At 39.8% G+C, this 72,089-nt stretch overlaps 3 protein-coding genes across 3 annotated transcripts; all 3 read right to left on the bottom strand.

Moving 5' to 3' along the window:
* Positions 1-26,493: 26,493 nt before the first annotated feature.
* On the bottom strand, positions 26,494-51,940 carry chsy3 (chondroitin sulfate synthase 3). Its single transcript, XM_042487234.1, has 3 exons — positions 51,243-51,940; positions 44,709-45,204; positions 26,494-26,553 (listed from the first exon to the last, which is right to left on the bottom strand). The coding sequence occupies exons 1-3, from the start codon at positions 51,548-51,550 to the stop codon at positions 26,494-26,496; spliced, it is 864 nt and encodes a 287-aa protein (XP_042343168.1). The 5' UTR covers positions 51,551-51,940.
* A 2,572-nt stretch (positions 51,941-54,512) lies between these two features.
* Positions 54,513-58,839, bottom strand: selenos (selenoprotein S). Its single transcript, XM_042485837.1, has 6 exons — positions 58,610-58,839; positions 57,492-57,623; positions 57,306-57,412; positions 57,136-57,225; positions 56,032-56,101; positions 54,513-55,145 (listed from the first exon to the last, which is right to left on the bottom strand). Exons 1-6 carry the CDS (start codon positions 58,707-58,709, stop codon positions 55,066-55,068), a joined length of 579 nt encoding a protein of 192 aa, XP_042341771.1. The 5' UTR covers positions 58,710-58,839; the 3' UTR covers positions 54,513-55,065.
* Positions 58,840-60,467: 1,628 nt separating this feature from the next.
* On the bottom strand, positions 60,468-67,033 carry snrpa1 (small nuclear ribonucleoprotein polypeptide A'). The gene is made up of 9 exons (XM_042486400.1): positions 66,843-67,033; positions 64,799-64,946; positions 64,496-64,574; positions 63,987-64,033; positions 63,798-63,900; positions 63,414-63,493; positions 62,433-62,508; positions 61,696-61,789; positions 60,468-60,759 (listed from the first exon to the last, which is right to left on the bottom strand). The coding sequence occupies exons 1-9, from the start codon at positions 66,922-66,924 to the stop codon at positions 60,587-60,589; spliced, it is 882 nt and encodes a 293-aa protein (XP_042342334.1). The 5' UTR covers positions 66,925-67,033; the 3' UTR covers positions 60,468-60,586.
* Positions 67,034-72,089: the final 5,056 nt, after the last annotated feature.

Below are 72,089 nucleotides of genomic sequence, written 5' to 3'. Positions count from 1 at the left end.
CAAAGACAAATTTCCACTGAGGTGGACAATAAAGTATCTAAATTTCACGTCCAATTAAATTCTTAACATCTGATTAATCGATTGTTGATTATTTGGTTTCTGGTCAATATTCAATCACTGCTCGTTTTACACTGCAGGATTTAAAGTCATAAATATCAAATGTTTGCTAACATAATAATAACATAACAAGCCTAATGAGCTTCATCCACCGGCTCATTTAAACTGGCCGCAGTATGTTGAGCGTCACGGCTCCTCCAGAGCACAATAAACAAACAGCTCACTCACTGGCTGTAATGAGGTCTCCCACTTCCTAATGAAATGCTGTTGGAGGAAGCTTTTGCTGTGCCAGGGAGTGCATTAGCCCGGGCTCAAGAGGAAGAACCCTCTTATTGTTCTCAGAGGAAACATTCAACAACCACTGTGCGTGTTTTTATTAGTTTGACTGTTGATCTGCTCAACGTGTGCAAACACACGTCATGCCTCTGTTATCTTTTACACTTCCTCCTCTCAAATGAGCTCAGAAATCAGTGGGCAGTACACACACACCCAAAGCGTCCCGTATGCCTTGGGAGTGGACGAGGTTCATGTGTTTCAGTGGAAACATTGCGGCTGGCAGACCTAAACTGTTCAGCCTCTCCCTCTCAGCCATCAAAGCAAGAGGCGGCGCTCGCGGACAGGGCGAGATGACAGAGAATCCCCTGCTCTAACTGCGCCATGGGCAGGTCTTAAATTGGTCATTGGTATCAGCCACGCCTGATCCAAGTACATAAAAAAGATTGAGTGATGCCTCTTTTACTCATTTCCTCCTCCAGTGCCAACGTTTCAGTAGAGAGAGAAGTTTGCAAGATGCAGAAAAGTGAACGGGGAGATAGTTGAGCGAGCTCATCTATCTTTACCGTCCTTCAAAGAGAAGTGAGCATGAGGTGGGGTGCTGAAAAATGCTGCTTGGATGTTGGTGCAAACAGAGAAGAAGCCGCCTGCAGGGCAACACTGTCAGTGAAGAGGCTGTGTGTGCTGCCGGGCAGAAACATCACCAGTTATCTGCACGGGGGCCCCTGTTGTGCCCAGCCCCTTTCCAGGTGGGCTGCCTCTCCAAAATAAACACCTCACTGAGAAGCACTGTGACACATTCACATGGGGAAGATGCAGTGAATGGTGACATCATGATGGGGTAAGTCAAAATAATGAAAGCCCTCAGAGCAAGTATGTGACAAGTATGAACAGAAAACAAAAGACCCAGAAAAGTGGAATTTCTTAAAGGTAAGATAGAAAAAACACTTTTGCTCAAGGGTGCACCGAGGCTGCACAGTTTATCAAATTTCAAGATCAAGATCACCCACTAGTAAATGAACATGATCGTCTATGATACTGATGTTTGAAATGCACGCTCCACTCATTAAAGACTAAGAGCCGACAGATTATCAGCCCGGCCAACTATTAGAGACGATATCTGGCATTTTGACGATGGCGTTATATTTGAATGATCGCCGATAAAATTAATTAATTAAAAAGTACAAAGAAAGTTTCAGCATGGGAGGAACTTTACTTTGTAAAAACTCAGGGAGCTATTTTTATTTATTCATTTTTATTAAAATTTTCACTTCATACAAAAAGTTGTTGGAACTTGCTGAATATGATGTTTAACATTTTAAATTTTAATAAATGTTTGCTAAAGGCATTTAATCAAGGTTTTGAGTTGGAGTTGTTATATTCCAAATTCTAAATATTAACAGAAAAATTTACATTTTTATTGTAAATGCATATCGGTTTCAAATGTTGGTTATCAGTCGACCCCCATTGAAAACTGCTGCATTTCAGATCAAATGCTTCCTAAACTAACAGTCGGTCTCCACGTTTAACCCGAGCTGTTCTTGTGCACTCTGCAGCGGCAGCCTGTGAAAATCTGAATGTTGCAGCTGCAGAAGGCCAGAATGAAAATCATCCGTTTATCAGCCATCATCATCTGCTGTTTGGAGAGAACAAATCATATGCAAAGAGAGCATGAGAGGAGTGTCTGCGCTGCAAAGCAACACAACTAACTTGTCAAACGACCTGAAAAACACACAACATTCTGCAGTGCAACCGATGCGTGAAGACCAAGAAGAATAACGTCACCAACATATCAGCGCTATGGTTAATCCCCGTCTTTGTCCAGTGTCAACTCAAGAGAGATTCAAAACAACGATGTTGCAACACATCACAGTACCCTGACTGCTGTAAAAGAGATGCACCTCATTCGGATCTTACTTTGATGCAAAAATTTGTTAATTAGCAGGAATGTAACACAAGCTGAAAGTGAAATTAGTGTTCTATTGATTTAATGTTGAGTAAAACATGTTTTTAGAAGATACACTGTGAGTAAGGAGCGGTTTTATTTTGATGCAAAGACTTGGACATTAGCAGGAATGTTGCACTACATACATTAGCATTTATTAGCACTGTTTATTTAAAGTCAAAGTGCAATAAAAGCATTTTGACTATAAAAACAATGAATAATCTGAAATAATCGTGATCTCAGTATTGATCAAAATAACCAAAAATTAACAAAAAAATAAATAAAAAATTTGCAGAAATTAATTAATATGTTAAAACCTTAACATATTAACCGTGTCTACATTGGTTGATCAAGGCTCCCAGCCGGTCTGTGAACGGTCCTGCTTCACTGCGGGCACTTTACCCTCACTTTCTGAAGCGGGGAATAAAATCAACGAATAGACAAATACAAACATTGTTGATTTCATCCCATGGAGCCGTCATGTAAACTGATTTGGTTCAGTACATTTCGGCTGACAGTCAGCGAGGTGAAGGCAGGTTAGTGCTGTCCATTCAGTTCCCAATGACAGGCGTCTGACACGTTTACGTAAGAGAGTAAATCTTTATGTGCTTCCATTAGGCCAAATCATGCAAAATAACAACGTAGCCTTCCACAATTATGCATATGACACACAAATATACATATCATTTTCACCAGGTGATTATGAACCTGTAGGACGTCTGTTTCGCCGTACTGAATAGAGATAAAACCAGGTCACTGTCTTTGGGCCACGGAAAGAAAGCGTCGGCTCTCACCTTGAATCCCTTTCTCTTAAAACCAAGCGCCAAACAAGAAACCTCCCTGTTATCCTGGACTCTGATTTAAATTTCCACAGTCACATCAAATCAGTAACTTCATCTGACTTCTATAATTTAAAAACATTACAAGAGTTAGAGGAATAATGTCAGAGCACGACCTTGAAAGGCTCACCCATGTCGTTATTTCCAGCAGGTAAGATTACTGCAACGGCCTGCATGTCTGCATTTCAAAACAAGCTGCTCACCAACTTCAGCTCATTCAAAATGCAGCTGTGAGGGTCCTGACAAAAACTAGGAAATATGAGCACATCACTCCAGCTCTAAAATCCTCACACTGGCTACCTGTCACTCAGAGAATTGATTTTAAAATCTCACTGCTTTTCTATAAATCACTCTGTGGCTCAGCGCCCAAATATATATCTCTGACATTCTTGTGACATATGGACCTTCAAGGGCCCTGAGGACATCAGGGGCCCTCAGAACATCAGGGGCCGGCCTGCTGAGCGTCCCAAGAGTCAGAACTAAACATGGAGAAGCAGCGTTTTGTTATAATGCAGCATAAACCTGGAATAACCGCTCAGACTCTGACCACTTTTATGTCAAAACTAAAAATGTTCCTGTTTTACACTGCCTAATCCACCCGCTAATGACTACAAACTTATTTTAAACTTGATTTTAAATAATTTTAAATTATCTTTTTCCCTCTGCACCTCTTTGTCTGCACATTTGCTATTTTAAAATCCTTTAGTAATTGGTTTTACCTTATATATTTGATCTCTTTTCTCTTTTGTTTTAAATCTGTATCTTTTATTATGTTTTATATTTTGAATTGCCCTGTTGTATGAGTTGTGCTATACAAATAAAGCTGCCTTGCCTTGACTAAATCGGGTGACAAGATGTTAACACACTGCTCACGTCTAGTGTCCCATGGGGATTCCCAGCACGCCTGCATCATATGACTTTGTGCTTGTTTTTAGCATGATGAATCGTAGCAATGCACCAGTGCACGCGATGAGTCTCAATAAGTGATCACCCAGTGAGACGGACTGGCTACTGCGTGTTTGTGTACTTGTATGTGCTGCTGCTTTTAAAGAGCAGATCAAATCATCACAGACCAAATCCTTTAACACCAGAGAGAGAGACATGCTGAGGCACCAGCACGTCTCCCTGATCTGAGAAAACGCTTTGAAAACAGCGTTGAGATTCCCTCGATTTGTCGATTTGTTGCTCCTATCATCTAAAAGGAGGCCACTTTTCCCATGACAATCACACTCATCTCCCAGTCTAATTAAAAGCGTCTCAGTACGCAGCAGATTAGTGGGAGAATATCATGCCTCGCCTGAGGACAAACTGACTTTCTTGTCGCTTCTCAAACCATAAAAAAATGACGCTTCACCATCTCACACTCAATTCATGTTCAATCTCTGCTCCAGTTACAACACTATCGCACACAGATCGAAATGACAAACACTGCAGGAGGAGAGAGTGCCCTTTCAGAAACGAGCTGGATATGCGATCTGTGTAAATGCATCGGAGCCACATTTCGTCAAATCAATCACTGCCTGAGGAGGATCACGTGCTGCTGGAGATCCGAGGCGTATGACTTGGCTGAGAGAGTTGATCCCACAGTGAACAAGCATTTTGACCATTGACCCAAAGGGCTTAAGACTTCAGACTCACTTTGCAAAAATGTGATACACAATCTGAATTTGTTCCAAAATATTTCATTTGAATTACCGCCTCGCAGCGTTGCAGTTTGCATCCATGTCAGAACTATATGAAGCCATGACAGCAGACAATGATTCAAGTACAGACAAAAAGAAGCTACAAATTCTAAAACATGGACGCTCCACGCACATCTTCACCCCGGCAGCACAGAAGATCTCTACGACCAGCACGGTTTCAAGGTGGAAACCAAAGATCAGTTTCACCAATTCAGTATTTGACCAAATGTCTCCCCTCGTGCTGCGTTCACACAACCAGCTGGGGAGGAGTGGGATATGGGGATGATCATCTTTGTATGTTCTGACCTGGTGTTTTGTACTTCGTTTAATCAAACTTTATCATTATTTTATTTGTTGTTTATTTGTTCCAATATTATATTGACCATAATTACGAATTACGAACGCACATAAGGCCCTCAGAAGTTGTAATTATGAGTGGGAAATTGAAATTTTGATGATACCTGAGTTTCTGAGTTGTGATGTTTGTGAGATGTTTCAGGGCAGCAGAAACGGCAAAAAGCATTAAACAGTGTCAACAGTTGACAGTAAAAATTAAATATTTTGTTATTTTGTTCAGTTGCACAGTTTAGTATATGCATCTATAAGCTGTAGCAAGCAAGCAAACGTTTAACTATAAAGCATGCCAGGCGAGTATACCAATGTTGATAAAAAGGTTGTTTTATAACATGAAATAACATGCATTAAGATGGCAGGCAAAGGTTGATGTTTGGTCAATGGTAAGAGGCTTTTTTATTAATTCAGGTATTAAATATCATTTCTGATCACATGTAAAGTGTAATATGGTATTAATGTTAACTGCTGTCCATGAAGACCGAGATTAAATCTAAATACATAAAAATATCAATAAAAAATAAAATAATATATAAGAATATAAATAAGCTGGAAACAGCCATCAACCTCTTTCAACGCTCTTAGCATTAAAATGCAACCCATCTTCTTTGTGCTTCCATGTTGTTCCCACTTTACAACCTCAAAGCACATGAACACAACGAAACCATGACCTTCCTTCCACATAAATGCAGAAAAATTGGTAACGGTCATGGGATCATTATCAATACACTGGACAATCACAGGGGCTTTTCCGGGTTGCATTGGTCTTCTGTCTCCATCACGAGCAGCCTTGAGCTTCAGGGAGACAACGCTTTTCTTTGAGAGAAAATGACTTTCTTTTTCCCGTCATGATTTCAGCACCAGCCAATGAAGCCAGCCGCAAGCAGACGGGCTAATGTGAGGAACAGTGTCATGGTGGGACTGAAGTAAAAACAAAAAAATAGATTCACTGTAGTTTTAAATAGCTTTTCCATACGCTGTCATTTTTGAGAAGACCCAAAATGAACAGTGTGGGAACAACTCGATTACTGTAAGTGACTTATTTCTGTCCTGAGCTTTTTGACCCATAAAAGTGGTTTCCTCTGAAGTTCTCAATAACTGCTATTTAATGAAATAAGACTTCTACAGTGTACGATAACTACTTCCATAAAGAGATGAGCTGGACGATATGTTACCCAGCTGTGATCTGACACATGGGTCCAGACCACAGAAGTGTAGGATTGCAGAAACAGGAGGCCAAAAAGTGCTAAATTATTGCGTTTCCTTTTCAGGTAACCACAGACTGACTAACAAGAGGCAACAAAAACACAAAGAAATCCTCACGTTAGCGCTTTGAAACCTGAATCAGTTCTCTTGTTCTGCGTTCAGACGCCTCTCAAAAGCTATTAAACCCTTTGAAATCTGAGTGGTTTGATTTTTTTTCTAAAACAAGGAGAAAAAAAAAGGCAATGAGCAAGAAATATCCCACAAATGGCAAGAAAATTGCAAAAGGCGAAAATAAAATTACACAAAAATTAGTTTCAATAAATATTAGAAAATTATTAAAAATGTCCAGACAGCTTTGTTTATAATTGTAATAATTTTAGATTTCAAATTATGTTTAAGAAAAAAAAAAATTCACATTGGACATTTTTGTTTTTATTTTTTCCTCATTTTCAGGTAGTTTTCTTTTAACTTTTATTTACTAATTTGTTGCTCATTTTTGGGTCATGTGCTGTTCAATAGCTCATTGCCTTCTACCTTTGTTTTTAAAAGAAATCACACCTATTTGCTGAGGTTTCAAAGGGTTAACTACATCTGAAATGGAGAAATGCCACCTGAAATTCTAACTGCCTCTCTGGCTGTGGAGAGGAACGCCGTGTGTATTTTTGTCCTCATTTCGAAGCAAATCTCAATGAATGAAGCCAAATATAGGAACTGCTTGGTGGTTAAACAAATAAAATGAAGTGTGTCAGGCCAGTTTTATGTCTACGACTGTTACTGCTGCGTCTGCAGCTGCTACCTTGACCATCAACACTAAGACTGTAACGCGTCTTTCAGCACTGATCCTGCGGCTGGATTTCAGGGCCGGGCAGTAACTCTCTTTTCACATACAGTAGCAAAAGAAAAAGCAGAAAAAGTGGAGAGGCGGGCTGCTCGGACTTTGAAACAAGCTCAAGTGTCGGGCTAGAGGATTTGCCTCGTCATAACCTGTGGATTTGGTGAGACGACTATTTCCGCTGAGGAAAGCAGAGCGGCGGGAGAAAGTGAGAGTGAGAAGATGGAAAAAATGAGCGCGCTTCTAGACAGTCTGCACAGGTTAGAGAGGAAAGAGAGGAGGAAAGTGAGGAAGCTGCCCGTGGATGGGATTATTTAGGGAGTGAGGAGACATGTCATGATAGATGTCATTATAAAGTGTAAAAAGAGGCGAGCTGTTCCTCCCTCTCTCTGCAGTGGATATGGAGGCAGGCAGCCGGAGCGAGCTGCAGCCCTCATCGCTGCCAGCTGCTGAGTGCTGTCCAAGCTGCAGTCTGTGATAAAACAGCAGCAGCTCATACTGACACGACAGTAACTGAAGATGTTTGAGTGTGGAAACACTCTGGAGCTGTTGAAGGAGCTGTGAGATGACGCACGCCGAAACCAAATGACACACCACCTCCAAAAAACTGCCAGTTAAAGGACCACACCATCATAGACATGACCACATCCAATGAAAGTGTGCAGTCTGAAGGTAGAAATGTGATACTCAACTTATGGTCCACAGGCCATAGGCCACAGCCATGATAAGGTGCTGACTGCCCTAGAAATGTCCTAAAATCCTGAAAAAAATGCTAAAATCCTATAAATGTCCATAAATCCTAGAAATGTTCAAAAATAGGGAAATTACCCCAAATCCTAAAAAGTGTTAAAATCCTAGAAATGTCTTAAAATCCTAGAAATGTCCTAAAATCCTATAACCATTATGGGGCTGCTTTGACTGATGTCCTGTTATTTTGCAGAAGTGTCCCTAAACCAAAGCCAGTTGAGGGTCCCTGCTGTAGAATATCCTCTGCCTGCTGCTGCCGGGCACAGACTGCTCAGGTTAATAAATCATGTATCCAGACTGGGAGGACGACGTCAGGGACAGAATCCAGTCAGCGCAGAGTCAGCTCCGTGCTCCCCAAGGCCTAATGAGTTTCCAGCGGCCTTCTGTCTCACAGCCTCCCTCTGCAGCCTTGGAAGCGGAGGCTGCGCTCCAGCCTTGCACCTCAAAGATTCATCGTCTAAGAATGCAATCAATCTGAGCTATGCTCCACCTGAAAACATGTCGCCCCCCCGCTGATCCAGTCCCCCCTCTGGACCCATTCGTGACAAATGCTGCAACTTGTAGTTATTTTTTACAAACACAGAATGACCTGACCTCCTAAAATGTACTTGACTTACCGTTAATCACCCCCACACAGCCTTCCCACTTTCTTGGGAAGGCTGACAAAATTAAAACAGATGATTGTGAAACCCTGGTGATGAATTGGGCGTACAGTAAAGAGCTCTTTTGTAGTTATTCATTTTAGTCGTATACTTGGCTGTTCATGGCTTAAAAATAGGAGTAACCTAAAAGATGAGTTTAATCTGTTGTGGTGTTGTAACGATACATGAACGTTTAACTTCAATGCTACACCTAGAAAATATCAATGTTAGATACCATTTTTGATACCATGAGGAAAATTTTGACAATGAGGATTTAAAATTTTACATTTTTATGGAAAAACATAATTACAACAAAGCTGTAACATGACGACAACAGCAGAAGCACTGTATTAACAATGAGAGCAAGGAATCGCGTCTGGTTCCAGTGTATTGATACTGCGGAAAATGAGATTTGAAACTGTCGCAAATATTTATAATTGATATCTACAGACAGATCAAAACTTCTGACAACACAAATGTATTGATTCATGCAGAACATTACAAGTTTACAGCTAACAGCGTGGTGAGATGATAAAATGCAGATCAGATTTGTAATTGCAGTTGTGGCAAACATCAAAGCACTCGTGTCTGGAAATGATTTACTATACGACTATTTTGATCAGTTCAGTCATTTATCAAGTAAACCACCACATACTTGCTGTTAATAGTTTTGAAATGGTTCAAATCATTTTAAAGTGGAAACATTTAGTTTTTAAGCGAAACATAGTTAGCAGATGATATGACTCTTTGCACTGATTCACCTTGCTGACTGCCATCAGCAAATAAGATTTTGTTTTTACTGTATGGAGCACTTCGTATCACAGTTTGAATGTATGAAAAGTGCAATACAAATAAAGTCTGACTGATTGACTGATAGTGATTAAATATTAATGTATTAATATGCATTTAGTTGCATCTAGTGACGAAAACAACAAGTCAATTAATCAAGTGTTTTGACTGTAAATGGCAAATGGACTTCATTAAAAAAGCACTTTTCTGCATTCGTGGACAAAGCACTTAAAATTTGCCCCTCGTTCATTCACACACACACACACACACACACACACACACACACACACACACACACACACACACACACACTGTCTGACTCAATGGCTGCAGGGCTGCCTGTCTGACTCCTGAGCCACAGATTAATTGTTTTGTCAAGCTGAAATGCCAAACACTGAATGCATCGTCTTCATTGTGAGGAATGAGTGTTTTTCTCTGTTTTATGTCTCTATAAAGTGAATGAAGTAGGTTTCGGACTGTTAGTCATACAAACAGAAATTACAGTGACGCATAAAAATGAATGTGGTGCTGATTGATTGATGCGGAAATACTACACATAGCACCTTTGAGGCACGCCTGAGGACAATCGTCCTCCTGTCTCCGGGCCCAGATCCCTTCCTCTCTCTCTCTCTCTCTCTCTCTCTCTCTCTCTCTCTCTGAGGCATCCTCACCTCACCCCTCCAACCGTTCCTCCAGCAGCAACCTGAGCCCTCCACCCAGCACCAACCTGCTGCTGCCGCTGCTCACAGACAAAGGCAGCCTTCTAATGCCGCAGCCACACACAGCAGTCTGCACAAGGAGCGAGGAATTCCTGCTCCTCCACGTGCATGTGCACAAACACACAACTGATGTTTTTTCAGCCATGACACAGTGAGGGTAAACTGTGTTCTCTGTATGGACAGGGGTCAAACACTTTTTTGCCAATAAAGTTCCATGATTTTAAGACTAATTTTAGGACCATATGTTCCCGCACACAATGAGCATTGATACCAATCAATGATTGATAGTCATTGGTTCTTTTTCACTGTATATACTATATATATATTTAAAGGTGATTTTCTGCTTTTAAGATTTTTTTTGTTCATTTTAAGGACAAAATGTTGACAACTTTTTATTTATTTAAATGTCTTTAGTAATTTTTTATGGGAAAAGATTGCCTTTTTTCTTTAAAGGTTTTTGGGGGTTTTTTTCTTTTAATTTTTTGATCATTTTTAAAGAAAAGATAATATAGCATTTTTTAATTTTTCTTTAACTGTTTTTATTTTTTGAGGATTTTTATTATTTCTTTCTTTAATTTATTTTGGTGATAATTAAGGAAAAATGTTGTCTTTTTTTACTTTAAACATTTTTAGTGATTTTTCAAGAAAAATGTTGCAGTTTCTTTTCTTCAGATTTTTAAGCCTTTTTTCAAGTTTGGTGGTTTGATGGTTTTTAAAAAACAAAAGTTTTTTTTTATTATTACAAAAAAAATATGCCTTCTAAATCTGCAAAATCTCCAAAATGTCACACCATTTATCACAGTCAGAAACTTTAACAATTAATGTTGGATTTTAAAATTTCCGACAGTCCATGAACACATCATGTGTTATTTTACAGGTTGTGAAACCAAACTCTGTGACTTTTTTTTTTTTAATGTTCAGGGTATAATTAGTTTGCCAAAATGTTTCCAGGCCTGAAAACCGCTATTTGCAAATTCTGAGAGTTTTCCATGTTTGTCATGAACGTACAAGCTTGAGCCTCCTGCTTTAACCCCTGAATCTTCTTAGACCCCCCAGTGATTCCACACGCTCTCAGCATGAGGGAGGGGATGAAGCAGCAGATGAAGTTATCACCAGCAGCCTGGCTGAGACATCAGCTCACAGAGAAGAAACATGGAAAGAGAGAAGCAACCCACACACGTTTTCAGCTGATCCCCTGAGAGGAAACCAAGAAAGACCACAGGAAGCCACAAAGCCCATCTAGGAATTTAAAAAGGAAGCTGATGTTTTTTCTGACAGCAGCATGTTAACTGTTAACCCATTGTGCTGTCTGTTTGTCTGCCTGGACAGATGTGCGCAGTCTGGGGTACAAAGCCGGTGACTCTGCCATCGGAAAGCTGCAGAGGTTTAGTTTCTCACCATAAATTCACAAAAAAGATCACATTTTGACTTCACAGAGAATAGCATCTCGTAGCAGAGATGCTCTTATCTCCTCAGTCTGCATCACAGCACTGAAAATATTCGCCAAGATCGACATTTCCTTCAAAACGACCTTCACACCTCAGCAGAGGCGTGTCTGGGATGTGAAAAGATCTGAACCAACATAGCAAGATCCTGCAGGGCTCCTTTTTTAATCAATAAAAATGTTCAGTATCAACAACAACACGCTGAGTACACCTCGCCTCTTCTCAACCTTTGAAACATGGAACCACATCACTTTTCTTGTGCTGCTTTCAAAAGCCTTTAACAAATATTTAAACGTCTGAACAATACCGAAAACATGCGGGAAAGGGAGATGAGGAACTTGGTAAGAAATGTCAAACAAATTCCAAGAAATTTGTAGATTAATAAGATAATTTTTTTTAAAAACCTAAGGACATATGTCCAGAGAACTATATTTATATGTGTCATAACTCTATACATAAAATTATTTTTGCAAAATTGTGAAAAAATTTTTTAGCACTTTTTCTGAGTTAATTTGTTCCTTCTTTTTATTTTCATTTATTTTCATTTATTATTTTTTATTTTATTTTTACTTTCCCATTTCATTTGTTTGTGTTTTCATTTTTAGGTTATTTTCTTGCACATAATAAAAAAAAACTAATTTCATGCTAATTTGGGGGTAAATTCTTCTTTTTTGCTCATTAACTTCTTCCAGTGTTTTTGAAAGAAATCAAACCAATTTGCCCAGGTTTTAAGCAGTTAAACTGATATTGTTCCTTCGCTGTGTGATGATCACTTCTGGTGTTCAACAAAGTCAAAGGAAAGAATCCTGCACAGTCGCAGGCAATAAACCAGTATCGATGTTTCTACAAAACCTGAATTATATTCAGTGACAAGTTAACGACATTACTGGTAAAACTCAGTTCAACATACATAAAACCGCCAGCCACACATACTAATATTTATGGATCTATGTTGGCACTAAAATATGGAGAAATGCTCGCTGTCTGTATGTTACGTGCAGCGCTTTATTACTCCTTCTCCCCCGATGCTCCGTATAAAGTTCTGCTCTCCTAAATCAAAATGCCAATTTTTGAAGACCAAAACACAGCAGCACCTCTGTAATGGTGGAGGCAGAATGAGTTGGATTTCCCTCAAAAACTATGTTCTTTTACAAAAGCAATCTCTCTCAATCATCAGTTATCCACTCCAAGTTTGCATTTATCTGCAGAGACTAGGCCCTCTGTCGACATTTCTTTCTTTTCATTTTGCATTTTTACATTAAAGGCTCTTTCGTAAATATGTGTGATTGATTTTTAATAATGAGGACTTCTTTAAATATTTTAATACTGTGCTAATTGTTTACTATTACTGTAGTCTATTTTTATATTCATATGTTTTATACTTGTGCTGGTACTTATTTTTACCTATAATTCTCCATGCTGGCATCAGAGTGGCTGTAATAAACTATCATTTCCCCACCGGGATCAATTAAGCATTTCTGATTTCCGAATGTTGACCTCAGGCAAAACAGGAAATAAATAAAAACAAAAATAAAATCAACAACAATTTTAAAAAAAAAGTAAAAGAAAAACCCAATCACAAACAAGGACATGACCTGAAAATATATAATTATTAGAATTAAAAATATCATTTTCTAAACATTTTCTTGCTATACAATACACATCATATAGTTTAATCCTTTTAACATTGAATCGATAAGTAGCGTACAGATGTATTTAACAGGTATTTTTCTTGCCCAGTTGCTCATTATCTTTTCTCCATGTTTTTAGAAGAAATCAAATCAATTTGCTAAGCGCTCAAAATACCTGTGAAATGTATCTGAACGCAGCATGTCGATCCACTTTTAAAAGGATTAAACATCGGCACCAGCCCAGAATTTTACAAACCCCGAATTTAACTACGTTGGGGATGTTTTCTGGTTGGGTGTGTAGCCCCTGCTGCTGTTGAGCGGGGGAGGAGGAACTTTAAATGCTGCGTTTTATAAACCATGGCACAAAAATCCTACTCACTCTGCCTCTGAGCACGAGGGCCCCAGATTGACACGCCACTGACTGAGGTGGAGGGCTAATTCATTTCACGCTGAGTCAAACAACCATTCAGAAGGATACAAAAGTATTTACAAGTGTGCACAGATATACACAGATATCTGCTGACATGACAGAGTGTGGTGTCTTTGCTACGGCACGCTGTGTTAAAGGCTGGTAAACCGAAGCAAAGCCGGTTTTCTTGAATATTCAAGATCAAATCGAGCTCTGTCGTCATTAAGCGCCACAACAGACATGTTCTCTGTCAAAGAAAGCAGTTGATGTATGAGTCCACACACACACACACACACACACAATATCACAAGGTCCAAACTGTGCAAATTGAAATTGTGGATATAAAATGGAAAAAACCTAATGGAAACGTGCAGTTCGAAAAAACTCCCATTTATTGCAAAAAAACATTTTATTCCTGCATGAGGCGGTATTTTAGGCGATTCCAAAAAGATATAATTTGTAAAACTGCAATTGAAACACTTTTTAGTCTTTTCTTGGTCACATGATGCTATGACTGTGTGCTTGTCAGTAGGAACTGGCTCCCTCATGATGCAGCAGGAGATACAGGAGCTGTTATTGCATCACATAACTCTGAGAAAGTTGAGCGGATCATCCGGAAGTTTAGATCCACACTTCCTCTGTGAACCTCCCAGAAATCCCGCATATGTTGTCACTCCCTCGAATAAGGAGCTCACCTTTTCATTATCGCTCGCATAACACGCCTACGCCACCTTGGATTGGAAATAATGACGGCTAGTTTGGTGGCTGCAATGGATATAAACCTGCTGATGTTTTGAACATCCATCAGCGTGCGTCTTTGAATGTTATCACCAGAGGAGAAGTTTCACAACATGACTCAATGGAAACGCAGTCATCTCGCAATTTTGTTTCGCGTAAATCTGTTAAGGAAACCCGCCTACTGTATGAAAAACTCATCTGAAAATTGTTGTTAATTCTTTGTTTACCTTCTCTTTTTCATGAGCTCTATGTGTTTAAAGTGAGCCCTTTTCGTTCTTCACACTACTTCTGTTACTTTTCATGCAAGCCAGAGCTCCAACACCATAAATGTCTTCAAGGAGAGGCTGACTGAAAGTGCACTCCTGTTTTCCCCGTTTCAAGGATTCAAGACAACAAAGACAACAAAAGATTCAGAGTTTTAACCAAACGTCTAAACTGCAAACTTCACATCAGCATCGCTCTTGCATGCTGACAGCGTTTTTTGCCACACTCAAGCGACTGTCTATATACCGGTTCCATCTTGTCTGTGAATTTTAAAGCGTGGAGCGGCAGGGCAGACAGGTGTCAGTGATCAGAGGCAAAGGTTAGCAGTGAAGTCGTCTAGCGGCAGTAACTTTACAGAATAAGCTACAGTTTGCTCATGAATAAACACTGCAGCTCCTCAAAACCCAAGAGGTTCCTGTGTATCGCTTACAAGCTGCTGGTGAAAAGTGAAGGGAGAGTCTGTCGGATCAGAAACCAGCACACTCTGCTCCGTCTGTGCTGAAAAATGTAGATAAATATATTTGTCCAGAGCATTACTATTGAACATCAACCTCCAGTTAATGCGCATATTGTTGAAAAATTAACCTGAAGCATAAATAAATGCAGTGTATGCCCGTGAGACGCAGCTGAAGTGCTGCATGGAGACGGTGCAGACAGCTGCATAGATTAAAAAGAGAGTTTATCTGTTGCATGAGACACATGAATTAAAAACACGTCTGATAGGCTTGCAGTCTAGACACGGGGTTAAGGCTGAATCACAGGTGTGCAGAAGCTATAGAGCCACACAGACACACCACTGCAGCCTACACAAGTGTACACAACTGACCGACACTGTTGTAAGCATTTAGATTTGCAAGTTGCAATGCTTCTGTTTTGAGTTTCTGTAAAGTGCTGTAAAATTTGATTTGATTCAACTAACACACCTAAAAACACACATAAAACTACTGTGACAATCTGAACCCTCAGGGCCCGCTTTGACATTACACACACCCGTATCACTCTGCACACATAATTTGTTTTTCAAATTATTATACAGGAATATTATTTACTACTTTCATTGAATTAATGTTTTAACCAATATCAGTCCTCATTATAAATATCAAATACTAATTAATTTTCAGATTTCTGATCCTTTAAATGCCGGGTTTTTGTCAATGTTTTAAATGGAAAAACAACCCACACAAAATCAATTATTTTAAATATACTACATGCTAAGTAGATTATTATTATTTTTGATTTTCACAGCCTTAGATTTGTCAATGATTAGCACCAACGTTGACTTTTATACATTAATATTTTTTGTGCAGTGTTAAATTCTCACACTCATACCACTCTGCACACAAAAAGAGCTTTTCAAAATCAGGCTATAAAAATATTACACACTGATATGATTTTCTGCTTTCATTGAGTTATTTTTTTAAATCCTAATCATATATATTAATAATTTTTTTTTTTAAATTAACACTTTAAATGCCAGATTTTTGTCAAGATGTCACTGTGTTTTTAGAGGAAATTAATTATTTTCAATATACTAGATGCAAAGTAGATTTTTTTGATGATGACAGCCAAAAAATTAAGTCATCAGGTTGAAAATAGTACAAATGACAAATTCCAAGGCAAAAGCCCAGAAATAACAGAATGCATGTTTTAATTTTTTGATGTCTGTGGGATAAAACACTGCAGTTAGAAACATTTTGTTTCAGTTGTTTGGAAGATGAGTGCGACGCCTTTTCCCTGCGAACCTTTAGCAGTGTTTTGTGGACTATGAAACTTCCCCTGACTTTCCATCAGCATGAGAGTGAGTAGATAATGACTAAGTTTTCATTTCTGGGTGAACTATCCCTTTTAGTCACTGTATGCACACCTAAACTCTTCCCCGTGAGAGCACATGAAGGGAAAAAAAGTGAATGTGAGGTTTCCTAAAAGAGCCCCATTTGCATGAAGATCAGGTGCAAATAACACTGCCACTGTGATTGTTACTCGTTCAAGAGATAAAATTGAAATGTAAATTCCGTCTTATCTGGTTGTTAAGCTGCACTGCAAAACTTCACTCGAGTGTCCTCCCTCTGTGCCATCAAACGCACCTCGAGGACAGCATTTCTTCTTCTACTCATCACATACCAGAGGCGGCCAGAAAAGTAAATTATGAGATTCATTTGGTTCCACTTAGTGAGGAATCTTGGTGTGACAGCATACGTCACCGTTTGATGTCGACCGTCGCTGATTGAAGATGAATAAAAACCCTGACTGCAGCCACGGATTCCTTCAGATCATTTCATACAGTGAATTCCCTGTGTGCTATCACAGCTTCACATGCCTTTAGTTCAGTAGCTGATTGATTTTCAGACAAAATGTGATAAGTGTCAGAGATGACGCCCTCATCCAGACCAGCACCGTGCAGACCCGTAGGTCCCGTTACGGTCTCTGGCAGCCTTTGTCAGTGGAGTACGAGTCTGACTGCAGATCTGAGCATCACTCAGGTTTCATTCTGTGAAGTCACGATGACTCAGACACCTGCACACAGACGCTGTGTGGTGTCTGCAGACGGCTGGGCCGCGTTCCTGAATCAATCTACTGCTGCTCTGTGGGTGTGTGTGTGTGTGTGTGTCCACTGTCTTCATGACCACATTTTCTCTCTTGCTTACTTTTCCCAGCATCGCTATTTTTACATGCCAAATCTATTTTTGCATCTGAAGCATGAAGTTCACTTGTAAACGCATTTAAATGGCTCTATTTATACGCCAACAAGTTCAAATGATCACATGTCAACACATGTAAATGTGGCTGGATACATGAATGTCGGTATGATGTAAAACACCAGCAGACACTGAAGACTGAGCTGGACCACAGCAACGTCTGAGCTAACTATAGCCTGACTGAAGCAGGATGATATAATGACATGAGATGTCATGTAAAAGGTGCATTTAGGTTGATTTTTTGACATTATTTGTATTTGTGTGAACGAGAGGTTGATGCTCATTATTAATGCACTGGACAAATATATTTATCTACATTTTGCAACATAGGTGAAGCCGAGTGTGCTGGTTTATAGTCCAACAATATATGTCAGGGTAAAAATGTCTTGTTACAAAACGTAACTAACACTTCAGTATTTTATCGGCTGATGTTTACAACAATACACCTACAATGGGCTAATGTCGTCTGGTATCGCCTCTAACATGGCACCTCTCACAGATGTCTCTATTTGTTGTCATTCAATCACTGAGTGCAAGACTGTTTTTAACACATACTAGAGCAGCCTGCGGGCCAAATCTGGGCCCCAATAGGGTGCCGTGTGGCCCCCCAACCATTTTCTAATTCACAATAAAAATAAAGTGATGCACATTGGGAATTGTTTTTGTACTTTAAGTGTATAAAAGGTACCAGAATGCATAAAACAGCATCAAAAAGGAGCTTGTTAAACAAAAAAGTGCAAGCGGAGGATCCCCCACACCCCCTGACAAGCTAAGACCCTAATGTCCTAAAATCCTAGAACTGTCCTGAAATCCTAGGATAAAAAGTTAAACTCCAATAAAGGAATACAATGCCAACGGGGGAAGACACCCAAATGTTTTCACCTCTGTGATGTGTGTATAATAGGGGTCGACCAGTATTGGTTTTTCAGGGCAGATACCGATACCAATTATTAGTAGTTAAAGAGACCTAGAACCGATATTTGGAATCAATATGCATTTACGATAAAAACTTAGAATATAACAAACTTCAACACAAAACTTAATCTAATTGCCTTAAGAAAATGCTTAACCAATACTAAAACTTTAAAATCAGCAAGTTCCTTGCAACTTTTTTAGAAAGTTCATTGAAAACTTAAATTAAAAATTAGGAAATAAAAATAGATCCCTAAGGTTTTACAAAGTAAAAGGCCTTCAATACATTTCTTTGAATGTATTGCAGACTGCCTTTCCTGATGTTGGTTGAGTTTAATATGAACACTTTTCCATTAATTAATTTTATTGCCGCTCATTAAAATGAAATGCAGATTAATCGGCAAAATGGCAAATATCTTCTCTGATAATCGGCCAGGCTGATAACCTGTCGACACCTAGTATATAACTACCCTTTTTCAAACTACGCAAAAGCTTGAAAGATAAATTCACATTATTTCGCTTCATCACTAAATATGAACACTGTTGTGTGGTGTGCAGTCATTGTATCCCCGTTTGCAACAACAAATGTGAAGGTGAAGTTAAAATGAGCAGCGACATGACAACACTAGTTTCTACAGGTGCTACCCACACGCCGGCGTACATGCCTCCTAACATCCGTGTTAAATCCTCAGCTCACACCAACAGCCGGCATGCAGGTAAAAGGCCACGGTGATGCGAACATGAAGCGGTATCAGTGCCAGCGCCTCTGTGATCCATGTATGAGGAGGAAACACATGGCGAGGACCTGTATGGTCATTGTAAGACTCTTAGAAACTAATCTCCTCTAATTGGATGCTGGAGGCTTAACAACACCACTGTGATTGACTGTGATGGGTGTCATGATGGATCGAGCACGGTGAATGGACCAGCCTCGGGGCTCCCGCTGCGGCTCTGCCAGGCCCCAGCTGCCTGCTCGCTGCCTGTCACGTCGTCAGCGAGCATTGTTTTCATACTAAGGACTTTTATTTTTCACTGGCTGATCAAGAAATCAACTCGAATCAATGAACACGGCGATGCGCTCGAAAAGAACGGAAATGTTTTAACACGATCAGAAATGTGATCCTTTCAAAATAAAAGGAGACCTGATCCAAAAGGAATTCACAGACAGGCAGACGAGAATAATTAGACCTGAGCGAGACAAACCGAGAGAGAGAACAGCAGCACTGGCAGCAGCACAAGGAAATAGAGCAACCAACAGCTTGTACACTTCATCTGCTTCCAAAAACCCATTTTTCTGCTGTGATGAGGATCATGCACCAACGTTATCAGAGCTGACACAGAGCTCCCCCGGTTTGGGTATCAGACATACTGACACACAAACCAGACAATGGGGTCAATATGAGACCCTTCTGGGACTAAGCTGGAATGAATGCAATTTGAACCGACTTGGATAAAGAGTCGAGTCTTGATTACAAGGAACAGAGAGGACCTGTAAAGACCTTTCAAGTGTACAAAGTCAATTAAGTGACCGCATGCATGCATAGGGCTTTTGACTTTGACTAAAGGCCATTATCACTACACCTACGAATCTGTCGCCGAGCCCTGACACACCAGTGTCAGGTCAATTAGGTCAATGTCGGGCCATAGTGAGCGTCTGTCGCCCTAGTTTTGGCGGTGTGTCCCGCTACTATGGCACGAGTTTGCCCTTGTCGCTTGCTATTAGGTCGATATAGCGTGATGTATCAGCGTCGCAAGCATTGGAAGGTGAAAGACATCACTCTGGCTGGCAGTTTCAGCTCAGCGCACTTTCAGCTTTTCAGACCGATAAATACATGATGAAACCGCCAAAACTGAAAAGATAAGTAATATTCTCACATCTCTTTTCCTTCTTAAACACAGAAATACAACTGCACACCTTTTGAATTCAACTTTTTCTCAGTCACAGCAGACTGATGATGTTTAACTCCTCATAAAACACTTCATTCAAACTCGACAAACAAAATTAAACTCACCCAAACCAGCTTGGTTACTCTACAGCTCCTGTTTAATCCAAACATATCCTTAAATAACCGAGTTAGATGTAAAAAAAAAATCACACCATTATACCCCACAGTATCTCTCTGCCATTGCTGGCCGCCAGCTGTTTACAGTCCTGTAAGTCCTGAAAAGACCGCAGACTGAGCTCGTGTGGTGCGTGCTGTGCAATACATACAATGAGTTTAGCAGAAAGAGGAACGCCTGGATTTATGACGGTATTAAAAAACGTATTTTCGGGATTTCTAAACACCCTGGTACACCTTGATACCCCCCAAGCCTAATTACCGCCACCAGCTGATGTGGAGAAATATTTCCTCTCACGCTCAAACTTTTGTTGCAGTTTGGTCTTACGTTCACACAGCATCGGCAACAGTGCAATTTTTTGAAAATGCAACTCCTTCTGTCACCATGTAAACTGGCAATGCACAGATCCTTTGAAAACTTAACGTGTGCTGTGTTTTCTATGGTGTCATTAAGTTTTTTTGCGGATCTGTGTACATGGAGATCGTTCTCACAAAGTTATAATATGAGCACGGAGTTTTTTTTTAAAGAAAAAAACACATCGAAAATAGTTTTCCACTTTTAGTTGGGCTGTTCTCGTCTAAACGTGGCCTTAATGATGTGTTCAAGTGCAACTTTTTTATTAGGATGCAACGTGAGGCAACACAACAGTCTGTCTTGGTTGACACAAATTCCTTGAGGTCAGTTTGGTGTGTCTGTACCCTAACTGTGCGCTTCATTTTAGTGATCTGGTTTTTGAGAGGCTCTTCGGGCTACCTGCTCATTTACAGACATGACAGGTTAAAGCTCGGTCCCACAAGAGCTCCCCTCAGACAGCGGCGGAGCCTTATTATGTATAATTATATGTGGGAGGGTCAGTGCAGCTGTGCAACGCAGCAATATCTGGAGAAAGTCCCCTCTGCTTATAAAGAAATTTACATTACAAACTATGCCACCAACCTTTTTAGCACTTTATACTACATGAAAACTGAGTGTTGCAATGAGTTTTATTTTAGTACTTTTTTTGTAATTAAGTGGCCACAATAAAAAAAAATAATAAAAGAAAAAAAAAACATAGACATTGAAATTACAATTTCTGTGTTGGTAAGATAAAGATACGACCTGGAACATTTTACGCATTATTTTTGAGCGAGCAAACAAGAGTGCTGTGATGGAAACCCTGCATATTAACTGCTCTTCCAGTCTGCATACTGATGGGGTGTGAAGAGGGCAATTAACACACAGCAAACCACCAATGGCTCCTGACAGATCATCATTAAATAGGCGTTGCAGTGAAGCAGAGGAGAGGAGTTATCTGTGGGAATGTGGGGATGGTGAGTCAAGAGACCCAACACATCTAAACTCCAGTTCACAAACTCAGTTTCCAACACGGAACCAGAACAATAAGTGTTTAGATGATGCTGGGCGGGTGGATAGACAGACAAATACATCCTGGCATGGATGGATAAAGATTATGGCTTACTAGTTAGTGCGCTGCCCCCAATGTAGGCCAGCGTCAGCAGCAGAGCTTAAATCTGCTTTATCTGCTGGGTGGACGAGTAGCCTGAATACACGGAGGAAGAGCCTCTCACTTTTGCTCACACGCTGTATTTAAAGGGTTTTACTGGACATTTATTCATCCACGCAGTCAGCCAAACTGAACATTAAGAACAGAGGAAGAGGCTGTTGAACGAGGGTTTTGTAACCTCCTATGCCTCAGCTGCACTGCAAGTGGAAAACAGTTTTAATAGACAGATCTGATAAGAATCTTAACAACTCACAACTGGCTCTTTGGCGGCATTTCATAGTCTGTTAAACTGATTTTTTTTTCTTATTGCATAAGAGCCGACGATTAAGACATCACTTATTTCTCTCTGTCAACGATGTGCTGCTGCAGACATCACGGTAATCGGATGGCATTTAGTTTAGACTCGTGCCACTGCGTTGAAAGTGATATGCAAATGTTACTAGGTGTTGTTGTCACTTTCATAATAAAGCAATACTTCACCATCCACAAAATGACTATTTATACATCAAATATTCATGACGTGTTAGGTCTAATTTGGGAAGAAAGTGTTTTTCTTGCATGCCTCTGGTAAACAAGGAACACAAAAAAGGCACTGTGTACATGTACACACACAAAATATTCCTATTTTTGCCTGTAATCTGAAAATGACAATACTCCTACTAAGCGGTTTATATGGCTAATGAAAATGAATATCCCTGTTTACATGCAGCCGTGCATACTCCGATTAACACGTCATTTCTCATGTGAAAATATGGAAATTGGAACGTCCAGAGCTGCTTGTCATTATGCTTTGTTGCATCAAAATAGGACATTTTTGTAAAGTCTCCTAATGGTGGTGGACTCTTTATAGCATGCAGACACAGCCTGCCTCTCTCATTCTTTCAACCACCCTTTTGAAAAGATCAATGTTACGATATTTGCACATATCCAAAAACCTTTTGATATCCAAGTCATTCATAATGTTTCACAGTAGGAGTGTTTCTTCTGACTAGAAATGTGGACTTTTCTTTTGTCCTCTTCACCCCAGCCTTGCAAATTTTGGCAATTTGGTTTTTGTAAATTGCACTGAGCCCACCGTAAACAGAAAAGAAGCCATGTGTCTCAAACTGCTGTAAAAATGCATATTCTGAAAGCACTGTATACATGTCAAAAGAATGATCCTAAAAACTAAATAATACCAGCACACCCCACATCTCTTATTCAGAAAAGGTCTAATTTTGAGACTCTAAACGTGTGCTGTGCTGTGTAGTGCAGTGGATGAGCATTTGCTGTGGAGTGAGAGCTCTTGACTTCACGCTACTCTTTGGTATAAGCAGCTGCGGACACGATGCAGCGGCACAGAGACTAAAGGACTTTACACCATAATAATTTCCCTATTCTGCATAGAAGTGGTGAATTTATAGCAACTAAATACAGCACAGTCTCTTGTGTACTATATTACATGACTACAGCAGTCACACCGAATTCCTGCTGAATGCTGATCAAACTTAAAAACTTTGTATATAAGTATCGGCCTGCCTAATCAGATTCAACTGGCATAGCTCTGAGTAAGGTACAACCTTAATAAAAACATCCATTTACAAACTCTGACAAAACTCGTACAGCAGTTAAAAATCCGTGTCTAATGTATCAGTCGTTTGCTCAGCGCTTCCAAAACAAGTCGAATTCTCTTGCCTTGAACGCTGTCTGACCTGGAATAAAAATGAAACTTATCTCTGCTTTGCATGGGTTGTGCGAGAGTCTATAAACAGATGTGTTGATATAGTTGGTTAGTTAGCTGTTAAAACTTGTTGTTTACTTCACTTAATCAGCAATGTTTGCATTGTTTGGATTCTTTGTCAATGTGGAAACGTGAGAAAAACAAAGTCTTCAAGAAATCAAGGTGGCACGACATGAAAATTTGGTGTGTAAATGGTCATTTTGTGGATGAAGTGTTCCTGTAAAGTGGCCAGGGTGTGCATTGCGACTGTATGTTATTTAGGCAAAGTTCTCGTACAGAGTCCCATAAAATAAAGTCTTACTTACATTTATACATCATAAATCAAAACCAGCCGTGACAGAACAGTGATGGACAGACAGAGCAGAGAGGGACGTAATTTATGGACGGATCTAAACCTCAGATCCTACACAGAGGCACATCGCAACTACCTGAGACGCCAACTGACATATTTTACATTCCAGACATGATGCACGTCCCTGGAAACCCTCCAAACAAACTAACAATGTACTTGGAGGATACAACCACACTCAGCACAGTCAAAACAAGTAAAAAACATAAAAGAGTAAATAAAACAACCACAGAATGTCCCTGAAATCGCAGCGAGACAAGAAATACGCAGTTTTATTTTTCTTATTCTTCTAAACAGCTTGCATTAATGTTGAAAAGTTTAGCATTTCAATTCCTCCAGTGCTACAAACAGTGCCTGAAGCAATACCTTTTTACAATGCATAGCTCAACAAAATCAGCACCTTTTTCACAGTAACACTATCAGCCTTTGTAGACAAACATGAGTATGTGTACATAAATCACTACTGTCAGAGTGCAATGGTAAGACGATACAAGACACGAGCAAACCAAAGACATCTAAACTCGTGTTGTTCCGAGACTTGTATGAAAGAGCGGCAGTGTTTCATTTCACATAATCCTAAGTGGAAACGTTCCAGTGACGCTGCCCCCGGACCCAAAGTGTAAATCATGACAGCTATATCGGTTTGTGTCCATCGCTCTGAAACTGTGCATTTTAAATGCATGCAGTATGTAAAACTGCCTGTCAGGCCTATCCCAAAAAACACGCCTGCATCATGTGGAAGCTGTTAGGGTATGTGGGTTGCAAAGACATCTGTGAACTTTGGCTCCGTGTGCAGGGGCTGTGATATGGACCTCAGCTGAGAGGACAGTTTGAGGGTTCAGAGCAGACGGAGTTTGACAATTAAGCAATATTACATGAGAGGGCGAGCTTTATCGTCATTTGAGCAAGACAGTGATGCTGTTAGAATGAGGCGCTTGTATCTATTTCCTCAAGCATCACTGAAGTGCTCAAATATTGCAATTATAAAACTATTACCAACAAAATAAATATGTATGATCAAAATGTATTCATATTTTGGGGCAATGAGCTCTCAAAAATGAAACTTTTTTCAAAAGTGTGCTGCCCCGTTTCCATGGAAATACACAGAGTCTGACTGGAAAACGACCTAGCAACGGACACGTTTTCTAGTCCGTGTTGAGTCTGCTGGCCAGCTTGTGCTCAAGCTTTCTAGATCGTGAGGTATCCACAACTAAATAAATACACAAGATATAAACACAGAAATGCTTAGCTTGCTCAGTCTTGTTACCACGAAGATATCTGCTGACAAAAAGGTTTTTACAGATTAATTAAAATCTGTATTTAATGAATCTGTAATTTACTGAATTTACTAATGCAAAACCTCTGTGCAGCCCAACAGCCAAATATGGACAAGCCACATTTAGCTGTTTAACACCAACAAGCCCCCCTAACTCTTTATTAAAAAGCCCCCCATGCAACAGTGCTTTTACAGGCATTTGGTGTAATAAAAAATAAAGAGGCAGAGAGAAATATATTTGACGAGTTCCAGATCCTAAGCATGTTGTAAATCATGTTACTGGAACAGATAAAAAACCTGTTTTTTGTTTCACAACTTTTGAAAGCCGAGCAGTTGCGAAAGAAATTCAGCTTGATTCATCAGTTTGATCAAAACCTTTAAAAGGTTATGGTTGAGCTCTCTGCGGGGGCTCCATACTGTTTTAGTTGTTTTAGGGCCCTCGACATTAAAAGATTGACACAGAAACACATAATGAGGAGTAATGGCAGGCGGGACGAGCCAGCAGTAAGCTGACAACCGCTCAGTCCAATTAACCAAAGTGAATGGGCTAATCCTCCCCTTGACTCCAAACACTGGGAGATAATTGCCTGCTTGGCCACTCTGCGTGCATTTCTAAGAGAAAACAATGTATTGGCATGGAAAAAACAAGACAATAATGACCTTTCAAATCAGAACTAAGAAACAAGTTAGTCAGACTGAATGCTCATCGATTCAAAAAATGTCCACAAACACAAAACGATGTTAAGTTACGTTAAATTTAGACTGAGATGTTGACATGGACGGCATGTACAACTTGGAAACTTGTAATTAAAGTAAATGTCACAATATGCTTCAAAATATTTTTGTATGACATGTTGGGTAACCATATTGTTTTGAATGAAAAGGTGAAAAAAAAAAAAAGTCTGCCATCATAGAGAAGGTTGAAATATCACTCACTCTTAGCTGCCGCCTACACAGTCTGCAGACTGTTTACATGCACAGTTTAGTCAAGCTACACTTAAAGCTCGATTAGGTCATTTAATTGGTCTGCTGTCCTTGTCCCAGTATACAAGCTGCGGGGGAGAATCCATTTATTGATGAAGTCTGTCTGACTCCTCCACGGCAGGGGGAGATCTGCCCCGTTTCAACTAGTTGCTATAAACCTATATTATTTATGCAGTCTATGATATAGACCGCATCACAGTCACAACTGTTATAACTTTGGGGCAGAAAACCGCCGCGTCACGTACATATAATCAAACGATGCTGAGCAAACTCTGCCTTCACTGATTAGTTTTAAGCCACTTCAAATCAATATCAGTTTGATTTTGGCCCACACTAAATATTTTCACTGTTTTACCTTGCTGTCAGACAGCCCCTTACTGATTATACCAGAAACAACAGACCCCACTGAGAAAAACAGTCATTTCACTCCTCTGAACAGTGGAGCTGCTGCTCTACCGCTGCCTCCATCAGCTGTTGTGGAAGCTAAAGAGGAGACAATATCAAAATATAGTGAACACTTAAATTTTATTGATTTTATTAGGTGGTTAAAGTATGTTTTGCTTTAGCCCCGTCCATAGCAGTAAATTGCTTCGCTTCTGTGTCAGTGTTGTGGGACTGTACTTTACTTATCAGAGGAGGGGGGGTGGCTTGGATGTGATTTTTTATATAAAATAGACATAAAATACTACTTTATCAAGTTGTCTGTCCCTCACCTGACTCAAAATTAAAAACACATGTCCCTTTTTTTTTAAATGCTTGACCGGTTTTGCAGCACCTCTTCCCCCCCTCATAAGTAACGAACAGTCCCTATCTCTAACCACTGAGGGAGGCCGGCGCGGTGACTTGGGGAACACGCAGAACACGAGTCCAGTTAAAGGCCAACTGAGGTGTTTACATGACAAAATATTATCACATTATCTGGGTGTGTTAGACAAATTTCACAAAATTTGATTTAACACAATTTTATTCAGACTAACATGTTTACATGTATTTTAAAAGTCTAGATTTAGTCGGACTGACACAATAATTTCGACTTTATCTAACATCATGTGAACGCACTGACCGTCTGCTTCATGTTCTTCCACAAACGTCAAAATAAACCCCACACTCTCAGTGTGACCCGAGCTTAACAGCCTCACTCCACTGCCACCGACAACTTAACAAACCTGAGTTTTTTCTGATTATCTAATGCACTTTTCCACATTACTGTGAGCTCCACAGAGAACACTCACAATCCTGTTTCAGCTGCTTTTATAGGAGGATGCTTGACACTTTTGATGAGTTTAGCTTAACAAAATTTGCAGGAAATTTTTTGCCAAATTGCTCTTTGCCATTTCCCCTCATGTTTTAGAAAGAAATTACATCAATACTCAGAGCTCAAAGGTTTAAATACTTGCCAAAAAGCGTCTGAATACAGCACAAAAAAAATGTCGATCCAGGTTTCACAGGGTTAAAAACTTGACATGTTCTCAAGTCAAGCCCTTTCAGAATGGACCATACCTTTTTTTTCTCCCTTTTTAAATTCACTTTTGGCACCCAACCTACCAATTGGGAACCACTGATTTATGGGTTAATTCCTGCCAGCGCTTTGCCAGAGTTTAAGAAGGCCGAAAGAAAAAAAATGTTAGGAGGGAGGAGGAGGAGGAGTCCAGGAGCATGACTAAGGCGTATGGTGGCAGTGCCAGTAAAAGCCAGCAGCTTCAGCCAAGCAGACAGGAAAGAGGAGAAGAGGAGAGACGAGAGAGGAAGAAAGTTAAACTGGGAGAGCACAGAAGTCTGTGGCACAGGAGGGAAGAGCTGTTTCCATGCTACTGCAGCAGATGGCTGAATTGAATATGAAATTTCATAGATGGGCAACACATGCTGTCAATGTGCCTACTTCAGACTGCAGCCGTGGAAAGATGAAGAAGACACATCACGACAAAGACACCATTCATACTTATCATTCCACATGCGTCATATCAGATATGATTTCATGCAAGTTCTTTCACAAGTTTACTGTGTCTCATGAAGTTTTACTCCCTTAAACTAGTAAAAAATGCGTGAAGGAGAAGCAGTTTCTGGGTATCCTGTATTCTAAACTGTATTACTAGCTCCCTAAAAACTTAAAACCACAGAATCACTGAAGTTAAAGACTTTCCCCCCGTAAATGTATTTCTTGTATTGAGTGAACATGGTTTTTAATACAGTACATTTTATTATTCAGTATTTTAAATAATCATTGTTTCTTCAGGAAATCCAATCTTGTGACCTAATTATGTTTAAGGTACTATCCACAAAAACACTACAGTCATGTACAGTAGTCATCACACAGATATTGTATCCCTACCAACACAAATTTAGACTTATTACACACTTTCACACAGACAAAGACACACACAAGACATGAACAAACACCCCTGCCTCATCCCCACCCACAGACACATACATACATATAAGTAATTTTATTTTTTATTTAATTTTATTATCATTTATTGCTCATTTTTGTTCTATTACAGGGGTCAAGATGTGAAAGTGGCTACTTCCAGAGTCTTGCTTTTTTTACACCTTGTCAACACGCCACGCATTTCAAATGTTCCCCAGAGTTTGAATGAGGGCAACTGGACTAAAATTAGTCTTCTCTGTTTCTTTGTTGCATTTAAACTTTCTGGTTTGTGGATAGCTATGTGATCCACCTCACGCTCACATAGTGGCCTGAAGTGTAGACGGGGTATAAAAGTGTTCAATTAACCAGTTTTATATAACTAACCTTTATATAAAAGTGAAAACTCTGTGAGTGGAGAGGAGAAAAGAGAAAAAATGTCTGCTTCAACAGTCCTGGCAGAGCTGGTAAGCATACAATTAGAGAGGAAAAAGGGAGTTGGTGTAAAAAAGGAAAGCTGGAGCATGAGTTGGCAGTGGGCTGGACGCAGAGGAGGAGCCTGGCTCACACTGCAGCTCTCTCTCTCTGTCTGGCTGCAGTGACAGGGCCAGGCTGGCCGGCAGAGTTAACCTCAGCCTGGGAGCAGGGAACTGGCCCGGAGCAAAGCTTTTCAAGAACCAGATGCAATGAGCCTCCGGCAAAAACGTTTTCGTATTCTTATCCTAAAACTGACTCCAACTTTTGTGTCTGTGTGAGTGCTCCGAGTCAGATTCATCAAACTGTCTTCACTGGCCTGATGAGTGGCACTTTGCACAAGTAAATGTGTGTTCAGAAGATCTGATCATTAGTATAATCAATGCCCCAGTAATTGCCAAAAAAGGGCTACCTGTTCTGCTTCATGTGTGGGCAAGTTTCATTCACAAAAATTGTTACCAAAGAGTGAAAAGAAGAATTTTATACGCAAGTCCCATTGTCAGAAATTAGCAGATAAAGTTTGTTCAGGCCTGATTCCAGACCGCTTTGAACGGGGAGCAGTAAGAGATTCTTTGGACTGTGTGCCGAATTGTTTCATATTTTCATCAAAAGGTAAATGAGTGTCTTATTTTAGGGTTTGAGGACATTTGGGCTTTGACACGACCTCAGCAGAGAGTGCGGGGGGATCCTCTCCGAGGAACATTTTTTGATGAACGTGCTTATTCATCCACTATGACGTGATACTCAACTTAAGGCCTGTGAGCCAAATCTGGCCCCACAAACATTTTCTAATTCACAATAAAAATAAAGTGATTCACACTGGGAATTGTTTGTACTTTTAGTAAACATAAGGTGCCAGTGTTTAAAATAGCAACAAAATAAGATTTGTTTCTCAAAAAAAGTGTCAATGGAGGATCCCCTACACTCCCGACAGAGTCCAAACTAAGACCCCAATGTCCTAAAATCCTAGAAATATTCTAAAATCCCAGAAATGTCCCTAAGTGCTAAAATCTTAGAAATGTCCAACAATCCTGGGGCTGCTCCGACTGGCCCCTGGCCTCCTGTCCTTTTCCAAAAGTGGCCCTCAAGCAGAGCAAGTTGAGTATCCCTGCCTTAGAGACAATAAGCACACAAAGTGAGAATTATTTGGGGCTGAAGACACCAGTGTTTGGCGTTAGTGGGGCAGACGGAGCATTTGAGGGGCATTTTATCGTGCCACTCCTGCTTGCACGCCCAGGAGGCCAGCTGTTATTCGAGTGACCTGCGACAGACCGGCTCTCGCATGCACGGTGTACCCAAATGGTGTTTTAAGGTGTTAGAGAGAAGGAGAGAGATTAGAGCTGCAACGGTGCTAAAACGCTCATGGACGGGGATCGTTTTTGTTTTAAGACTCCTTCAATTTAAAAAGGAGTAGTGTGGATTTCATTGCCCTTCTGAGTTCTGCATTTAACGATGAACAGATATTTAATTTGTTTAAAACTGTCATCTTTGTCGTTTAAAAAGTAACAATATGCCTCATAATAGACTGACAAAAAGCGTATACACAGAGCACTTAAATCAGGATAAATGAAGTAATTTGCAAAAACAATAATACCACATATTGCACTGTTGAGTCAGTCTTACAACACAGGGAAAATTCCTTCAACGAAACAGCCGTATATGGCAAACAGTTTCGCACTATATTTATCTGAGTATCATATTTTATTTTAGTTAATTCCAGTATCATATTTCCACTGAAAGTTCACTCAGATGAAAGCGTTATTGTTGCAGGAGCAGCACTGTTGATGCTCATGTTGTCCCTGTCCCCTGTGAGACCTCTTGTCCCAGCTCAGGATATTCACAACAGACACTTTTATTTTTTTACTGACACAAAGTCGTTCAACTCTTCACAAACCTGACACTCAACACGAGATACAGGCACAATGAAACTGACACAATCAAACTGGCACCGCGGTGATCTGATAACCTACTTTGTGCCAGCCTTTAAACCAGGACAGGCTCCACTCGATGCCGCCACGTCTCATTCACAGCGCTTCAGCTTTCCACAACACAATAAAAATCACTCAGCGGTAACCTCATTTACTCTCTACACCTTCCAGGAAGTCAAAATTAAATCTGATGGAGTACACCTTTGCATTTAAATCACAACGTATTTAGGTCTGTAGCCTTGGTTGTGTTTCCTTTATTGATCCATCTATCCATCACATCCTTGAACTCGACTGATTAACACCTAAACATCTGAAAAATATTGGGGTGAACGCCCGCACTGGCACTGGTTTAATTAGAAAACACTGCTCCTGATGTCCATACATTTTTACTTTTTTTCCCATAACTCACTTTTTTTAGAGCAATGCTTGTCCCACTGGAGCACAGAGGACACTTTCATTTGGCAACATAAAGGATGCACATAGGGAGAATCCAAGACCTTGATGAGGTAACACAGATCACAAGCTGTCCACCAGGTCCCCGTCTATAGGCAGTCGCTTAAAACCAGCACAGCAGAGACAAGAACCATCCAGATTTGGAGTGATAAACCATTCAGCCGACAGGGAGCTCCATCCGTGTTCATGTAGGCATTAGGACTGGACCCAAATATTCGGGCATTTGTGATATTTAGTTGTCAGTTTAGGCATTTGGATATTCCTTCTTTTTTTGCTGAGGACTAATGCAGTTTCAGTGTTTGTGATCCTGCTGCTGTGCCTGTCACACTCAAAGCGTTCTGCTGTGAGCAGCACCGGAAACAAACTTCAGTATCTTCTATTATGAGGACGCTTATCATTTCGGATGCACAATGAAACTGAACAGACGAATTTAAAGTGCTGAGGTTATTTTTTGTAAGTGTCACAACCGCAATCAAGCAATTGGAGACACACAGAGCTCTCTGTCCCGTAACGCTCCATGGCGCACGGTGTCTCCCTCTCTCCTGACACAGAAAACTGTCGGGATGAGAACGAGTTGCTGCCTCACTGCACGGGTGAAGCTGTGACCCTAACTGACGGTGAAGCTGTAGAGAGCACGGTCTCTCCCTCACCCAAGCTCTGGGGTGCTGTTGATTAATAGTGAAGCTCTGGAGACAAGAAAATGGTTTTCGGGACAGCCCTAAGAGGTATATGTGTACATATAAGAATCTAATGATGAGAATAACTGAGTCCTAAGCCAGCCTGAGTAGCCTGATGGCCAGGAGGGGGAACTGATTTTTACCTTGTGGAACTTTTGGGCAAAACGAATGCGATACTTTCTAAATGTCGATAAAACACAGTTGTGAGATGACACGCGACGTTTCTCGTGATGTTATGTGACTTCTCCTCTCAAGATAACATTCAAAGAAGCATGGCGATGGATGTTCAAAACATTAGCTGCTTTATTTCTACTGCAGCCACCGCACTAGCCGTCAATATTTATAATCAAAGGCGAAGTAGGCGTGTTATGTGAGTGATAATGCTAAGGGAAGCCTCTTATTCGTGGGAGCTTTCTGACCACTGACTGGACTACTGTTTGAAAACAAATGAATGCTGCAGTCCAGCTACAGAGTGTTAACTTGCTGTGCTTCATCATGCTGTGTGTTGTGATCCTCTTACACAAGCTCCTGCCAGGGCGCCAGAACACGTCGGAAATAGAAGCTGACTGTTTAGGCCGACAACCAAAATGTTAAACGAGCCTTTCTTAATCAGGCAAGTTCCAACTGTGGCTGCAGGTAACGCATCGTGCCTGGACAGCCAGGATAAAAGGGAGGATGCTCTTACTCTGAGCCAACATGAGATTAAGCATGAAAACATCAGTCAGTCAGGGGAACCAAGTGCATGTACAAGTACATGTGTTTTAAAACACACACACATTTTTATTTTATCTTGTCTTTATCGCACTTTATTCATTTCATCAGCACTGTACGCAAGGCTGCCATAGTTTATTTGTATATGATATTGTATTCTTGTATTTTAACTTAATACATCTTAGATTCTCATTTGATTTTCTTTGATAGATTTTGTATCAACATTTAATACAGATAGCATTACCATCACTGTCATACCACTCCATAGCATGGGGAAAAATAGACAATGAAGGCATACAATTTAGTTTTTTATTAAAAGATTAATATAACAAGGCTACAACATGACAACGTAAACTTTTCCTTTTATGTTTAGTAGCAGAAAACACTTGTTATAATCATGATACGCTATTATATTGATTCTTTGGACGATATGATACTGGGGGTCGACAGATATTGGTTTTTCAGGGCTGATATACAGATACCGAGTTTTAGTAGTTAATGAGACCAATATTTGGAACCGACATGCATCTGCAATAAAAATGAAAATCTTTATGTCAATATTTAAAATTCGGATTATAACAAACCCCAACACAAAACTTCCCAGCAACTTTTTTTACAGGCAAGTGAAAATTTAAATAATAAATGAATAAATGAAATAGCTCCTTGAGCATTTAAGAAGTAAAAGTTCCTCCCATGCTGACGCTTTCTTTGCACTTTTTTAATTAATTTTATCAGCCATCATTGAAATAAAAATGCTGATACAAATAATCGGCAAAATGCCAAATATTGGCCCGAATATTCGGCCAGGCCAATAATCTGCCAACCCCCAAATTGTACTATATTTGCCGATATAAAATACGCCACAATACAGATTCAGTTTGATTAAATTCAGGGACCTGTGATGGAGATGAGAAGACTGCATCATTTGCATCAATACTATTGGATCATTTATCTGACTGTCACATATTCAAAAGGCATTAAAGTGCAAGTAAAACACAAAATCCGGAAGCTAAAGCCTGTTTGAAACTGGAGCACTATGACTGAGTGACAGAAGAGTGAGAAAGTAGCACCAATAGCATTGATGCTGAGATAATGACTAATGAAACCGTGTCAAATAGAATCGATATGTATTGATAAAACTTTTTTTTTTCCAGCACTAGAACTAATCATTGATGTCACATTGTATGTATAAGGCTAAATGATTTTTACAGTGGGAGGGTGTTTAACTCCTCCAGATCATGGCGGTTACAGGGTGGCGATGGCAGTACGTTTCCTCCTATTTACGCCGACACGGAGCCAGATGTGATGATGCTGCTGTGGGTGTGTGAATGAATAATCTGCCAGCTCAACCTCTGTCCACATCATCTCTGGAGAGTCTCTGGACAGGATGCACAGACACACAGCACTGCGCGGTGCTGCAGAGGGACTGACAGTTTGTGTTAAGCAGCTACAGCAGAACATCATCATCATTATTGCAGTTACCGCTGGCTTTATGCATACCGCTGCTGATATTAAAATGGAAATATTCCAGTTGTCTTTGCATCATTTGACACAAAAATTCCCCTAAACAAGCATCATGTGTTTGCCATATTTGATATATTCATCTACAATTAAAATTACATAATTTAGTTATTACACTTCAATTTGCAACAGGGATTTAAAGGTGCAATAATTCTTTATATCACTGTATTAACTGCAATATTTGGTGCAATCTTTCAACTATAGCAATCCGCTGTGAGGTTATTCAAACATGCAATATTCTTCCAACTCTTAAATGTAGGCTATATATTTATCATGTGACACAGTTGTTAGTTGTCTTGTCTTTCTTTTATGCTCTTGACAAAATAGTAAGAAAAATAAAGTGTAAAAAAAGAAAATAGGTACTTTTTAATGCATTTTTTACTTTAAAATGTTACTAATTTCTTGCTCATTTTGGGTCAGTTCTTTTTAAGCTGCTCAGTGTCTTAATTTATGTTTTCAAGCCAGTTTGCTCGGGTTGCAGTGGGTTAAACAGACCAGTGCAAGTGCACAAATGCAACAGTTCTCATCTCTTTTAAGTTAAATTAAAATCCATAAATCTAATTTAAATCTATTATATTTTTGCAGTTCTGCACAGCATATCTGTGTGCGTGACTGCATGCTGTACATACCACTGCTTCCTCCGCTATTTGCAAACTAAGATTTAAGAGAACGATAACTCATTCATCAGATTAGATGTGAAGCCATGTGCAGCTGGCTGTGAAAGAGAGGCTAATTAATATGTACAAATTGAAGCGAGATAGGAAGGGGTAAATGGGAACTCAGTTAATCCTGAAGAACAGAGGCAGCACGGTGAGAGGACAATGGTGTTATTGTTGGCCGGATGAAAGCGCCTGCAGCAGCGGCCGCAGGTTTGGCAGCCCTGCAGGCCACTCAGGAGAAATTAGGATTAGGAGGTGGACTCATAGCTCTCAGCAGTGCTGCCTTGTGATTCCCATTAGCTGTGTTGGAGCTTGTTTGTGTGCTGGCATGCAGGGTGGGGATGGGATGGTCCCGGTGCTTCTGGGGGAGGCAGGCTCACCTCAAGGACGTTGTTACTGCAGACAGTCAGCAGGCTGCAGGGTGACATTCAGGTAGAACTAGGCTGGACACTTTCTCTTAATTTATTCATTTACTGTCACCAGATATTGGGTAATTTTAAGAATGAAAATAGGTTTAGCTAAACTCTAACCCCCCCACCTTATTAAATATAACTCTAAACGAAGTCATATTTATCTATCTTCTTGCAGGCAATAACAATGGGCCTTTTATTTTACTAGTGTCTTTCTGCTATGCAATGTGGCAGTGTGTATGCTTTGAAAAACCAATAATATAGTTTTTTTCAAGAATGAAAATAGGATTTCTTTGACCCATGCTCATATTTCTCATTATGTGCAGAGAAATGCATACTCTGCAGTGTGTGCTTAAAACCTCTGGGAAGCCAAATCACCCCAAAACCTTGTTAATATGCAATTTAGGATCTTACATGCATAATGAAAAGCATAAAAAAATGATCAGACATTAGCCTCAATCCAAATTTGAAATATCGTCATTTTAGTTTTTTCAGTTTGTTGAAGCTGGGTTGATTTGGGCGCGCTTATCCCTGATCCATATAACCTAATATGGATAAACCAATCAAAAATTCAAAGTCGGAAGTAAGTTGATACTAATTTAACATACCAAACTGAAATCCCTCAATGCTCCCTTCCATAGAGTGTGTTCAGAAACACTCACTTTGAGTGCTGGAGCGCAATCTGGCACAAACTGGACCTTTCGGAAGTTCAGAGAGTGTTAAATGAGCATATAATATCTGCTTGTATCGATCACCTGCCCCTTAATCAAATCAAAATTGTATCGTGGTAGACTTTGTGACAACGGCAAATATCGTATCATTGTGCAAAGATATAATATCAAATTGTGATGAGACCAGTGATTAAACCCCTCGTGCTTACTGTTAGGTGTCAGGTGTTCATTTAAACATGAGACCGACATGGAAAACTGTCACCACATTTATGTGAGGAGACGAGTGAGTGAGGCTCTGGATCGAATCCAACGCAAAAGCCTGCACGCTGGTCAGATCACTAACTCCATGGTGTGCTACATGCAAAACACCAAACACCATAGTTTAGCAGGAGCACGTCTGCCACAAGCACGCAGACAAGAAAAAAAAAACATAACAAGGGGTTATAGTGAAACTCAGAGGAAGGTGCCACCGCCACACACAGGAAGGAACAAAATCCTCAGCAGAATGAGGTACGATTAAACCCTGACAGAAAATAGAGCTTAATCAGAAGAAGCCCACCCACAGTAATGAAGACTCTTACAGGTTTCAGCAGCCGCTACTAGACCTATAAAATCTGTCTTTCCTCCCAAAATGTCATCATTCTGCATACCAGCTGACTGCTGCTGCAGCCACACACAGCCTGCGCTTCATGCTGCAGAGCTGTAATTCATGCTAATTCAGCACCCCGGCCTTCCATTTCTGTTTATTTTTGAATAGTGAGTGTAAACATCACCGGGCCTACTTTTAGCACGATGCGAAGGCACTGCTGGGGACACACAGAGGAGACGCACACAGAGCTGTGGCCACAGGAAGTCTGAAAATACATGCGGTGCACAACAAGCTGCCACAACAGGAGAGGACGGACACATACAGTACACAGATGCAGTGGGATGATGCCCGACGACGAGTCCATTATCAGGAATTAAAGGACGAAGGGGAGGCCAGAAGTGAATAATTATATCACACTCACACCATGGTCGTTTGCAAAGTAAAAAATATAAAACATTTATTTATATTTTTATGCCCTTTGCAATTAAAATCTTTTCATAAGCCATAACTCAACATCCGAGGGTTTGACTAATACTGACTTTTATCTGCACACATTTAAAACTGCATAAAATCCAGATAAGAACAAAGGAAATGTGCCAGAAGAACTCAAGAAGCCACAGGCTTATCAAAAAAGGATGCCACCCTCAACTTACGGAGAAAAACAAGCAATAACAAAAAAGAAGGAGAAAAGTCGAAAATAAATAAATAAATAACTGAACTTATATTACACAGAAAAACTGAACAGAAAAGTAACCAGTCAGTTAACAATAATCCAATAAAAAAGAGAAAAGAAATATATAGAACACAATGCAGAGAGAAGAGTAAATAATTTATATTATTATATACACAGAAAAACATTAGACATCATGAATTCAATTTAATGATAATTTCCTTTTAAATTTTTGTTACTGCCTCCCATGGCGACTTAAAAGCGAGGAAACTCAGCCCCTTTACGTTGCCTGTGTAGAGCAGGAATATCTCGCCGCTATGCTGCATTACTGTCCTGTATATAAGGTACGATTGCGGAACAGAGGAACAAACGTCTGTGTAAAAGGGACAGCTTGCAGGGTGGGGCAGGTGTGATATTTTGACGACATGTTATGAGTGCGACTCACTACTGATAGATTTAACTCAAACAGGAAGAACAGCAGCCGAAAATGTCTGCAAATTGAGGAGAAAATGAGGTCCAAGAGCTCCTGACCCCCTGAGCAGAGGACGAGATCAGCCTCCATAAAACACAGACGGTAAATGATTTTTGTTGCCATGTTTATAAAAGGCAGCCGCCGAGTATCACACTACAGGCCAACGTTGTTCCGTTGCATGTCATGCCCAACGCGTCTCTTCCTTCCGGACTCGGCATGCTATCTAAGAATCACACACTGAGGCGGCGAGCTTTGTTTCTGTATAAAACAAAGGGAAAGGAGGCATAATGAAGGAACTTTGTCACGGCCTTATCGCCGGATTTCTGTGCAGAAAGGCCGATGGAGAGATAGAGAGATGGGGGAGGGTGTAAGGTTTAGAGAGCATGTTGAGGCATCACTCATGTGTGTGGGAGGCTGACTTCCTGTGTGTTGGTCTAGCATGTGCACGTCAGACTGCTGATCTAGAAATACAGGCCCTCTGAGAGCTGAAACATTGAAACCAGAAAAAAAAAAACATTTTAAAGGAGGAAAAAATCCCTGATGGGTCACTATCCTCCTCCATGATGTGTGACTCAGTTTTTAGATCATAAAGTTATCCTGATTACAGCAATCAAACAGCCGACAACACGCATCGTGATACTGAATATTACATATGGTATCACAGAGTTGTGTCTCCAAAAGAATTAAGGGGAACTACTCATACAATGTAGATCAGTAATTCTCAACTGTGGACCCAAAGGCCAAATCTGGCTCCCCTATGGTGCTCTTGAAAGTTGGTCTGTTTAGTTTCACCAGAACTTAAAGTAGATACCAAAACTGACTTTACTGGGCTTGGTTTTGTCATGTCAGCAGAGATGTGAGACTGTCACACACCAGCCGTCAACAGATTGACTGAATTTCAAAAAATAAAAGACAACCACACACACACACACACACACACACACACACACACACACACACACACACAAACACACACACACACACACACACACACACTTACGAGGTGGACACAAACACAAAGACTCCTAATCAATGAATTCATTCTGTGACTGCTGGATGTACAACCCCGAGCGACTGTTTGCCAACAAGTTCAGCATGTCAAATTAAAAGATGGCATTCACAATGTTTTCCACTGTCCTCTAAGTGGCCAAAATAATCAGTTGTTGCTGGTTTAAGTAAAAGACTTACAAAATTCTTGGACTTCCTGAAAGTTTTCTATAAGCCCTCACTGAGTCAAAGTGATCATTAGCCGGCAGGCTTTCTAGATCACTCCCTACAAGGTTTTCATTTAAAAATGGAAGATGATCAAATGTGAAAACTACAGACTTGACGAGTCAAATTAGAGTGGAGAGAGCAATTAGGAGGAGTTTTTGGTCTCATGAGGAGGGTGAGTTTTTTGGGAACAGCCCCGCCAAGCAGACTGTGACAGCACATGATTCAGCAGTTACTGCAACGACAGTCAAAGACGCCGGTTTTATTCACTGCATCAGCTGAATCTACCCACTCAAACACTGACACTGTGTGCGTCTGGAGACCGAGTGCCTGCTGCACATGCAGGTGATTTCACATGCTGAACAGGACTTTACAAACATCTGTGCAACCCTTCAAGAGAGACCACTGTAACGATAAAGTGACCTTACGGACAGGACATCTCTTCTTGCATCAAGCATGCGGAGATCATGCAGAGACATCTATTATGAGACTTTGGGGGCTTTCACATTCGAGACATGAGCTCAGATCTGAGTGCACTTTGACCCTAAATCCAGTTGGCTTGATTGGTGTGAACACTTTGGACAGTACACATATGTCTGAATGAATAATATCCTAAAATTTTAAGGCTATATCATGATGCAAAATCAATATTTTGAAATGTCCTCTACATTAATGTTAACTACTAAAATACAAAATCACTGAATTACTGAGTTACTATAAAGTTAAAAAAAAAACAAAACTGCTGTCCCTCCTGGAGAAACACATGACAACATGACAGCAAGCATGATTGACAATCAAGACTACGTTCCCAAAAAAGGCTCAGTCTTGTCAGTTGTTCTGAATTATTTCGGTTTTGTGCCGTCAGATCTCGAACAAACCAAAGTCTGCACAGCTTGTTTAAAGGCTGCTGCAAATAAAGACAGCAGCACGACTGATTTACTTCAGCATGTCAGACTGAGGCAGTAGCTGAGTGGGAGAAATGTGTCAAGACTGCGTCAGATGGATTTATATTATTTGTGATTTTGTGATGGGAGTTGTTAAACTATACCAAATTTAGCTCTATGTAGGAAAAACACAGATTTCCATCTCAGCTGTAAACTTTTGTTTAGAGTTTTACCTTAAAGTCTGAATTAAAGGACATAAAAAATTTAATTGGGCTTCATTTCTCCATTCCCTTCAGACACGTGCTGAACACATGACGGAGATGTCTTTTATCACTCATATTTCAGATCTCGTGGAGTCTCATACAGTCACTTCATTCATTTCATTGGTTTCAAAGGGTCCTGCTTCATGTGAACGGCGGTCATGTGAGCAACAGGTCTACGGCACGGCCGTGTCTCGACATGTCAGAGAGCAGGCTGGTAGCACCAAAAGCGCTTTTCTCTGACGGCGAGGCAGCGGCCTTTCTTTCATAACTCTGTCCCAACATGGGGCCGCTGCGGTGGGCTGATTTGGTTAGCGGCGTCTTCTTATTAACTTCTCTCACAATGACAACACTCGCACAAGTCTCAACAATGACTAAATGCCATACGATCCAGCAGGCACAGCGCAAACAGTCAAACCGCCTGCTCAGTATCAGAAGTGAAGTACAGTTTCAGTGAGGGGGAAGCGCTTCTTTTTCACACCAACACTCACAGCACTCTCTGAACTGAACACATGCCAGTTTTGGGCTTTTTCCACACTTGACTTGAGTGTTTGTGATTGCGTGTGTTGCATTGTGTGCTCAAAGTGATTCATGAGCAAGCAATCAAAGCACTTAAAACAACATACCTGTGTGCCACTATCTAAACATCACAAAAAAAGGTTGTGTAAACATCACACAACAGTGCAGGCAACACACAGCGCACCAGCCAATGGAATGCTATTCTGGGAACCCGCTCGGGTCAAAGGTCAACCCACAGGTCAGGACCCACACACAGAAACAAGGATCACTGCGACCTCATGATGGTCATAATTCACTCTCACAGAGATCAAAACAAACAGTGCGTGCTCTCTTCTTCCATTCAAAAACACACAAATCTACCCGGCGGGGAAACAACAGTTAAAACAAAACAAGACACTTTTACCGAGCTGCAACGTACAATTTGCTGCTCTCAAAATGATGGCTCCAGAGGGGCTGAGCGCTTGGATTTGGATGTTAGCAGCCCAACTTTCACTGAAGCTTTGAAGAAAATCGTGCCTAAAGCAGATTGGTACGCACACAGTCGAGAGAAAATCTCGTGGAGCTGCCCTTCTGTCCTGCCTCGACTTCTGTAACCTTACTGAACTCATACATGACATAAGCAGTTAATCCACATAAACATACACTGTGTCTACCTGCCAACAGACTGCAGCCGCTCAGTCCAAGCATTTCTTCTCTTTGGTTGAGAATAATTCTACATGGTTGGTCATTAATACGAAAAAATATTTCAAACACAAGGTGCAAACATTTAGTTTCCAAAGAGGAATAAAAAACCACAGGGCCTGCATGATGTCTCTTTAAAGCCGGGCTTAGACTACAGGAGTTTGGGGCCAATTTATCCAAGATTCACAGCTCCTCACCAACGGCCCAACGTTGACCGACAGACAGCCGAGTGTCAGCTTGGTGTGTAAGGGTAAGCCAACCAGCGGCAGAGTAAAGCAGAGGAGGGTGGGTCGTTCCTTCACTATCCTAGGAAACACAAATTTGCCTTCCAAAAATTGAGGGAGAAATCCGGTCTGGGCCCTTGGTCTGTGGGAGCAACATTTGGCCTGGATTATCTGGTGATGTGAGAAGTTTACAGATCCAGTCTTAAATAGGGATGGGCATCGAGAACTGGTATTAATTGTGTAACTTTAATTCATTCTAACCTGATTCTAACAGAGCTAGCAACCTGCCCCTCACGATGACGAAGCTGCTGGCATCAGGGGATGACGTAGGATGTTAATTGTGGTGTCACTGCTGGCTGCTCTGCTTGTTGTAGTAGTAAGGTGGATGTTGGGTAAGACCAAGCGGTTAGAGTGTGAGCTCACTTTTCTAAAAGTCATAAGGGTGCAGCTAAAAGCCATTTGTGTGAAAGAGTAGCTCCACAAATTTAAAGCAAAGCAGCTAATGCTAATGTTAGTCCAGCGGTGGAGCCCCGGGGCCCGGGTGGCTCCGATGGCAAAGCTTCAGGGAGTAACCAAACTAAGCATGCAGGCAACACTCGTCAACACTAATAAGGCTGAAGCTGAATGTCACAGCTGTTGTCATCTGTTTTAAGCATCTAACTTAAAATATTCAATTTTATTTATTTAACCCCATAGATGACATCAGTAAAGCAATAGCCTCCACCAGAAACCATCACCATTTACCATCATGCAACGAGGGGGAGATGAAACAGGAACAGAGTATCACAGGGCTGCTGCCGAGTTTATCGTGAATGACAGCGATAACTGCTGATAGATATGCTGAGAATAATGTTTAAGCTGCCCTAATAACAATTAATGTTAATTAACAAGGACTATAGTTATGTTTTTTTGTTTGTTTGTCTGTGAAGATTCACATGAGAAGTTATATTGTGGAGAAACCTCACAGTTCACTCAGTTTGTGGAAGTCGGGTCAGTAAAACAAAAAGATACTTGACAAGTCATACAGGAAAGGGGAGAAACCTTGCAGTAATTTAATTGTATTATTTAAAATCTGTATGGTTACGTCATCACAGAGCAGTTGACAGTGCTGCCAAACAGCAGTAAACATTTTAGTCCTTGAGGCTAATGTTTGCTAGCACACTACTGTTGTTAGATATTGAAACTGACTTTTATATAACCGAGTTTAATTCTCACTCCCAGTTCTCCCTGAACGTGTTGTCTTACAGATTCGTTTAGCCTTCTGCTTTTTTTCTCACTGAAAAAAATAATTAACATTACAGTATGTTGTCGCACCAATTCAGTCTCAGTTTTGTTCGCACCTACTTCCCCAAAATATCATGTGAGGTGGTGCAGTCATGCTCCTTCTGGCATTATAATCTTAATAATATCCTGTAGTGTGTGATGCACTATTATTTTTATTATTAAATCTTGCATTGTGTGCATGTTTGAGATTAGAGAACATCTTTGAAGTTTCTCCTTGTTTGTAAAAGGCAACCTGATTTTAAAATGGACTTTTATTTAAAAAATCCTGTAGTCTGAGCCCAGATTTAGTGGGTCAAAAGATTTTCTCAGAGCTCAAAAGTAACAGGAAACGTGTAATTCTGCATTTATCGAACTGTACAGGCGAAGCATCTTCATTGAGAATATAACTCTGAAATACAGATGCTCATCTGTAAAATAATTATTCTCCTCAAGCAGCTCTCTGCATTCCCTGATGAACCATATCAACCGCATACCGGATCCTTGAGGACTCACTTTAGTTACCATCTGCACACCTTTACAGCGAAACACATTCCTACAACAGAGCTGCAGTAAATCATCCTTTTCTGAAGCCTCTAATGTTCAGGTTTGTTGACACTGTGTCAAAGTGATGTTGATTCAACTCTATTGTCACTTTCGAGTGTGGGCTCTGCGTGCTGGTGTTGAATTACACTGCATTATATTCCTGTTTAATGAGTTGTGATGCTGCACGCAGCTCGCCGCCGCAGAGACTGGAGGATGTCATTTACAGGTGTGTGTGGCAGTTAAAGTGTTGAATTGTCTGCATTAGACTAAAGCATCTTGAAGTCTGGAGTGCAGAATGAGGCTGTGAGCAGGAAGTATGCAGTTATTATCTACAGTATCTGTACTACTTTACTTTGATAAAATCATCCATCAGTGTGGTTTCTCATACTTGTCATGTTTACTGAAGCACTCCTCGTCTCAGGCTTAATGCCAGCAGGGAGACGCAGGGACGGTTATGTGACACATCTGCACCACAAAAATACAAAACCCACGTTGTGTTAAACTGGAATCACAAAGGGATAAAAAGGCTTTTATGGCATCGCTGGTATAAGCAATGCACAAGACTCCCCAATACTGTCTGCTCAGCCCTCAACAACTGCCCCGCCTACTGTTATTACTATTGGGTACTAATATGTTAGCTGTGGGCTCCAACGTGAGCATCTTTTTAGTTTTTTTTTAAAGCTTATACTTGTTTACCATTTGTCCAATTAAGGACTGCACGTACCTTTCATGCACATAGCACTGGTGCTACAAAGGTTGAAAAATCAAGGGTTTAAGTTCCATTTAAGCATTGATGGTGATACATGTGGAGCGGTGGGTTTTAGGTTTTAGGGTTTTCAGGTGGTTTTCCATGCACACATTTGTGCATGAATTTATGGTAGAAAATGCCATTATATTTATTAAGATATAAGTTATAAGCTTATTGTTTTTGTTTTAATTGTAAAGTAATTTTTTTTTAATTGTAAAACAAAAAATATTAGGCTGATCGGCCCAATAGCTTGCAAAATTAGCTTCACACAGATGGATACACACACACAAAACTAATGCATGATCACCTCCAGGTTTACACCTGGCAGAGACAATAACTAGCTCAGTATTAACACTCACTGGCTATCAAAGGTGAATACCAGTATGAAACAGCAACAAGGCATTTCGTCCAGCATTAAAAAAAAAAATCACAAACAGATGGCGTGACAAACAGCTATAATGACAGCAATACTACTACTGGATGTTGTTCAGGCTGAACAGAATCTGAATTTCTTGATTAAAATTGTCTTACGTCTCCTCTCTGCACCACCTTTTAACTTTCCAGCACCTTCACCTCACAGTTTTAAATACATCTGATTTACAGCTCTGTTTTGTACATAAGCGTCCTTGAGTCTTAAATGCAGATGGGTTCTGTGTCTGTTTTAGACATTAAAAATACAACATATAAACAAAATGAATCCGTCTTACCTCGTAGGACCAGACACATTGGACCCCAGCAAACCTCCTGACACACCGGCCCACCTCCACGTCCTCATGGGTGGTGTACATCTCCTGGAGACACTCTCGGATGTGCGGCACCATCCTCTTGAGGACCTCGCGGCTCATGATGACCCCCGGTCCCCCCATGCAGAAGTTCTCCCCGGGCTCCAGGGCCAGTTTTCCCAGCTCGTCCCGCGCTCCCATACCCGTTTGTCCCAAGAAGATGGCCTCGCTGCTGTTGAGGCTGCGCAGGAAGCTCTCTAACTTCTCACTCTTAATGTAGACGTCATCGTCGGCCCTCATGAACCACTCGTACTTGTCCAGGTAATGGTCGTGCATGTACTTAAGCATCATGAAGGACTTCTTCTGCGGCGGGTACGAGTCATCCACGTTCCTCAGAGCCACTATGGGGATGGGGATGGAGGTGTCGGAGCCCTCGCTGGAGAAGAATTCCACGCGACCTGGAATCGTCTGCGCCCACGTCCTGAAAACGCACATACAGAAACGACGAGTCAGAGAAAAGCGCACAAAACAAGCAGGTGGCATTATCCGTTTCATGGAACAACCTACAAAAACATGAAATAATTCTTCACAGTGACGGCCGCACATACAAATGCAGCAGCCAATAAGGGATGCAATGGTATGAGATTTTACAATAACCATCTAAGAAAATATTATTGATATATATGTTTTCTCCGTATCACAGTGTGACAGAATTATTATCAACGGTCACAATGACCCTTAAAGGAATGACAACAGAAGGGTTGATTTTGGTTGAACAAATGTTTTGTCACTATTATTAAGATCTGAAACCATCTTTTAATGGAAGTATGTAGGGCTGGACGATATGGAAAAAATCACAATAATTTTTTTCATATCAGTCGATATCGATGTATATGACGATATACATCAAATCACTATTTCTGTCGAGCTTAAAGGTTTCCTTTGACTCCTAAGAGAGATATGAAGGTATTATAAGCAGTGATGCACGATAATGATTATTTCAACCGATACCGATAAACCGATAATTTCCAGCTTCTTGTGGCCAATAAGATATCGATAACTGAAGACTGAGAGCAGAGCGCACACTTAAGGAGACACCGGCGGAGAATGAGAGCGGGAATGAGAATGAGAACCACTTCTTTTTATGGTGTCAGCTATTAATTCACACAAGACACATTCATGGTTTTTCACACATAAAAAAAGCAATAAAAATGCTAAATCTTCATCCCTCCAACGACCAAGGAGTGACATCTACTATCTCCAAGGGCAGTGTAACGAAATTAGCTGAATTAAAGAGTGAGCGATTCCACGAAGTCGACACGGACACCAACACTGGTCTTTTCATACTACATTAGGCTCATACATACACGTGTTTTCATCAGACACGTGAGATACTAAAGTGACTAAATCCACTGCTTAAACAGGCGGGGATGAGAAAATGTAATGCAAAGCAATGCTCCATCTTCCATTTATGGAAAAAAAAGATTATTTTATGCTGACAGACTCCTTAACACATCACAGGAAACAACAGACAGAAGCTACAAACAACTTCTCAGCACATCAAATTCTTGAAATAGAAGTGGGAGACTTTTTTTTAATTATTTGTAAGCCAGCCAAAAGATAACAAATTCATTAAAAACTAACAGCTTGTGTCCTGCTCCATATGTCTGACTCATGGGGCTGAAGACAGTCCACCGGGATTAATCCCAAATAAATGTGTTTGCAAAGAAAGGAAGCTCGCACTGTATTCAAATCTTTACCACGGTTTTTAAAGTCCTAAATAGCTCCTGCTGGACTGTGTCAACACAGTGAGAAGCTGCAGCACAGACAAGTATGAGTCAGGCTTTTCTAAGCATGACTAAATTATGGGAAATGTTTAGAGTCTGGGGGAAAATGATGGCATGAACATTAACATGATAAATGCCACTGAAACTGTTCCTCTACTGAAGTGCAATAAGAGAATTAGAGCTGGGAAGTATCAGAGATTTATCTTGTTACTTTTTTTAATGTTCATCCCTATAATTTCCTGTGTGTGGTGGTCGTCTAACATGACATAGAAACTACTCTCATTCAGTGCATTCACAATTACCACAAATACTGCACGCAGATCTGCCATGGAGAAACAGAGCTATATTTCCTCTTAGCCCACATGGTAATTCCATTAATGCCAAAAATAAGCACTTATTCCAGGTGTTAGGTCTTTGAGATTGTATTAAAGGAAAAATTAGATTTAAAAGGTCCAGATTAGATTTAAAAGATTTTTTTTCCACTCTTTTTCTGATATTTGTTTTGTTTGTATGTCTGTGCCTGCCTGTTTATCCAGGGTCTGTATATGTATTTAACTAATTAGTCGTTTACTGTGGCCACAACCAACATGGGAAGTTGGACGGGTGGACGTTGGGAGGGTTAGCGGGATTTTTGTTGAGGTTTTCTCTTTTTCCTTTTCCCTTTAAAACCTGAGTTGTCATCACTTTTCCTACTTTCAGACGCCTTTCACAAGTAATTAAACCTTTGTAATCTAACCGAATTGGTTTGATTTCTCTCAGAAACGTGGGAAAAGGCAATGAGCGACTTGGTAGAAAAGTAGTAGATTTATAGATTTTTTTTAAAAGTTAGGGAAAATTGTTCATAGAATTATACTTATAATTTTCATAACTAAATATTTAAAATTAGTTTACAGATTATTGTATTTTTTAAGTAGTGTTTTCAGATTATTTCCTTTTTCAACTTTCATGTCTTCTCTCTTTCTCCCCCCTTTCACTCTTATCATCTGTCCTATCAAATAAAGCCGAAAAGCCTAAAAAAATCATCTTAAAAAAAACAAAAACAAGCAAACAAAATAAACTACGTCTACTGCTGAGGGACGGGTCATTTACAGTCCATTTATGTTTACATGCACTTTATACTGTGCAACAGCTTGATCCACAATGCACTTACAAGCTGCGGCACTTTAAACCTGCTGCTGCTTATTTATTGATATCTAAGACACACTTATTATTATTAATATGAATGCTTATAGTTGTTTGCCATTGTTTCTCATCTGTGGTTTCACTTGTTCTTATCTTAATGTTTAAAATTTAGCTTTCATTAATGTTTTCATTTCATTTTTGTGCAGCTGTCAGCCTGAGAGTAACCAAACATGATTTTGTTGCGCATCTACAACAACAAATAAAGTGTCTTGTGTCTTCCAGCACAGTCCAGATGAGTCCTTATTGAAACTAGAGACCCAGGAGGAGGCCTTCACGAGACAACTATCTGCAGCACCGACTGAAACTGTGAGCGCCAGAGCCTTGGAGGATGCTTCTGCAGAGCTCTTAAAGCATCCCTCTGGTGTAAACATTAGTACAGTGGCACATCTGCATGGAAACATTGACATTCCTTTGATATATTTATAGATTTTGCGATTGACACACTTATGCTTACTTCTAAAAACAGCTCTGTAGTGGAGACTAAGCTGTGGTCACAAGCTAAACACCTTTTCTCCAAAGCTCTCAACCAGCATCAGGTCAAGACCACAGAGCCTGACCTGGATTTCCAATCCTCTTCTGAATGGAGATGCAGCCCTTCACCCTTTTGCACGCCCTCCAGTACTTCCCACACAGTCATGTAAAACTGCAAAAGAGTTCACTTACATTTGAATTATTTTATTTTATTTTATTTTATTTTATTAAAATTTTCACTTGATTTTACAAAAAAAAAAGATGCTGGGAACTTGCTTCACATGATGTTGAAAATTTCAGTTTGATTAAACATTTGTTAAAGGCATTTAAACATAGTTTTGTGGCGTAGTCTGTTATGTTTGCATTTTTATTGTAAATGCATATCGGTTCCAAATATCGATTATCAGTTTTATTAACTACTAATAATCGATATCAGCCCTGAAAAAACAATATCTGTTGACCCCTAATTTTAATAATAAATTGATCTTTAAACTGACTGGCTACACTGTCTTGATCCTTGATCATCTTTGGGTTCCTCCATATTTAACAAGATACCATCTTGCAACTGGATCACACCAGTACCCTCGGTATCCGCTTGTACACTTCCTTATTTCTGGGGCTAAAACTTATGTAATGAGTGTAGGAATCAACGATGACTACATGAGAGTCCTGAGCCGCTGTGAGGTCCCCGTACATGTTGAGTGGAAATGTCAGGACGCCTCTACAGACACACATCAAACTCTGACTCAATATGACTCTATAAACAGTGAGGAAATGCCAGCTCTCAGTCAGACTTGTGATGTGGTTCTATCGGGTGGCTGCTGAAATGGAAATGTTTAAGGAGTCCTGGTTGGCACACGGTCTCGGTGAGGACCTCGTGCAGCGGGCCTGTGTGTGGGTCATTCGGTGCAAACTCGCACTGTGCAGACAAACATTGTTAAAACCCACAGAGCTCTATTTTAAATGCCAGTGGAGATCCTAATACTTTACATAATTAGCCACTTATTCAGTCCATGGGAAAATAATAGTAAAGAAAGACGGTTCTGACTCAATATATTTGAGTTTTTGACTCAGCATGTCAAAACATGATGATGTCACCTTCGACAGTGGTTTCCACTCGTTGTGAACATCATACAGCTTCCACGAAAACGCAAAAAAAAATTCTGCTACTGTCAGACACGGTGGAGTACAATTATCTACATGAGGTGACAAAAAGGGAAATTGTATGGTAAAGAATTTTGATGGCAGTTTGCATGGGTAACAGTCACCTGTTGCAGCATATCTAAGATTTTAGCTTGTTACCTTGCAGTGTCATTATCAGTGCATAAACTAAACAAATCCTGCAGCAGCTTGTTTGGTACGTTTTTCTTATGAATTCCCTTAAAAAAACAGCAGGCTGCGTGGTAGTAATCAGTATGGATCAATGACAAATGCTGAAAATGGATAAAAGGACGGGACCGTTCTTTATCAGAGGACGGGGGTGACTGGGTGTGACTGAGTGTTTTTGCTTGAGCTTCCCTGAGTGACTGGTGGAAAATGCACGGCCCTCTCTCCACCATAAATTAGTCATTAGATCCTAAAAACTGACCTTTGATGTTTGAAAGGTAAAAGTTGAAGATGAAATCCTGGAGCTGAAAAATTGCCTTTTTTGTTTGCTTTTTTTGGTAATGGGATATAAATACTTTAGTGATTTTAAACACAGGAATATTTAGACAGATAGTGCCAGAAAAATAATGTGTTTTTTTGACTGTGTTCTAATAGAAACCCAAAATAAAAGTATTAACCCAAAAATTAGCACAATATGGGACCTTCAAAAACTACTTCATGCATGTCAAATAATGGTAACTTGACAGTACATGGCTAACAGTAACCTTGTAGGACAATTTTGAGGGATTTGAACTCATCACTGAGCTGTTTTAGTCATTTCAGCATGTCGGTGCATTGACTTTACATGTCATGAAGCACTTCTTGTTGACAAAAGGTGAATACAGGTATATTTATGCAGACAGAGTGAGAAAAATAGCGTGTTTTTTGACCATTAAAGCATGAAAACATGTTTTAATAGAAACTCAAAATAAAAGTATAAACCTGAAAATAAGCACAATATCAGACCTTTAAAAGTTTCTTATGTGTGTCATATAATGGCAGGCTAACAGTACATGGCTAACAGTCACCTGGTAGGATATTTTGGGGGGATTTTAACTCATCACTGAGCTGTTTTAGTCATTTCAGCATGTCAGTGCATTTACTACACATCATGAAGCACTTCTTGGTCACAAAAGGTGAATACAGGTGTATTTACACAGACAGAGTTAGAAAAATAATGTGTTTTCTGACCATTAAAGCATGAAAACATGTTTTAATAGAAACTCAAAATAAAAGTGTAAACCCAAAAATGAGCACAATATCAGACCTTTACAAGCTAATTATGTAAATTCAATGGCTTTAAGTGACCTTGTAGAACATTTTTGAGGGATTTCAACAAATCACAGAGCTGCTCTTGTCATTTCAACATGTCAGTGCATTACCTATGCATGTCACGAAGCACTCCTTAATGACAAAAGGTAAATACAGGTATATTTACACAGACAGAGTGAGAGAAATAATGTGTTTTTTGACCATAAAAGCGTGAAAAAATGTTTTCTTAGAAACCCAAAATAAAGTATAAACCTGAACATGAGCACAATATGGGACCTTTACAATCTACTTGTGTGTCTAAAAAGGGATGTTTGGGGATTTTAAGGGCTATCAGGTAGGATAGGGGTTTTAACAAGCTGTTCTAGTCATTATGGCATGTCATTAACTGGTGATATATTTCTGTATTTTCCTTCTGAATTTCTTCAAAAGAAAAACTTGGTGCTAGAAATCAGTTTGGGCTAAAGACAAACGCTGAAAATGTGTAGAAGTAACCGTCGCTAGCTAAGCTGCCTAACGGGCTATTTTGTCTGAAAGGCCCGTAAACCGAAGTGTTTTCTCGGTTCAGGTGACCCTTTAAGTAAAGCTCCGGTGTTACAGAGAGATTTGTGAACCGTTATATTGACATAAACAGTTTTTTTGTGTCCGCTGACACGTCACGTACCTGTGTGCCGCCACGGCTCGGCTGTTCAGGTACTTCTGGGCGGTCATGACACCGACGAACAGGAAACTATTGGACCGGGAGCCGCCGGGCTGCTCGGTCGCCGGTGAATCTTGCGGCCATAGCACTCCGCCGTATTCCTTTCTGTGTCCCCCGTTGAGTCCTCCACAACCGGCGGGGTTCGCCTTCCGTTTCTGTCCGGCTTTCTTCAGCTCGGTCGCCTTGGGCAGGATGAGTCTGGACGCCAGAGTGAACCCGACCACCAGTCCGAGCAGAACACTGAACCATGCTCTTCGGCTTCGACCTGCCATTCCCCCAAAAACTTCACCAGCTCGCGGTATCCCAAAAAACACCGCGTCTGTGTAACCGAAGCAGTCACAAAAACGGAATAATAAATAACTAAAAACGGTCCCGTGTGTGCAGACAAACCGGGTTCACACACACTCTCTCATAGTAGAAAAGCCCTTTTCTTCCAGTTGCCTACGTAGCATCACAGCAGTCTCCTTGAAGCCGCCACCTGAACCGCTCTCCGCCGCCGCGTCCTCTGCTCAGCCCGCGGTCCGCCGCCACCGACACATCGGCAAACTTCAGCGCCGAGCGACAGATGCAGCAGAAGCGTCTTTCTTCGCCCCGAACAGCGGCCACATCCTCGCCATTATCTCGCCGTTGGAAGAATGTCGGTCTCGGACTGTTGAGACTGCTGATCGCGAAGGATTTAACACTGGGTTTGGCCCGACGGGCTCCCCGTAGAAACGCGCTGACTGGCTGGAGGGATCCTTTGAAGTGGGAGGGGCCGGAAGTACTTTTTCCCCCTCCATTTTATTTTATTTTATTTCAATCAGCGTGCAAAATCACAATGTAACCATCAAACATTACATACGACAAGACGATATACTTGAATTATTTTAACTTTGTTTCTAAAACTAGTGTTTTATCCGTTCTTTTCGGCGTTGCCAATGGCTCTAAACACTACACTACCCATGAGCCTCGACCGCCGTTGCCATGGAGAAGAATCCAGCCCGAGGCGCGAATCACAGCCGATTCAAAACGCCTCGTTGTTGCAATTGTTTACAAAACATGGCGTAATTTTGGCCGAATTGAAATAAAATTTATCACAAAATGAAAGGTAATTGATTTAAAATGCAGATTAAAATCTGTTTTAGATTCCGCCGGTCGTTTGGAATGCACGTGAGAGTTTTAAGGTCGGTAATTGGATGTTTCTTGCCGAAATGTTTCATGGGAGTCGCAGTTTTTTTCCGCCCCGAAGATAATTTCATTGTGGTTAAGTTCCAAATTTTAACCAATTTCTGTTAGAACAAATTATTAGCTGTTATTGCTTTAATGGCTATTATGAGGCCAAAATTTTAATTATTGCCAGACACTGCTTCAGCATGTAGTAGTATTCTGAAAATTGAAATGGACAGCAGAAATTAGAATAAAACTATAAAAAGTTAAACATCAGAAACAAGACCCATTAAACAAAAACAAAACAAAAGAAGAAATATAGTGTCAATCTTTGACGATCGAATAAAATGCTTAATATATTAAACATTGAAACTTTTTTAAAGGCTATATGCGAAGTATAAGCCAAATTTATTATTATTAATTTATTAATATATATATTTATTTTTATGTTAAATCTGTCACGCTGTTGTCTTGACCAGGATTCCCTTGAAAAACATTTTGAACTTCTATTCCTGGTTAAATAAAGGTTAAATCAGTACAGATAATGAGAAAATATAAAGATATTTTCCTTTCCACTTTGGCCTGTCACTTTGTTTTGCCACATTACATGACTCAACTGTTTTTTTTTTTTTTTGCCACATGACAGAAAACATAACCCATCAATAACCAAGTCTATTGTCATGTAGAGGCTCCACAAACACCTCTCTCCGGTCTCCAGCTCCCCCGTGTGGCTGTATCCGTCTGCAGCAGCTCGGTCGGTGATGTGTCGGTCATGTTTCAAGTAAAGGTGAAGGGTTTTATGCTCCCTTGTGCAACATAAACATATACATCTTGCAAACCCATCAGAATATCGCATATATCACTCGTCACCAGAATGTTTCCGAGTTGCTGAATAAAAAAAAGTAACTCTGACGTCCATTCATATCCAACAAGACAATCAGGGGACAATTATCTTCCCTATTACCAACCACACGTGTCTCAGACAAAATGCTCAGAAATACAGACAATCATTACTCTGGAGCACCAGTCCTAACTTAATCAAAAACTAGTCCGAAATTTTTCTCAGTTAAGTCTAACATGAAATACACCTGCACTGTAGTTAGTTGTTAGGTGTATTTATTTAATAGAATGATGACTTTCTTCTCTAAATGCACTCATAAATCATTAGCAAAAATAGGGGGAAAAAGAAGATATTTAAGGATGTTTTACTGAGTGTTTTTTTCTCACATTTCCAATGTACAAAAATTCTCTGCAGAAACCTCATAAAAGTTAGAATGATAACAAATAGTCTTAAAAGACTTTCTTTGGACAAAAAAAGTTAAATTATTACCAAATCATAACCACCGATAGCTATGTACCAAACCGCCTACACCTCGCAAACCGAAGTGTTTTATCAGCTCATGTCCCTCTAGGTGACCCTTAAATAAATCTTCGGAGTTACAGAGTTACACACACACTCACACATAGACACACAAAATTTAAAACTCAACTTAAGAAAATAATAATAATTTAGCAAAAATGCATGTGTTTTGGAAGTACGATTGTACTGCATAAGTTGTGTGTGCAAATTGATGCTTTGATATAGTTTACTGTTGTTAAACATGGCCCCCAATCAATCAATAAATCAATATGTTCACTTTTTCCATGAAGGCATGTGAGGAAACAAAGTTTTCTTCACTAATTCAAGGTAACACAGCGTAACTTATTAACAAATGGTCATTTTGTGGGCAAAATATTCCTTGAATGCTTTACGGCTCCCCCAAACAAACCCAGAGGTTGAGCCTCTGAGACGTCGTCAGGTACAAACAGGACCAAAGCAAAGTCAGAGGAGATGCAGGTTTTACGAGAGGATCGCAAAGTTCAGAGGCCACAAAGACTACAAAGACAGTGGGACTCTGAGAGGAGGTGAGTTATCACCGTCACCTGGACTGCTGCTGCGAGCAGCCGACTGTGACCAATTATGGGTCAGACTGGGAAGAGAGTCAGGCTGAATACATCAAGTGTGTGTTATGAGTGTGTGTTCCTTCCTCTGTGCAGAGAGCACAGCGCTCAGGTGCTTGTGGACTCCAACTGCACAAAAACAAAAAATGCGGTGACCATGTCTTTATTGCATAAAAATGTGTATAACAGTATAGACGAAACCTCCTTACATTGCGATAAATGAAAATGTTAACTTTGTTAACTATCAGAACGTAGTATTCTTTGTGATTAAGAATATGTCCACCAGCTACAGCTGCTGCAGTAATTTAACTCTAAAGTTACGGTGGCACATAAACATTAAAACATGAGAGAAAACACACTGACTGCGAATTCATCGGCCAAACCTGCCGGTGAGAAACCGTTTACAGGAGCGGCGTCATGACAAGCTTTCAATTCCGAAATGCATTTTATCAGCTAATGATTATTAATTCAGCACAGTTTCTTTGATGTAACAAATTAAAGAGAAAACAAGAAGAGATAAAAAATCAAACAGCAGATAAATGCTGAAGATGCTAACTGATTAACGCCCTCTGCAGGTACGGGGCGAGTTATGAAGTGTGTGCGTGGCGATATTGTCAGCTTGGTTCGGTCAGTCAGTGTGCACAGCAGGACGTCAGAGGTCAAAGGTCATACAGACCGATGTCTCTGACCTTCTTTAACCTCATCCACCAGATGACGGTCCTCTCCTGCCGGGTCTCCAGGAGCACGAGCTCCCTCCCTGTCCGCTCAGGGGATTGTAGTCTGGAAAAAAAACACACACACACACACACACACACACACACACACACACACAAACACAAAAGGTTTTAAAACATTTTTCCAAATATGTTTTACAGAGTAATTTATCATACTGTTCCTTCAATTTATTCAAGTGCTTCTTTTCAAGGACCAAGTTAAAAAAATTTTAAAATGAGGGCATGAAAGGCTGAGATGTGATGAGTACAGATGAATTAATTTGTGCTTTTTCATTAATAAAAACATTTCAGACAAAAAACTGGAAAACTGCATTTTTTGAGGGCAAAATCAATTTCATTTTTATGTCAACTTGAATTGTACAAAAATAATGCCGAAAATAATGTTTGAGTTCTAGTGGAACTAAAGAGAGGAACGTTCCCCAAACTGTCAGGAAGCAGCAGCTACAGAACCGTCCCTAAGTCACGGCTCTGCTGTGATCTCTGCACATTTACATGTTCTGCTTGTTGTTGAAGGAATCAAACGTCAGATATCAGTTTATTCTTTCAGCAGAACCGAGCTGGAAACTCACTACACCTGAACTCAGACCGCGTCCAGCGTGTCCTCTCATCATGTCTTCTCATCATGTCCTCTCATCATGTCCTCTCATCATGTCCCCCACACACGGAGCAGAGGGAGGGAGGGGGAAGACGACGGCCGCTCACACCGGTGTTCAGCGGTTAGAGCGGGGCGGACATTCGGAGACACCGGCTCGGTAAAGCACTTTAACTTGCCCTGTTGTATGAAACGTGCCATTCAAATAAAGCTGCCTTTTCTTTTCAAAAAGGGAACCAGAGTGACGGTAACTTCCACCTCAGCCGAAACAGAAACTCCCCGTTGGTCTCCTCTTTACAGCCGCAGTTTGTGCAAACGGAGCTTCCTGTGAGGTTCCTACCTGAAGTGCGAAGCTGCTTTTTGTCCCCCTTTGGTTTCATCACAGTTGTTGACGAGCTGGCCTCTTCAGTCTGCAGCGAGAAGCACGAATCAGTGACGTCAGTGAGGGAACAAACTGATCTGTGTGAGTGTGGTTAAAACTCGGTTCACAGCGCTAAAGACAAAAGTTACACATGATTAACCCTTTAGGGCCCACTTTAATTTTACTAGCACTCATATCGCTCTGCACACAAAATGCTATTTTCAAAATGAAGCTTTAAAAAAAATTATACATTAATATTATTTTCTACTGTCTATTTTTAAACAGCATCAGTCCTAAACATAAATATCAAATATCAAATAATTTTCAGAATTTTACTTCATTAAATACCAGGTTTTTGTCATGATGCCATAATGTTTTCAGATGAAAAAACAAGTGAATTATTATTTTCAATATACTACATGCTAAAGAGATTTCTTTTATTATCAGAGCCTGTGATATGTCAATGATTGGCAACAACATTAATTTTTATACATTATTACTTATTGTGCAGTGCCAAATACTTACACTCAAAGCACTCTGCACACAAAATGAGCTTTCTGAAATCAGGCTATAAATTATTATACATTAATATGATTTTCTTTCATTGAGTTTAACCAACATCAGTCCTAATCATAAATATCATATACATTCACTAATTTACAGATTTTAAGCCATTAAATGCCAGGTTTTTGTCAATAAAATTAAATTTCAATATCCCACATGCTAAGAAGATTATTTTCTAAATGATCCCAGTCTGGGATACGTCAGTGATCAGCAGCTACATTTATTGTGACAGGTCACCTAGTGGAAATAGCATGTATTTTCTCCATATGCCAAATATGGTCAAAATGATGTCATCAGGTGGAAATTAGTAAAAATTCCAAATTCTAAGTCAAAAGTCCAGAATGACACCCAGAAATAATACAAGTCATGTGAGAAAACAGCTGAGCTGCAAATTCACTGATTAAAGAAAAATACACAATCTTGCCAAAATGTAAGCCATATGTATAAGCACAGCCACAATATAAATAAAAAATAAAGAATGCAAAGCTCATAAAATGTGCCAGACAGTCACAAACTTACCTGAGGGGGTTTAGCGGCTCCTTTGTAGCTCTTCCCCTGCTGCATACTCTCCCAGATCTCTATTTTCTGCCTCCTCTTCTCCTCTTCTTGCTGTTCACAGAATACATCACGTGTTCAGTTCAGGTGCGACATGACGGACAAACGTTTTCTCTTCTGTTTCACATCCTCACCTGTCTCTGTTTCTCTCTGAAGATGTCAGCTTTGGCGTTGAGCTCCTCCTGCATCCTCATCCGAGCCGCCTCCATGGCTTCTTGTCTGCTCGCCACTAACGAAGCATCTTTGTGATAAACAAAAGTTGAAATCATACATTTGGCCTCGTCTCAGTTTCTGTGTAGCAGCTGTTGGGAGGTGCTGACCTTGCAGAGTTTCGGGGGCTGAGTTGTTGTTGCTCCGGCTGGATCTCCTCTTGCTCAGCTGCTGGATGAGCAGGTAGACCAGAACGGTCACAATCAGCATGTACCATCCATACTGGGACAGAAGCTCTCCCGCTGGCAAGAAGCAAACACATCATGTGACTTTTCTGTAAAGATCTAACTTTTTTAAATAGATGTATGAGAGATGTAAAAAGATGTACAATTAAAGGGACATTTTTATGCACTACGGCAGAGATACTCAACATACAGTCTGCAAGCCCCTAATGTCTTAAAATCCTGCAAATGTGCTTAAATGCTAGAAATGTCCTAAAATCCTAGGCATACTAAAATCCATGAAACGTCCTAACATCCTACAAGCATCCTTACGTCCTGGAAATGTCCTAAAATCGTCCTTAAAATCCTAGAAACGCCTGAAAATCCCAGAAACATCCTAAAATCCTAGCGACAACCTAAAATCTGAGAAATGCCCTAAAATCCCAGAAACATTTGAAAATCCTTGATTTGTCTTAAAATTCTAGAAACATCATGAAATCCTAGAAATGTCCTAAAATCCTAGAGATGCACTGAAATCCGTGACACGTCCTAAAATGCTAGAAACTTCCTAAATTCCTAGAAGCATCCTAAAATCCGAGAAATGTCCTAAAATTCTGGAGACATCTACGGGGCTGCGGTGACTGGCCCCTGGCCTCCTCTTGTTTTGTTCAAAAGGGCCCCAAAACAAAGCAGGTCGAGTATCTCTGACCTAATATCGATAACCGCTCAAAGTGAGAATTACTTGGAGCTGTTTGTTGATTAGCGGCACAGACGGAGCACTGAGGGGGACACTGCTCCCTCTGTGTCCATAATGCCTGGGACCGGCCTCGATATTAAACCAGTTATGAAGATGTAATCCCGTGTCTCACAGTAACGTTACATGTGTTTTCATGACTGTACACCCGGAAATAGCCACGAGCTAAACGTAGCAGCTGAGAGGATAAACAAACAGCACTAACCGCGAGAAAACCGCGTATCGCGATTAAAAACACTCCATTTTAACATAAATGTGTTAAAATATCGATCCGACATCATTAATAAGTAGTTGTGACGTGTCGCGGTGTTACCGGTCTGGCTGAGGGAAGTCAGGTCCGGGTTTTTGATCGGAGCTTTTTCCACCTGAAACGGAGAGTCGTCGTCCACGTCTGTGATCTCAACATCATCCATGTCTCGATAAAAACCGACAAAGTCTGTTGACGACGCGAAAATGCTGCACCGTTGTCGGTTCTTTGGTTAATTTTGTTGGAGACTCCTGCAAACGTCAACCATCTTTACTGGAAAAGCTCTTCTTCCTGGTTTTAATGGGGACCAGAACAGGCGCTTCACCGCCACCTGCAGCCCGGAGTGTGAACCGCAGATCAGATCACTGGTTCCCAGCATGACACAGCACACTAATCCCAGTTAAATCCTCACTAAAGGTCAATACTGGTGAAGTGGGACAGTTGAGATTTATATTTTTTGTTTTTGTGTATATTCACTTTGTTATTGCTTTAAACTACTTTGAATTGGGGGACAGTAAGAGATGTTGGGGGTAATATTAGTTCTTCTTTAGGGCACCAGATTCACACTGGGAATTGTTTTAGTACTATTTTAGTGTCCTAAAATCCGAGGAATGTCCTAAAGTCCCAGGAACGTCCTAAATCCTACAAAAGTCCTTAAATCCTAGAAACATCCTGAAGTCCTAGAAATATCCTAAAATCCCACGTGTCCTAAATCCTACAAATGTCCTGAAAAATACAAGAAGCATCCTGAAATCATAGAAATGTCCTAAAATCCTCGAAACATCCTGAAGTCCTAGAAATATCCTAAAATCCCACAAGTGTCCTAAATCCTACAAATGTCCTGAAAAATACAAGAAGCATCCTGAAATCATAGAAATGTCCTAAAATCCCACAAGCGTCCTAAATCCTATAAATGTCCTGAAAATACAATAAACATCCTGAAATCGTAGAAATGCCCTAAAATCCTAGTAACATGCTAAAGTCCTCAAAACGTCCTAAATTCCAATAAATGTCCTAAAATCCTAGAAATGTGCTAAAAATCAAATATCCTAAAAGTTTAGAAATGTCTTAAAAACCTATAAATGTGTATGGGGCTGCACTGGCCCCTGCGCCTGCTGTCCTTTTGCAAAAGTGGCCCCAAAAACAAAGCAAGCTGAGTGTGCCTTAGTGGCGATAACCACTTGGGGTTAAATATTAACACCTTTTTTGGGCATAAATAGGGCACACTGAGCATTTGAGGGGTTACTGCACTTCTATCCTCTGGATGAATTGTTGTATGTTTTTGTTCTTTCTTGATATTTTTTATTATCTGTTACCTGCAAAGTGGCTGCAGATACAAATTAGCAGCTACCTCCAGCTTTTTTCACCTTTACCATTTTATACTGATGTTCATTAACCCTTTGAAACTTTACTTGATGTCTTTCAAAAACATGGGAAAAAGGTAATAAGCAACTGAAGAACTGACCCAAAAATTGTCAATTGGTGAAATATAGAAAAAAAAAAAATAATAATAATAAATTAAAAATAAATATTTTGTTGTAATTGTGATCATTATAGTTTTTCCTTAGCTTTCTTCCTTTGTCCTCATGACATTTTCCCCTAGCTTTTTAAAAATAATTTTTTTAATCTATTTTTTTTTTTTTAATTTGTGGAACATGTCCAAGTTGCAAACTGCCTTTTCCCCCCACGTTTTTTAAAGAAATCACACCCATTTGCTCAGGTTCAAAGGTGTAAATATTTGTGAAAAAGCAGACTGGAAGCAGTGCTGGTTGTTACTTCTAATTGTTCCAATTGTTATTTCAGTTTTCTGTCCATTTCTTGGGAAAGCCCCAAACTTTTAGGACGTTTTTTTAAAAACAGGACACTTACAGACTGCATAGGTCTGCGTTCAGCTCAAAAAAGAAACTGGTCCCACACACAGCGATATAAGAAATCAGTTTAATGTGTGTCAATTTACAAAATAAAAAAGGCCCTGCAGACGCACGACCAACACAAGAAATCACAGAACACAGAAATAAAAAACAAAAAAAATACTCCATGCACTCAGGAGCCGTTGACAGGAGGCTCTTCCTCCATGTCTTCTTCTTCGTCCTCCTGATCTCCCTCATTCATCTCCTCTCCAGATCCTCCTTCCATGTGTGACCCCATCTGTGCAGCGTCACCCTCCTCCTCCTCCTCTTCCTCCTCCTCCTCCTCCTCCACCATCTCGGCTGCACCTGAATTTAAAAAACAAACATATTCGCCCGTCCATGAATTTTTCAAAACCAACACTTTGGTCAAAATCAGCACAGTACTCCAATTATATAAATATTTTTTAAAAATCTTATTGCCACAAAGATGTCCTTCTACAGCGTGAAAATTCGGCAATATCGCAAAGAAAGTCCACAGGTGGGGTCAATTATAAGTCCAGACAGGGAAACACTTTAAGTGCTTCCCAGCAGGGGGAGCCGACAGTTTGAAGACACAGAATCACAGTAATATTTTTAAAAATCATTAAGAAATAAACAATAATAATGAAAAACATAAACAACAACAACAATAATAAATTAAATTAAATAGAATAATAGTAGTAATTTAAAACAAATAAATAAAAATCATTGTTGACATTATTGAAGTTTCTAGCCACAGACGGTTTCTCATGGTGATTACTGGATTAAACGTTTCTGTTCACAGATCTTTGTTTTGTTGGACTTCTGAATAACTCCACCTGTGGGCTTTCTTTGAGATATTGCCAAATTCACATGCTGAAGAAGGACATGTGCCCCAAAACGTCCGTGGGGCAATAAAAAATGCTATAATCAGAGTGCTGATCTCGACTGCATTGATATCCTCAGCACCAGGTCTCAGAAAGTTTACCTGCGAGTGAGCGCGCGGTTTCTTATTTTTCAAAACCTAAATTTGTGATACGGTACGATACAAAACATATCGCCACACCATAAAAACACAGCTGCCTGAACAAAAACAACACCTGATATGCAACTGCACATTATCCTAGTTACACCTAATACAAAGTGTTCACATCCTGAAAAAAGCAGTGTGAGGAATCCTGTCCAAATGTGTTTATACGCTTAAAAATTGATACGCGAGCCCTTAAAATATCCACCACTTTCTGCAGTCTTGGTGGAGGTGAGCAGTATGTGGTGAGCACCGACCTTGTCTCAGGTCTCGTCCTGGGATCTGACCGGCCTGCAGCATCCCCTTCAGCCTCTCCACCTCTGCCAGCGACGAAGCGTTCGCGATGGCATTCTGAAACGCACACAAATAAATCTCAGTTAAAGGGCTCCGATGAGGCTCCCTGTGGGACCTCTTTAACAAACATATATGAGAGCTGGACTTTCCAAATATTCCTGAATGACTGACCGTGTATTTTAGGGACATTAAATTGTGATGTGACGGGCAGTTGTCCGACTGATGTTTTAATATTTTATGTCACTTTTAGCATTGTACACGTGTATTTACAAACCGAAAAAGTTCAGTTAACAGCGCGGGCTTGTATTTGCTTAAACCACTGAACCCAACAGGCTTATATTTGAGACAGGCGTCTCTATGGGACGGGCTTTTAATTCCTTTCTCATAAAACTGTAGTTCAGCAAAGATGGAAATACAATCGAATTGTTTATTTAATCTTTATAGACCTGGGCAAAGTGGCTTTAATTTATTTGAAAACAGTAAACAGAAAGTATAAAAATAAAATAAAATTCAAAGCAAGAAACGACCTGAAAAAATACGTAATTATAATAATTCTGGAAAATAATCTTAAATGTATAACTGTGACTATAGCTCACTGGACGTTTCTCCAGCTCACCAGCCTGATAAAAGGATGGAAAGTCAAACTCGGCTCTCAAATCGTAAAACACAGAGCCGACATTTTAAAATTCAAAAAGTGAACCTTGATGGCTTCCACATCTGCCTGAGACGGCCCCGTCCTCTTCTTCTCAAGCTGTGCCGCCACTCCCGGAGTGAACCTGAAAGGAACGCACCCCGTTTAGACGACAAGAACACACACGTGCTTCTCTGACCTCTCAACCAATGTAGTCATCACGTATAGTATCTTTTCTTGAGTCAAATATTCTGATACATCGTCCGCAGACAGACAGCAGTCCTGAGCAACACCGTGGCGAACGCCTCAGACTTATGTTAACCCTTTATCACCTGGACCGTCATCGGTTTTCTTGCACTAACTTAAGATGCCTTTTACAAGCATTAAAAGCTCTGAAACCTGGAAAAAAAATTGGTTTCTTTCTTTTTTTTTTAATCAGAGAAAAAGGCAATGAGCAACTTGGCATGAGACCCTGCAAACTGAATGAAATTAGGAAAAGATGACAAGAAAATGAAATGTTTGTTTGTTTTTAAAAGGAGAGATACAATAATTAGAAGTGTATTTACAAAAAATAGACGAAATTTTCAGAAATATAATAATATTTAAATGTTTAGAAAAAATAATGTCAAAAATATGTACACGCGTGAGTATATGAGCACTTTCAACTCATTTTTTAAAATTTTATTCTCATTTTCCATTTTTTAAATTTACACTAATTTTGAGTAACTTCTTGTCAAGTTGTTCATTGCCTTCTCACAATGTTTTTCAAAAAATAAAAATATATTGCTCAGGTTTTAAAGGGTTAACAGGAGAGTTAAGGCCCATTTAGAGGTTTTTACATTTATGAAGAGAGGTGTTTTTTTTGGGGGACAAGTGATAAGCTTTTGGGTCAGATTCCAGGTTTTTTAAAGGATTTTCTCTAAAATCACTAAAACAGATATATTTTTTATGACTGGTGGCGTATTTTATTTTTCCACGATTGAAGCCGCGTTCTGAGCCAGGATCCAGTGATTCTGAGGAGCTGCTGTCTAACGTGGACTTTCGTCTTACGTTTTCGTTCGCCTGGCAATATCCTTTGCAAGCTGAGCACCACGTTTGCCCTTGAACATTTTCTCTGCCTCCTGGCGTTCCTATGACGATATCACACAGTTAAAGTGAAAAGCCTGGTTAAGTGCAGACCAAGCGTTCATCCAAGAGGCGGGGCGGGAAAACACACAGTTCACCAGAGCTTCCAAACAGGACATTAGAAGAGTTTAGCACATTGATGATGATTACTGTAATGCTAGAAAAGTCCATACTACTGTTTTAACCTCAAATACATATTTTACATGGCCTTAAAATACGAAACAGGTCAACTGCAGACTGCTCAACAGGCCTGAATCTCAAACTTAATATTAAAAAACTGTCAGAATCTACCTGCTCCGCTGCTCTTACCTTCAGTTTTACCTTCTGGAAGTCGAGCACACGGACCTGCGGGATTTTGTTGATGACGTAGAGCCTGTAGTGCTTCTTGTTTGTCACTGGATTTCTTAACAAGCTGGAAATACACTTTTTTTTATTACAAACATGTTTGATCATAATTCAGCGGTAATCAAATAATCTTTAAGTGCTGATGATTTGTACCTGAGAAGAGTCAACGTTTTCACGGAGGCCAGCGGGTCCAAGTCGCCCTGCACATGCAAAAAATAATTACATTTAGAAAAACACACGGTGGTAAAGTGTTTATTAGGGGTCGACAGATTATAATAAAACCATGAATTCCTAACCCTAACCCAACTCTGGTTAGCCATTTTCAACATTTTAAATGTTGACTCTTTGGACTGTTCTTTTAAAATTCTGCACCAAAAACCTCTTCAAAATACTATCCTGTAGGGCCTGGCCGATTATCAAAGCCGATATTTGGCATTTTGGCATCAGTTTTTGAAAGAAATCAAAAGTTTTTTTATTCAGTTTGTCTTGATGCTGGTGGAGACAGGTCTGCATTTACCTCTCACTGTGGAGGCTGCAGTTTGTTTTGCTTTAAGAGTTTTTACACGGCAAATTACTACAAACTTTACAGAGGTAAGAATTTTAAAGTGGCTGTTGTTGCTGTTTTGCATGCGACTGGAGGGTAAGTCAGTGAACGTACTCACCAGCTCCTGAATGTTGTTGTTTGTGAGGACCAGTTCTGTCAGACCCGGCAGAGAGTGCTCCAGATTCTCACCGATGCGACTGGAGACACATTTCAGAAAGTTACACGCATACTTACTTTTAGTACATTTCATTGACGAGCAAGTTCAATGTTCTACCTTTTTTACTGAAGCCAAAAAATGTACACAACTATGAATTATAATCCCACATTTTCTACTGTATACAACAACACAGCGCTACTATGTTAACTTTAATTTCAACTGATTGTTATTTCCATTAAGGACATTGTTGCAGCTGTAACTTACCAAATCCGGTTGTTGTTCATTAGTAAAGTTTTCAGTCTTTTGAGCAGAGGAAAGCCGTCCAGTTTTCTGACTTCATTATCGGAGAAGTCGATGGTGTCAAACTGGTCCAGAGTGGCTCCGAGGTTTTCAAGCACTGGGATTTTATAACCTGTGAGATGAAGAACGTGGAAGTTGAGGAGGAAGTTTTTCCTTCTGATAAAAAATCATTGAGTTTTTCTTCAGAGAGTAGGATGAAACAGAGAGACACATTTTTATAGAACCACACGTGCTGCCTGTTTACATTATTTTCCTAAAAAATTATTAGAATGATACAACCACATTAATAATAACTATGCAGAAGTGGCACCATACACCTTAAGTTCTTTCTTGCACTAGAAAATGTAGAGGCAGGCTATCACGCACTTATTCATAGAAAGTGTTAATAAATAAATAAGACAGTCACTTCTTTATGTGCACAGCTTTGAGCCAAAAATGTTGTTGCTTGAAGTTTTAATCTATGGACAGTATACTGCATTATGTTGCTTTTTTCCATTGTATGGGATGGGGGAAAATAGATACAGCATAGTTTCGCAATATTTTTGCAGCAATAGTGTTGATATACAGATGGCATTTTTTTTGTTTTATAAATTACATATAGCAAATACAAATTAAACTTCTGGTATCCTACCAGAATAATAAAGTCAGTTACTTTTTAAGACAACTAAATAAATTTTGAAACAACAAAAATGACTGAAATGAGACACTTTATCTTTACAACTTTATGTTATTAGATAAAAACAGATGTTGACTAAGTTTTACTTTGGGGACATAATTTACTAAAAGGTAAATAAAAGGTAATAAAACCCAGTATGCTCAATACTCAGCATATCAAAAACATCTGTTTGGTAACTTCGTATAGATAATACTGTATCATGTCTGATTCCAGACCCCGGTATGTTGATGTCGAATGATTCTGTGTTATGCCATAACTATTAACTATAAGGACAGTCATAAAAACATGTGTAATTACCTCACATCGCTGTCTTTCAAACATTGTCTTTGCCAATTACCTTTTTCAGTATTTTACTTTAATGATCGCTGATAAAACTAAAAAATGTGCAAAGAAATTGTCAGCATGGAGGAACTTTTACTTTGTGAGACCTCAAGAAGCTATTTGTATCTATTTAATGTGATTTAAATTTTAATGATTTTATTTTTTTTAAATGTTGCAGGGAACTTGCTGAATGTGATGTTGACAATTTCAGCTTTGATAAAACATTTGCCATTTAAACAAAGTTTTGTTATGGAGTTTATTATATTCCAAATTCTAAATATTGTCTTTTTTTTTTTTCTTTTTGCTAACGGGTATTTGTTTCAAATATGGGTTATCAGTTTCATTTACAACTAATAATCAGTATTAGCCTGGAAAAACAATATTGGTCCATATCGATAAAGAACACCACAGAGATCACACTTATAGATGACTCTAAACTTAGACTTCAGATTTCTTATCACTGAAGAACCCCACAAATTACATTAAGAGTATTATATTATTTCATACACTTTGAAAATCACTGAAACATCTGGAGGGTCATTTGGTGCAGCTGTGCGCGCTCCCGTGAGGTGCACGCACTTCTCGGCGCGCAGAACTCAACACAACACCTGTTAGCAAGCTATGCTAACGCCGGCTAACCGCGGTTCTCTTGCATTTTGACAACTTGGCACAAAACTGCCGGTGTTTCAGCAAAGTTAATTTAATCTTGGTGATCCACGGCAGCTCTCGGTAAGGTTAATGTCTTTGTATCTTTTAACGTTGACTTAAAGTTGACACTTTGCAGCGGTTGTGCTAACGTTAGCTGGGCTGCTTTTGGACATAACGTTATAAGCAGCAGCCACGTTGCCCAAAAAAAAAAAAAAAAAAACAGTTTCATTTGGGATTTAATGGACATTTTTGAGTTCATATCAGGAACACTTCTCAGGTTTTTGAATGGCCTGAGGCCCGCCTACAGACAGATGAAGCTAACTTTACACGACCATGTTCGCAGGGGTGATGAAGTTAACTGACCTCTTAAATCCAGCTCTCGGTCCCTCACAGGGTTCGTGTACTGAGCAGCCTGCTCGATCAGCTCCGCAGACAGCTTCACCATGGCGAGACCAACGGCAGACGTTAACAAGTATTAATATTTTGTCAGTAAAACGATCGTAACGCCGCCGCAGACACGCTGTTTCCGACCGGAACAAAGGCCGGATCACTGCGTGCCGAGAAAAGCGGATTTATTTAGTGTTAGCGCCCCCAGCGGAGGGAGGACAGAATAACACAGCACAACACAACACAACAGAACACAACACAACACAACACAACACAACACAACACAACACAACACAACACAACACAACAACAACACAACACAACACAACACAACACAACACAACACAAATTCATTCAGCCAGTTATATGATACAAAGAAAAATTCACATTGTCTGTTTTGGTAATGTATTTCTGTTTTTCATTTTGGCAAATGGGATAAAAAACTAACCTGACACACACACACACACACACACACACAGGAGAGCAGAGTTCAGTCATCACTGGTCTGTGGACATCAGCAGAGAAAGCAGCTTTAAATCGACCTTGTGTGGTTCACATCAGGATAAAGCAGACTGGTTCAGCTCAGACAAAAAAAACAAAAAAGACCTTTGAACTTCAGCCGCAATGCCTGATTCATTTTATTATTTTATTCATTTTTATATATGCTTTGATGACCAGTTACTGATTTCTGTCTTAAATGGTAATGAAAACACAGGTGTTGTACAAAATGTAAATGTGGTTTATATAAAAAAGATCAATTAGTACATTTGTGCATGAAGAATAAGAGAAAAAAAAGCGAGGAACTGGAACAGACATAAGACAAGAGAGTGAGTAAGATGACATCTCTTGTTGGGAAATGAAAAACAAAGCTTTTTTGTTTTGTATAATCACTTGAAGCAAATTAGTTTGATTCCTTACATAAAAACATGGTGAGAAGGCAATGAGCGACAATGAGACAGGTGAAGGGACCCCCCAAAATAGCTTGAAATTAATAAAAAAAAGATAAAGAAAATACATTGAAAAAATAAGAAAAATCATAAATACATTTTTTAAAAAGCTAAAGCTTACATTTGTTTTTTAATCTACAGCGGCACTAATACACCGTCGTAGTCTATTGGCTATTCTGGTAAGGTTTTTTTCTTACTTATATTTTATTTTATTCTCCCAATTTATTTGGCATGTTTGAATTAAAGGTCTAAACAAAAAATACTAATAGAAAAATAAAGATCTACATGCACTGAAAGCGAATATTTAAATGATCAAATACGAACAATTTTGGCAAAGAAAGGCTGGTGCTGTTTGTTTGTCTATGTGTACTTGCCTGTCCAGCACCACTCCTGCTCGACAAACAGCAGCTATCAGTCTAATCTGAGACACTCTGATAACAGCACACATCAGGCATCACACCTGCAAACATCAGCCGTACCCGCAGCCTCAGTGTGCTGCGGACGCAAAATCATCTGTTGGTTTCACAAAATTGAGTTGTGTGTGTGTTTTTGTGTGTGTGTGTGTGTGTGTGTGTGTGTGTATCTATCTGTTTGCTGCTGATCTCACAAACTACTGGACCTATCAGCCTCATAATTTGTGTGCACATGCATGACAGTGAGCTCAAGTACAGTGGCTGGGAAGTGCAACAAATTTACAAAGTGTGAAAACACTTTTACAAAGCTTGTGAGAAATTTGCATTTTTTTTCTTTTTTTTTTTTTACATTTTACAAAACAAAATTAAGCAAAACACTTTTACCAAGGACAAACCAAATTTACATTTTTAAAAACAAATTTAAAGGATGACAAACAAAATTATAAAGTGTGAAAAACTTTAACAAAAGTTGAGACAAATTTAGAAGTGTCACAACACTTTTACCTGACCCCAAAAAAATTTACAAACAGAATCTCAGCAGAATCTTGACGGAGTGACTCGGGGTCTTTCTGCAGCACGTCTCTATTTGGTGTTATTATGTTTTGATTTCTTTTTTTTTTTTGTTCTGCTTTTTGATTTACTAGGTTTTAATGACTTGTTTATTTGATGGGGATGACTTTGTATAAGCCCTTTAGGCCTCTGTCCTCTCCTGCACAGTTAACTTCACTTTGTAATTTTACTGTGTAATATTTTTATCCTTAATTTTGTGCAATGAAACAAACAGAAAACAAAATGAAATGAATCAAAACAAAACAAAACAAAACAAAACAAAACAAAACAAAACTAAACTAAACAAAACTAAACTAAACTAAACTAAACTAAACTAAACTAAACTTTATAAGACACAATTAAAACAAGCAGCAATGCACCCAGAGATCACAGATCAAGTCAAACATTCAGCAAAAAGTTATTATAATGACTTGAACAAAAAATCATGGTCATAAAAATTTGGTAGAAAATCATAAATCATTTAGCTCACATTTTTAATCAAATTATAAAACAACTCAAGACTCATAAATAAAATTATGGCCAACATCTGCGGCAATAATGTGCCGGCATTACTAAACCAAGAGACTACTCATATTGCTTCACAAACTGACCTTAAGATAAGTTCGGATGACATAAATGGGAGTCTCCGCTGAATTTTTTTAATATGTACACATGATTTAGGCATGCCAGCTGTATTTTCATCTTATCACATATTTGCTTTATGACTTCACTTTGATAGAAAAATACATTCAGTTTTTTCCCCAATAATCCAGGTCAAACCACAGAAGCTGGTTTATTGATTGGGCCCAAACCATCAAAGTCTCAGCCCAGTAATCACTGTTGGTTAAAGGAGGCAATCGCTGTCCAAACACCTGCTGTTGTCACGTCTCAGGTTGACTCAGAAAATCTCGATATTGTGCAACATTTTCACTTTACTGACAAGTCAGAGTCAAATAAGGAAGAAACTTAGTTGAAGTTCTCAAAGCTGCAAACATCAGACAGAGCGGACAGTATGAGACTAAAGAAATATGGCAATGGGTTTATACAGTGAATTTCTTGAAATTAAATTCTTGTTATTAAACATAATTTAGACATTGAAAAAGCCCCAATCCTCCTTCTGCACCATCCTGGTTCTGATTTAAGGTCTTTTTTATCATTAGAAAAACCCTCTGGACCACATCCGATCCTCACTGCATCTTATTTCTTGGAGTAAGTATCTTAACTATCTTTCCTACAGAGTTCTTCTCCCAGTTCTTCTCATAGAAATATTTTATTCTCATTTTTGTTATTTATTTTTAAGTAATAATTCACTGGGGTTTGAGGTGTGTGGGTAGGAAGTTTGGATAAGGTGTTGTTTTATTATTCTGTTCTACCACACCTAATAGAGGGTTGTGGAGGGGGAAGAAATAATTTGTCACAAGTTCAGTAGTACAGTGCCGTATCAACCCCTAATTTTTCCACTTTTCAAACTTTTTTTTATTACATGCACATGGAGAATGCACACACATGCAGTAAAAAGATGCCAGAGAAGAGCTCCGGCACTTCGGCAGTGCGAACTGAGTGTTAACTGTCCTCCCTGCAGTTCCGAAACGAAGTCAGACTGAGCCTATAACCCCACTTAACACATTATTTATTCTCATGCTCTGCTGTTTTTCCTCACTGCTGACTCTCCTCTTATTTTAGACCGCCTGGCCAGCAATAGTCCCAACTCCCTCCTTGTACTCCCCAGCTGCACTCCCTTGTAACAAATAACCAGCTACCTAGAAGACATAACCACCTCACACAATTTATGGTGCATCATCTTATAAGAATATTTCATCCTCCAAATTACCATTTGTATATCCATTCCTCACTACTTGTTACCCACAAATTTGAGACGAATTTTACATGCAAGTCCCACTGTTACAAATCACCAGACAAAAACGTGACAGGTTAAGCAGTCTCGGTTATCATGTTAGGGGAACAGAGGTAAAAATAAAAAATATAGAAACTAGAAAATGTGAATAGTCTAGCTGCCACTAGGTGGGTTTCCATTACAGATTTTTAATTTGTAAAACTGTAAAAACACAAAACACAACTGCGAGATGACTGCGTTTCCACTGAAAGATGTTTCTCATCTTGCGATAACATTACAAGAAGCATGGTGATGGATGTTCACAACATTAGCAGCTTTATTTCAATAGCAACTGCACTAGCCGTCATTATTTCCAAAGGCGAGCCCCTTATATGTGGAAGTGGCCATTTTTGAGGGATTTCTGAGAGCTGATAGTCCACGATTTCACAGAGGAACTGTGGATTCAAAACTTCCAGATGATACGCTATGAGAGTTATGTGATACAATAACAGCTCTTACAGCTCCTGCTGCATCATGAGGGAGCCAGTTCCTACTTACAAGCACATAGCCATAGCATCATGTGACCTGGAAAAGCCAAAAACGTGTTTCCACTGCAGTTTTGCAAAATATTGCACAGTTTGACGGTTAATGGAAACCCGCCTAGTGACGAGCGCTCAGAACAGAGCTTAACTGCAACTGAGTAAAGGATAAAAACTCTCAAATAAAGCAATGATACACCAGTGTTTCCCACAGAATAGAAATCTAATTTGGAAATACATATATAGACATATTTGCAGGTCAACGTTTTTTTTTCCCTCAGCAGCAGTTTGTGGAGTTTGAGTCGTAGGGTGGAATAATGATCTGTTGATCAGGTCAGACCTAATCAGATCAGATCAGATTGATGGATGACATGAGGAGCTGCTGAGGTGGTGACAGCAAACTTTTAGATTTCCACAGTAAAAGTTCACTCAGATGAAAGCGTTATAATTGCAGGAACCGCACTGTTGAAGTTGTCCAACTCTTCACAAACCTGAAACTTAACACGAGATACAGGCACAATGAATTTGACACGATGAAACTGGCACTGCGGTGATCTGATAACCTGCTTTGTGCCAGCCTTTAAACCAGGACAGGCTCCACTCGATGCCACCACGTCTCATTTGCAGCGCTCCAGCTTTCCACAGCACAATAAAAATCACTCAGCGGTAACCTCATTTACTCTCTACACCTTCCAGGAAGTCAAAATGAAATCTGATGGAGTACACCTTTGTATTTATATCACAACGTAATATGGTCTTTTGCAGTGATTATGTTTCCTTTATTGATCCATCTATCCATCACATCTTTGAACTACATTAACATCTAAACATCTGAAAATATTGGGGTGAACGCCTGCACTGACACTGTGATTTCATTAGAAAACACTGCTCCTGATGTCCATACATTTTTGTGGTTTTTTTTTTCATAACACATGTATTTA

Source organism: Plectropomus leopardus, chromosome 1 (assembly GCF_008729295.1).
Source record: "Plectropomus leopardus isolate mb chromosome 1, YSFRI_Pleo_2.0, whole genome shotgun sequence".
Lineage (NCBI taxonomy): Eukaryota > Metazoa > Chordata > Actinopteri > Perciformes > Serranidae > Plectropomus > Plectropomus leopardus.
Note: the sequence above shows the minus strand (reverse complement) of the source record. Positions and strands in the feature narration are given on the sequence as shown.

Excerpts from the sequence above, each read along its gene's own strand:
- chsy3 (XM_042487234.1), bottom strand. The coding sequence starts at position 51,550 with ATGGCAGGTCGAAGCCGAAGAGCATGGTTCAGTGTTCTGCTCGGACTG. Across the intron at positions 45,205-51,242 it reads CGAGCCGTGGCGGCACACAG|GACGTGGGCGCAGACGATTC; the intron begins GTACGTGACGTG and ends GTGCGTTTTCAG. Across the intron at positions 26,554-44,708 it reads AATGTGTCTGGTCCTACGAG|CTTCCACAACAGCTGATGGA; the intron begins GTAAGACGGATT and ends TCTCCTCTTTAG.
- selenos (XM_042485837.1), bottom strand. The coding sequence starts at position 58,709 with ATGGATGATGTTGAGATCACAGACGTGGACGACGACTCTCCGTTTCAG. Across the intron at positions 57,413-57,491 it reads AGCCCCCGAAACTCTGCAAG|ATGCTTCGTTAGTGGCGAGC; the intron begins GTCAGCACCTCC and ends TTTATCACAAAG. Across the intron at positions 56,102-57,135 it reads GAGCCGCTAAACCCCCTCAG|ACTGAAGAGGCCAGCTCGTC; the intron begins GTAAGTTTGTGA and ends TTCTCGCTGCAG.
- snrpa1 (XM_042486400.1), bottom strand. The coding sequence starts at position 66,924 with ATGGTGAAGCTGTCTGCGGAGCTGATCGAGCAGGCTGCTCAGTACACG. Across the intron at positions 63,494-63,797 it reads TCCAGAAGGTAAAACTGAAG|GAACGCCAGGAGGCAGAGAA; the intron begins GTAAGAGCAGCG and ends ATATCGTCATAG. Across the intron at positions 62,509-63,413 it reads ATTGCCAGGCGAACGAAAAC|GTTCACTCCGGGAGTGGCGG; the intron begins GTAAGACGAAAG and ends CGTTCCTTTCAG.